The following is a 72,089-nucleotide window of genomic DNA, read 5'->3' as shown; positions in this document are numbered from 1 at the left end:
GAGGTGGTCCCAATTTACTCCCAGAACTGTCTCCACTTACCACTCTTGACTGAAGTTAGAGGTAAGTTGTCTGTTGGTGAGGAATGTGAAAACTCACGCACAGAGGGGTGGAGCAGGAAGCTGAGGGAAGGTCAGAGAGAAAACAAAGGGGTTTCCTGTGATGAGTCACTGCCTTCTGGGAAACAATTTCAGAAGCCACTACAACATCCCCAGCACCTGTCCAAAACTAGTATTTATGCCGAAATAAAATGTGGCCAACGAAGCACCGAACCACATCTGAGAGCCCATAGGCCACGTACAAAGCAGAAATCTGGGAAAGAGCCAGGCCAGACCAGACACATGTGACAATTTGCACATCATCTGCCAGAGTCTCCCCAAGCTGGGAGACTGTGGGTGGGCTGAAGACTTTCAGTTAAAGTTCTCCTTTTCTTTAAATGGAGCAAACTCTATACTGATCTTTCATTTGATAGTTTCAGCTTAGATTTTCATATACAGGTTTTTTCTTTTGTTTTTTCTTCCTATTGCCTTGTAAGATGAAGGTCAATGAAAACCAAAACTTTTAACTGTAAAAATCTTGAGTAATCTAGAAAGAAAACAAATTTGACTATAATTCTGGGAAAAGGATTTGCTGGATTCCATATGGGATGAATTTCTCTTCTTCGTTTATGCTGAGCTGAAAACAAACCAACATTTTTTCCTCACTCATTAAAAGGGTGAGGTTTATATGTAGTAGGGTAAAAAGCATATAGACAAGTCTCGGGCCACTCTTGGATAGTACATATAATAAAACTGAGAGTAAACCAAGGCATAAGAAGACATAAGGCCTAGAACTAGGGGATCCAACTCAAGAGATAGAGGAAAGTTCCAGGGTGATGGTGAGGAAAACATGGAGCAGTCCTGGAGAGCCACCAGTCCTGATGGGGGTAGGGGTACAGGAGCCTCAAGGAGGGCTTTCTCTCTCAAGAAAAAAATAATAATGTTTGCACATAGATCAAGATGTGATTAACAGTTATGTAAAAAAGCTCTGTATAGATAGCCAAACAATTACGCAGATTAAAACAAAAATAAATCAAGTATTAACTCCAGGAGCAAAGGGTTAGATAAAATAGGAAGAATAATCCTAGTATACTATATGGCTCAGCCTTAATGATACTTACATACTTATAAAAATGTGATCACTGAATATTCATTTAATCTATATTACCAAACAGTGTTAAGAACATATTTGGAGAAAGGGAGGAAGAGAAGAGTGAGAGACATGAAGGACACAGATGTAAGACACCAAATCATTATCTTACACAGCAGAAGTCAATGTGTAATATCTAAACCCAAAAAACTAAAAATACCATTATAAGCTTGTTATTAAGAAAGTTTTAAGATTTAGAAGTAGTAGTCTCTAGGGTAGAATCAAGTGGGGGTAGGATGAACAAAGCCAATATTTCTTGACGTAAGAGTTGTAGTACTATTTTGACTTTTTCAATTACATATATTACTTCAGTTAAAAAAAAAAACCTTTTTTTAAAAAAAGACTTGTTTTTTTTTTTTTGCTTTTTTTTTAGATTTTTATGTATTTATTCATGATAGAGAGGGGTGAGGGGCAGAGACACAGGCAGAGGGAGAAGCAGGCTCCACACTGGGAGCCCAATGCAGGACTCAGTCCCAGGACTCCAGGATCACACCCTGGACCAAAGGCAGGTGCCAAACCACTGAACCACCCAGGGATCCCCCAACTTCAGTTATTTTTTATTTGAGAGAGACACAGAGTAGAGTGAGAGAGAGAAGCAGACTCCCTGATGAGCATAGAGCCTGAGCCCAACATCGGTCTCCATAACCCTGGGATCATGACCTGAGCCGAAGGCAGACACTTAACTGACTAAGCCACCCCGGTGCCCTCGCAGAAAAAACTTTTAAGAGTTTAGTCTAGGGGTGCCTGGGTGGCTCAGTCAGTTAAGCATCCAAATCTTGGTTTTGGCTCAGGTCATGATCTCAGGGTCCTGGGATTAAGCCCCGTGTGGGGCTCTGTGCTCAGTGCAGAGTTGGCTTGTCCCTCTTCCTCTCCTCTCTCTATCTCTAAAAATTTTTTTTTTAAAGAGTTTGGTCTAAAGGCTCTTTTCTTCCCCCTCTTTGGATCAATGCAGAGAAAGGGAAAAAAGAAAAAAGCATGTTATAGAAATTATGAGTAGTATGAGACCATATTAATAATGATATCTATTGTGTGCATAGAAAAAAATGCAAAATGACACACATCAAGGTGTTACAGTGATCATCTCTAAGTGGTAGAACTACAATTTTTCTTCTTTTTAAATTTTATTTTATCTATATTTTATTCTATCTTAATATATTTAATAACATTTAACAAGGATCATATATTGCCTCCATAAAAAAGAAAAACTAATAAAACCTTTAAAATTAAAAAGAGAAAGAAAAGAAGAAGAATGGAACAAAGGGGCCAGGGGAGTAGATTTGAGTTCAGAAATCAGGCCCTACTTCTTCCTAGGTTTTTCTAATATTAGGCATGTTTTTATCCTTTTGGGGCTTTAGATTTCCTCAGTTGTAAAATGGGGATCTTGTTACCTGCTCTGTCTCCCTAGAGAGGTTATTGCAAAAAGTGAGCAAAGCTGCCCAGTTGCAAAGCATGTATTAAACAGTAGATGTGGTAAGGGCCATAGGAAGAACATGCATAATAAGGGACTCTTTGTACTTCACGCAATTCTTGATGGCATCACTGCCCCCCTTTCCTAGAGATGTGCATTCACTCAGAGCTTCCTCCTTCCTTTACCTTCAGGGGAAGCCTTGCTAAATCAGATCCTCTCTCCCCACCCATATTCAGAAACCTTCCATTTTCCAGAATGCACTGAGTTGCCCCTCATTCCCCATTAGGCCCATTCCCCCAACCACTCCCACTCCTGTTCCCACCTGGACCCATCCTAGCTGGACACTGCCACATTGGCATTTTGCACAGGGCCTCAGAGACAGCCTCAAAGGCATGTTCCTCCTAAGATCTCTACCAGGATAAGACATCTTAGTCCTGAAGACATTCCCCTCAGAACTGGGTTGCTTTGAATGGCCCAGAACCAGGATCCAGACTTAAAAGTCTACAAGGGTGGAGGTGAGTATACTTAACAATTCATTTCTATCCAAAGCCTTGGGAGTCAGGCAGTAGCCCTCCAGACAAACTGTAAGGCCTGAACCACCAACCTGTGCTCTGACTTGATGTTGACCATCAAATCCGTTTGCCCTGCATTGACACCAAGAAATGCTCTAAAAAGAATCCTGAACTAGGAGTTGTTAGAGAATCCAATCCCCAGTTTTATCTCTACCTCTGACTAGCCATGAGATCTTGGTGAGTCATTAACCTGAGTCTCTGTTTCCTTATCTATACAATGAGACAATGACCACTGCGCTCACAACTTCTACCATCTTTATTTATTGTTTCTAGAGTTGCCTCTTACCCTATAATCCACTTTCTCATTTTGCTTTTCCTCCTGTCTTTGTAGCTATCAGCCCTTTTGCCCTGTCTCCAGGATGTAAGGTCAACATGCCCCTGAGGAAAAGGGGAGTAGAGCTGTCTCTACCTCCAGGTCTCCCGGACACCAAGGCTCTCTGCTTCCCCCATGGGGTCCTTTCTTAGGCAGCTCTCCTCAAATAGCAAGCTACCTGGAAGTAAGAGTCACTGAACATATGGAAGGACTAGACACCCAGGAGCTGTCACGGGGCCCTTGATAGAATAATGAGATTTTCCGGGGAATCTCAAGGACCCTCTCTTTACATAGAAAAGATCACAGAGAGCTGTTTTGATTTTTAAATTAATTAATTAATTAATTAATTAATTAATTAAAAAATAAAATAAAATTTAGTCCTCAAACTGTTAAAGTTACAAACTTAAACATCTAGGCCTTCCTTAAATTTTTTTTTTAAGATTTTATTTATTTATTCATGAGAGACACAGGCAGAGGGAGAAGCAGGCTCCATGCAGGGAACCCGATGTGGGACTCGATCCCAGGTCTCCAGGATCACGCCCTGGGCTGAAAGCGGCGCTAAACTGCTGAGCCATCCAGGGATCCCCAGCCTTTCTTAAACTTTTAAGTTCAATTTAGAGATATTATTAATCTTTATAAATAAAGCAAATGTTAATCACATTTAAGAGGTTTTTAATTAATAATGTTTGATTCCAGTTATAAATTCAGTTTATGAAACTCACTCAAACATTTTAAAACATGTTTATATTATATTTAATATGTAAATGGTATAATTTTATTATTTAAATTATAAATACATTTGATATTTATCACATATAATAAATATGATATATTCAATCTTTTATAAATATATCAGTTGTCTAAAAATATTTAATAGCTCTAATAAAAATAAACTTTAAAGTATGACAGATCTTACGGTCTCTCAAGTATTCCAATATTGGTAGTAATTTTAGAATGTCTTTTAACTTAAAATTACAAAATTAAATCAATTTCTTAATTACATATTTAAAATGGTCAAAAAATGACATTACTCTAATGGGCAATTTTCCTTAAATATTGTAAATACTTAAAATACCAAATGTATACAAATTAACAAAACTATTATGAGTTTGATGATTCTCTTAAACATTTCTACATTTACTTATAAATCTTTGGAAGATTAAAAATGCTGGAGCACCAGGGTGGCTCAGCTGGTTAAGCATCTGCCTTCAGCTTAGGCCATGATCCTGGAGTCTAGGGATTGAGCCCTACATTGGGATTGAGCCCCACATTGGGCTCCCTGCTCAGCAAGAGCCTGCTTCTCCCTCTCCCTCTGCTGCTTTCTCTCTCTCTCTCTTAAATAAATAAAAATCTTTTTAGAAAATGCTAACCCAAAGTCCAGTATTTACATTATGGTTCACTTTCAGTGTTGTACATTCTATTGGCTAGTTAATACAAACGAATAGTGACACTGTAACATAAACTATAGACTTGGTGAGAATATGATCTATCAGAGCAGGTTCATCAATTTTAACAAATGTACCACTCTGCTGGCGGATGTTGATAATGATGGAGGCATTATGTGGACATTATGTGATGGACAGGGCATCTGCAGGCAATCTCTGTACCTACCCTTCAATTTTGCTGCTCTAAAACCGGACATAAAACTGCTCTAACAAATTAAGTCTTCATTTTTTAAAAAGTTGCTTTCCCTCTAAGAAACAACGTCAGCTTAAGTAGCCCAGGCTCTCCTCCCAGGCAATTTGGGGGGTGCTGTCTCAGCTGGAATAGGTTTGCTAACAACCAGAGGCCACTGATGGTGACCCCACAAACCCAGGCCTCCATCCCACTGTCATGTCAGAGAGTGTCTCTGAGTTGCCTTGTCCCACAGCCTACCTCCCCCAGATTCAGGTAACTTCTTACCTGATTCCCTTCTCTCCTAGTTTGCCATGTGCTTTATTTCAACCAACCTATCTACTGATCCATTCTATCTTGAACTTTTTTTCTTATTCATTTTTTCAGCGCCACAGCTCTTACAGATATTTCAGTGTCACCCCATAGAATTCCTCAGTTTTGTCCAACTCTGTTTTCCCAGGTCCGAGTTCATGCCACTGACACGTGGAAGAAGGTGGCATAGGTAAAACATATTTAAATTTCTGAATGGCTTTCACTCCCTCCTCTCCATAAGGACAGGAAACAGAGAATGTATCACTGTCTCTGCCCTCTCTCTCCAGAGTGGGGGCATCACTGTCATTTCTCATCCACCTGATCTCAGGCTTCTGGTAGAGTCCTGCCGGCCCACTGGGTCCAGGTACCCCAGGGTCAGTTCACAAGCAGGCTAAGAGGCTGGCAAGAGATTTTGTTTCTTTCTTTCTTTCTTTCTTTCTTTCTTTCTTTCTTTCTCTCTCTCTCTCTCTCTCTCTCTCTCTCTCTCTCTCTCTCATATGCACGTGCATCCACACACACATACGTATACACATGTGTGTGCACACCAACACACTTCTATACAACTGACTCTCTGTGGCCCTGAGCATAGGCTCATAATCATGCCCATCAACTCCCCTGAGGCTGGGGAATTCCAAACCGAAATCCCTAAGCAGGCCACACTAATTCTATCACATCCTTCAGCTGTTGACAACCAAGAGGCCTAACCTATTTCCTTTTTGGTCTTTTTTTGTAGTGCTCCTATTTGAATACCAAGTAAGTTTTTGCACCAGGGCACACAAGTTGAATGACTAGTTTAGAACAGACCATTTTCAAGGTGAGGGGAATAACTCAGTAAAATTGATGCAACAAGTCTCCCTCTTCTGACCAAGAGGGGACCTTGGTGCAGAAGAGTGGTACAGTGAAAAGACACTGGACATAAAGTTGGACAAGTTGGTCTGTAATCCAATTTCTGCTACAAATGGTGCACCTTGGGTCCAACCTGTATGAGTCCTGGTTCCTTCATGTGACATCACTGACATAGCCACAGGGTAACTGACAAGGATATTTCCAAAATTAAATTTTAAACATGTAAAACACTTGAATCTTTTCTTCAGTTGGCTACCAGGATTCTGACATGCTCCTGGTTTTTCTCCTGCCCCACTGGCTGATCCACCTCAGTCTTTGCTGGTTCCTCCTCATCTCCCCAGCCTCTAAAGATTGGGTCCAATCCTTGAACTTCTGCTCTCCATCTCTACCCCCTCAGTGATCTTATCCAGTCACATGGTTTTTAATATCATCTGTAGGCTGATGATTTTCACATTCGTCTCTCCAGCCCAGAACTCTTCCCTAAACTCCAGATTCATATTTCTACCTGCATACTTACCATCTCAGCTTGGGTGACAAATAGGCATCTCCAACTATCCCTTTCAACCCTACTCTCCTGTGGTCTTTCTTTGTTCAGTAAATGGCAATTCCATCCTTCCAGTTGATAGGATCCAAAATCAAGTAGGCACCCATGACTCATCTTTTTCATACCTCCTACCCATTCCATCAGCAGATCCTGGAGTTCTAACTTCAAGAGATATCCTGAAACAGATTGTTTTTCATCACCTCAACTGCTACCAACCTGATGCAAACCAACAGCATATCTCACCTGAATTCTTGCTACAGTTTCCTTTTTTTTTTTTTTTTTAATTTTTTGGGTTTTTTTGTTTGTTTTTTTGTTGTTGTTTGTTTGTTTTTGCTATAGTTTCCTAAGTAGTCTTCTCGTTTCTGGCCTTGCCCCTTCCACCTTTTTCAGTCTCTTTTCAACACAGTAAACAGTGATCTTGTTAAAATATAAATTAGATCATGTCATTCCTCTTCACAAAACTGTCCAATTTCTACCCAACACATTCAGAGGAATCACTGTAATATATCACTTACTAAAATATGGGGCACCTGGGTGGCTCATTTACTTAAGCGTCTGACTCTTGGTTTAAGCCCAGGTCCTGATCTCAAGGTTGTGGATGGAGCCCCACACTGGGCTCTGTGCTCAGTGGGGAGTCTGCTTTGGATTCTCTCTCCCTCTCCCTCTGCCCCCACTTGCACTGTCACACTGCACACTCTCTGTCTCTAAAATAAATAAATATATCTTTAAAAAATAAAATAAAATATAGGGATCACACTAATGCCTGCTTCATAGCGTTATTGTGAGGATTAGAAGTCACCATATGTAAAGCACTTAAAACTGATACTCACTGTTTACTACATAGCAAGCACCACCCTACACACTTTATATACAAACTCTGTCTATCAGCTTATCAATTCTCATAAGAATTCTGAGGTGTGTACTCTTACTATTCCCATTGTACAGCTGAGGAAATTGCTTTATAGAGAGGTTAAATAACTCTCCCAAGGTCACCCAGATAGTGAGTGTCAGAACTGGGCTTCCACTCTAGGCAGTGGGCCTCCAAAGCCTGTGTTTTCACTACCCTGCCTAATCAGTAAGGCTTCTTCTGTGATATACTCTTTATTTTATTTTTTTTTTCTTTTTTAAGATTTCACTTCAAGTACTCTATACCCAACATGGGGCTTGAACTCACAATACCAAGACCAGGAATCATACAGTCCACCAATTGAGCCAGTCAGGCACTCCAGGGCCATACTCTTTAAATGTTGAACAGTATCCCATCATATGGAGGGACCATTAATTTACTTAACCAATTCCTCACTTATGTCCTCTGATCATTCCAGAGCTTCTCACTTAAGCCAGTAAATTCACTTATTTGACAAACATTATATTGAATGACAATATCCTAGGCACTGAGGACACAGCAGTGAATAAACAGAAAATGGACACAAAACTGTCATCACAAAGCTTCCATTTTTTAGAAGTACTTTTTATAATGCAAACGTCACCAGAGGCCTGATTTGCTTCTTGACTAATGGTCCTTCTCTGCTGAGGCGATCAGACTCAACTTGATTCATCTGACACATCTCTTGGGCAAGGCACTCAGCTAACTTCTGTGAGAGAAACAAAAATGATTCAGACATGGACCTCGCTCCTAGGAGGTTATACATTAACAATGTGCCTAAGTATCTCTAGGAAGCAGTTCGTGTAGAACTTGTTTCTGGGTCTATCTTATGCCTTTTTCATTTGCTACCTGTCACTAAACTCTCAGCTCCCCAAGGGGGAAGAACATGGTTTCCTTTTTCTCTCCCCACAGAGCCTAGAAGAATTCTTTGAAATCTCGGCATCACGTATTTATGGAATACCAAGTTCTGGAAAGATCCTCAAAACACTATTTGGCCACAGATTTGATTCCCCCCTTATTCTGCCCTTATTTAGATCACAGGAACTTAGTCCATCAACAGACAGAAGAAGAAAAGAATTAAGACCATGAGCCACTTTTTATAATTATAAATATTTTAATTGTTCTCTCCCTGACTACTTTTAACCATCTAGCATGGGGATGGAGGGACCCTGACAATCAACTGAATGCTCACTTCAAAATACAAAAGATTAATAATCTCACACACATACACACACACATACACAATGCACGCACATGTACACAAAATCCCTGCTTAGAATCCTTCAGTGAGAAAAAAAACCAAAACCCTTCAGTGATTTTCCATAACTCTTAAGGAAAAAACAGACAAATCCTCAGCAAGGCCTCCAATGTACAAGGCCCCAAGTGACCTGGCTGTTCCTGGCCTCACAGGGTACCCTAAGTGCTCTTGGTTTCTACATGCCGGCCTCAGGGCCTGGCTGTGGTTCTCCAAATAAGCCTTCTCCATTCTGCCACAGGGCTTTTGCATGTGCAGTTCTTTCTTCCTAAGAAAGCATTTTTTTCTCCAACTTTCAGATTCAACTATCATTACTTCCCTGGGCAAGGTTTCACTAGCTCAGGCCTCCAGACTCCACTTGGCATCATACCTTCTCAAAGCATCAGTACCTCTCTGTTGGGCTCCTATTCTTCGGTTCATTTGACCCAGTTGTCATTTTACTTGTATATGTGAAAATACATCATTAATGTGTCTTTCTCCTCCACTAAATTCTATGCTTCGTAAGTGCAAGAACCATTTCTGGTTTTGCTCATCTTTGTATATCCAGAGCTGAGCACAGTACTGGAAACCTTAAAAAGTGATCATTCATTCAACAAATACATAATGAGCAAGTTCTGAATGCCCAGTCTTATTCTATGTGCTTGGAATATAACAGTAAACAAACCCAAATCCCGGCCTTTCTGGAACTTATATTCTGGTTTTGGAGAAGAGAGTAAGCAAACAAGATGATTTCAAGGGCCTAATTGTTATCAAGATAAAGGGATAGGATATGACCACTGGGGATGGGGTGGGATACCATTTCAGACAATGATCAGGGAAGGCCTCTATCAAGAGGCAGCACACGAGCAGAGTCTGGAGTATTTTGAAGGGGGGCTGGATTTTCAGTGCAAAAATTGGGATAGTCCCAGGAAAATCAGAACAATTGACTGATCACCCCAGCACAGGATGCTGCTGAGAGCCTGGCTGCCAGCCTTCAGCCACTTACCCAAAAATATGTTTCTCTCACATCTTCTAAATGTCTTTTTCAGAAATATTCACTTTTTGAGAAACTATTACAGCTTAGAACTTGATAAATACTTTGTAATGATGAGGAAGCTTCCCAGGAATCCACCCCCACTCAGCTTAGGAAATGATCTTGGCTTTGAGATTCCCAGACACACCAGGCCCCCTCTTGCAATCCTCCAGCTCTCGGAGGTCCATATTTGGACTTCCATTTGGGTGAAATCCACCCACAAGGAAAAGCTCATTTCCTCCCTCCCTCTGGCTCACACTCCCAGCCTGGAACCTTCCCCTACAATATTCCTTGGCAGACTCCTTCTTCACTCCCTCCTGGCCGGCTATGCTTCCAGCAAGTTGCACCCAATAGCAAATTACATGTAAATAAACTACAGAGGGGCAGACCCCTGCCCAGTGGTATTCCCACTCCTTTGGACCCCAACAATGTGTGGCTGCCCCCTTGGCACAGGTGCTAATTCTTCCCCCATTCTAATTGCTCTGAACTACCTCTTTAGTGGATTTCAGAACAGTTCACTGGATAATCTTATTTTTTGTTATGTGTCCAATCAAATTCCTATGCCACCATTAAGAGTTTCTCTTTTTCTGTTACCCTACATCCCATCTTCCCTCTCCCTGGCCTTCTCCCCTTGCCTCCCCACCTCCTCCAACTAAGTTGACTGACTGCTCCAGAACCAAACTTACAGGGTTCTAGTCCTCACTCTCCTCTCACCAACTGTATGGACAACATTATCATTTGCCTCATTGGGATGTTTGGAGGATAAAAGAGCTAAAATGTAAAAGAGTTTTACATTATCTAGGAGAGTAGTACACATGGATGTGAACTGAACAAATGAAATGTTGGTTCTTACTACTGACCCTAAGATCTAAGGGCCCTTGGTGCCTTGGCCAGAGAGTAAGTGGCTGCATTCTATGATTTTATCTGAAAAGACAAAATATCCTTCTTCCCAAATGCCTCCCTCCCAACTTTAGAATCTCTACAACTAGCATCTGTTTTTAACAAAACACAGTGGCAGGAGGGGAAACATTCTAACAACTATCCTATTCTTTTCCTAGAAGAGTTTATCAGATTTAATGGAAGAAGAATACCAAAGACTATAGCTGGATGGTAAGGAGAGAGAATGTGGCTTGTGTAGAAGAGAAGGTCAAAGGGGTAAGGAGTTGGGACTATAGGGGCACCGGGTTTTGAGAGGATGAGAAACGCTGAGGCAGAGGGCATACAGAAATGAAGGGTGTGGAGACGAGAAATACAAAGACAAAATTCATCTAGGTTGATGGAACCAAGTAGTTTTCTAAACCAACACTCGTTTCCTCCCCAGCTCTGCTCTAATCAAGACTGGGCTGCTTACTGCAGGCCTCCTGGTCAAGAGAAAAGAGCCACGATTTCCAAGCCACCATAAGCTTGGAGAAAACTCCAGGTCTACCATTTACTGATTGACAAAGTTAACTGACCTTTCTAAACCTGCTCTGTAAAAACAACAATAACAGAAAGCCTCTTAAACAGTAAAGTTGTGAGGATTCAATACAGGAAAGCCTGTGCAATGCCAGCTTCATGTGAGCTCCTGGGAGGCACTCAAATCATTTAGCTTCCTCTAACTATCACCCCAGTGCAGGCCATAGGCCCACCCTGTCAGCATTCTCAGCACAAATTCAGTCCCTAACCTCTTGCACGTTTTCATGTCTGGTTTTTGCATGTGATTTATTGCATATAAATCGATTCAACAAAACCTTTTTAAAATGCCAAGCACTAAACTGAGTGCTAGGGATACAAAAGGATCAAGTCCCACTTGCTCCCTCCCCACCAAAACTTGTAGTCCTATAGTGGACACTGCTGATTAAATATGTAGTTCCCACAGTAATGAGCACACCAGTAAGAGAAATGCAAAGGCTGTCAGAACACATATAGTTCTCATATCATATAATAAATGCATACATAAAATCCATGTCACTTATGTTGTGTCAAGACTCAGCAATCACAGACATCTGCAATAGAAATCTGCACAGATATCACAGTGGAGCCAACTTTTATGTTGGAAGTACTTCCAAAGTTGGCACAGAACTGAAAACTACATAAGCAATCACCTTTAATAAAAAAAAAAAACCCATATTACCAATAAAATACAGTACACATGATTTTTATATACAACCATGCATAGTTATATATATGTAAATATGTAAAAATCTATATTAATAAAGATAATTTAATAAGGTATAAATATGTAAAATATAAGTTTATAAACTTTTATTATATAGAAGAAACCAAAAATTGAATTAGATTGCAAAAATCAATGTTCTTCATGTAAAAACTTTTGGTAAAAATGCATGTTAATTATTTTTTTTAAGATTTTTATTTTGGAGGGGCGCCTGGGTGGCTCAGTGGGTTAAGGTCTGCCTTTGGCTTAGGACATGATCCCAATGTCCTGGAATGGAGCCCTGAGTCAGGCTCTCTGCCCAATGGGGAGTCTGCTGCTCCCTCCCCTGTTCTTTTACTCTTTCTCTCTCTCTCTCTCACTCTCGCTCTTGCTCTCTTTCTCCCTCCTTGTCAAATAAATAAATAAAATATTTTTTAAAAAATATTTTTAAGTAATTTCTACACCCAACATGGGTTTTGAACTTAGAACCCCAAAATCAAGAGTCACATGCTGTACCAACTAAGCCAGCTTGGTGCCCCCAAAATGCGTATTTATTTCTGATAAATAAAGCCCTAAAGGGCCAGGATACAGCTCAACCCAAAGCACATTCACACTCTTCCAACACCTTGGGCTTTTCTCAGAAAATGTACAGAAAGGCAATGGACTTAGGAAATCATCCTTTGATTCTTGAAGGATCCAGTTGCTTTTATAGACTAGTAGAAAGCTAGTCTCCAAAACTTATTAGCCTCATATCCTTAGACAAATGATAGGACCATAAAATCTCTAGGTTTTAAGAGAACTTTAAGATCACTAGTCCAACCTCTCATTTAGATGTTTCAGTTCTTCCCCAAGGGATCAAATGACCTCTACTTAGATCATTCCAGTGGCTAGAAACCACCCATTTCACCTAAGAACACCTCCAGCAATAAGTAATTTAGACATATAATTATTTCAAAAATTTAATACACCAAAATAATGTGCTGTATCAGGATCTTCCTGGCATTGCTTCACTTTAAAAATATTATGAAGAAATTACTCTGCAATATCCTTAGTATATAAAAAGATCATACAAACTGATAAATCACTAAGATCTCAATAAATAAAAATATAAACAGATAATCACAACATTTGTATTAAAAAGGTTCAGTCTAGGGGTGCATGGGTGGCTCAGTCAGTTAGGCATCAGACTCTTGGTTGTGGCTCAGGTCAGGATCTCAGGGTCCTGGAATCAAGCCCTTTGTTGGGCTTCGTGCTCAGTGGGGAGTCTCCTTGAGACTTTCTCTCCCTTTCCCTCTGCCCTCTCCTCACCCCCACCCCTGCTTGCTCTCTCTCTCTCTAAATTAAATAAATAAATCTTTAAAATAAATAAAAAGGTTCAGTCTAGCTCATTTAATAGGCAAAAAAATTTTCACATCTTAATCCACTAAATAACAGAGGTTATGAAAATTATAATATGCAGTACTAGCGAAGGAACAATGAAACACACTTAGAAACTGGTGGAAAACCTGTAGATTGCTACCAATTTTATGTATTTCAATTCAACTATACTTATTTGTCAAAGAATAAAGACTAAGAGCACCTGAGGTATTTTTTTTTTCTAAATCACAGCTGAGTCTACTAATTTACCAGCCAAGGGAGCACACACTGCCGGAAACCTTTGCAGACTAGTACCCTAAAGAGGGAAAAGACAAGATTTTGTTTTAAGTACTAGGAAGGAGGAATGCCTGATGGTTATTCTAATCAAGCGCTGAAAACTAGCACCCTGGAGAGGTAGTAGGTTTAAACAAGTCTCATTACTCATTGGTCAGAAGAGTCTTCAGTCAGCTCCGGAAATGGGGAAAGAGTGTCCCTAAGGTTCAAGGTCCTTTATTAGCCTCACCTGGGATGAAACATAACTTTTGGTTTTAATATTTATGAGGCAAGTTTTGCTGTAAACGAAAATTTTCTTTGTAGCCAGTCCTTAACACTGTACATTAACCAACTCCATGCTGGGCTCTGGCAATACAGTAGTAAAAGCAGAGCTAGTCCCTACACTCATGGAAATTGCCACTGGGCAACGTGATCTCAACATGAAAATGTTTATTTGACCTAAAAATTCCACTTCAGGAAACCCATGCTAAGGAGATAATAAATAAAGTGATCAAATATTTAAACACAAAGATATTCATTGGAGTATTGCTCAGTCAAAAAATGGAAACAACCTAAACTTCCAACAATGTTGGAAAAATACAATATATTCATAGAAGTGACTATAAAGGTTTAATGACATGGGAGAATGTGTATGATATAACATTAAGCAAGGTAAATAATATAACATAGACTGTGGTCTCAATTATATTAAAAATAATTTTTAAAGTACCTAGGAAGAAATCTATCTGAAATGCTGTTATTGATATATATATATATATATATATATATATATATATATATGTTGATTATAAAAGGATTTTTTTTAGGGTGCCTGGGTGGCTCAGTCAGTTAAGCATCTGACTCTTGGTTTTGGCTCAGGTCAGGATCTCAGGGTCCTGGGATTGATTGAGCCCCAGTTTGTCAGCCTCCCCACTCAGTAGGGAGTCTGCTTGCCCCCCCCCCCAAGCTGTCCCCCTGCTCTCTCTCAAATAAATCTTTTTTAAAGGGTTTTCTTTCTCTTTAGCTTCTTAGTTTTCTACAAAATCATGTATTAATTTCATAATCTGGAAAGAGTCTGGCAAACCATGTACCCCCTCCAAAACAAAGTAGGCACACTGAAGAGTGCTCTCCAAATGGCTCAGCTCTGTTTACAGTCAAGATCCTGTAACTTAGCGCTCTGTGTCTAAAGGTAGAATTTCCATGAGAATTAACTCATTTTTGTTCCTACTGACTCTATAGAAACTGTGTTTACCCAAGATGAGCAAACAAGAGTGACACAGATTTTTCTGAAGTGGACAAGGTCTCTCATTTCCCACCCCTGATACTGTAGGACCAAGGAAAAGAAACCCGCCTCTCGTTTCGAGGGCCACGGTGGTTAAGGAAAGGCCAAACACATCCTCAGCTTGAACCTCATGGCAACCCGAAATGAGAAGACGCTGAGTGATGGCATTCACACTGCCCAGAGTCCCTGGCGAGGACCGAAGCCCCAGGATCCAGACGCAGGCCCCCGTCCACTGCACCAGCAGCAGGAGGACCCTCGCCCGTGGCAGGGATCCAGGGACGACCCGTGGTGTATTTGGGGAGGACTGGCCTGTTCCTCAGCGAACACTGCTCTTACTGTAAGCTCAGCTGTGTCCCCTCAAAGCCTACCGAAAGGTAACAGCTGTGTAGACAGCGGGACGATTTCACACGTATTAACAAAAACTCTCCCTCCCCCTGGTCCCCCCACCCGCATCCCCCCGGGACCCTTTTTCTCTCTCTTCAACTTGTCTTCCCAGAATGGAAGATGCTGGTAAAATAGGCTATGCCAGCACTAAATGTATTCGTCCAGGAGCTAGGTACTGCTGCCTACACGTCACAGCAAAATGTTTTCTTGCCAACGGACGAAATACCTAAACATACGCTTTGGTCTCCTCCGCTGTCGAACGGACCGAACAGCGCCCGCCCTTCCCGCGCTTTCCGTGTCACAGGGGTGTTTAGGGACCCGCCGAAACGAGGCGCGGCGGCTGCGAGACTACAGACGCTCTTCCCTTGGGTAAGATGCCGGGAAAAGCGGACCCCGAGGCCGGGCCTCGGGCTTCAGGGGACCCCCGGGAGCCAGGAGAGGCCAAGCCCCGCGCCCACGCGGACGCAACGCGATTCCGGCCGCCCCGGCCTAGCCCAAGCTCCCAGGTGCCGTCGCTGCGGATCGAAGATCACAGCCCCGCAGCGGCCATAAAGCAGTAAAGGAGATCAAAATCCGCACCAGCGGCCAGCCTGGGGGTGAAGTCCCCTGCGGGCGCGGGGGGGGCGGGGGACGGGGGGGGCGGGCGCAGCGGGGCGCGGGCGGCGGGGGGCGGGGCGCGGGCGGCGGGGGGCGGGGGAGGGCGCAGGGGGCGGGGCGCGCGCGGCGGGCGGCGGGGGGCGGGGGGCGGGGGGAGGGCGCAGGGGGCGGGGCGCGCGCGGCGGGGGGCGGGGGGAGGGCGCAGGGGGCGGGGCGCGCGCGGCGGGCGGCGGGGGGCGGGGCGCGGGCGGCGGGGGGAGGGCGCAGGGGGCGGGGCGCGCGCGGCGGGGGGAGGGCGCAGGGGGCGGGGCGCGCGCGGCGGGGGGAGGGCGCAGGGGGCGGGGCGCGCGCGGCGGGGGGCGGGGCGCGCGCAGCTCCGCGCGAACAACTAAACAGGCGCGCGGGAGGGGGAGAGGGAGGGGGAGAGGGAGGGGGTGAGGGAGGGGGTGAGGGAGGGGGCGGGGGCGGCGGCGCGGGCTGGGCCCCCACGCCCGGCCCGGCCCGCCCCGCTCGCCTCGCACGTAGCGAGAGCGTGAGTCAGCGCGCTCGGCCGCACCCCGGAGCCCAGGCAGGGCTCCCTGGAACCGCGCCGGCCGCCGGCACGTCCCTGCGCTCGGCTGGGCGGGCCGAGGGGCCGAGAGGCTGTGGGCGTGGGCGGCCGAGGCGGCGCGAGGGGCCGGGAGGTAGCCGCCGGCCCGCGGCGGAGGCCTCCGGCGCCGCCGCCCCCGCCCCCCGCCCCGTGGGCGCTGGCCAGCCAGCCCGGAAGCACGGGCGGCCGGGGGAGGGGGCGGGGAGGACGGGGCCTCGGCCGGCGGAGCAGCCCCCCGGGAGCTCGGCCTCCGTGTCCCCGTGTGCCTTGCTGCGAGCCGCACTTCGCCTGCTCACGTTTGGCGCGACTCGGCAGTTCCCCCGCCGGGCGGTGGGGCCCAGCTGCGGGGTGCGTGCCCCGGCGGCCGCGTAAGCGGAGGAGGGGGAAGGCCCTTATCACCCTCATCTCGCAGGCAGCGGGGCTTGGTGGGGGCGGCCTGCATTTCCTCAAATCTGCACCTGTTTGGTTACAACCACCAACTTTATAAGAGGAAATTGCCTACGTGCCTGACGGCTGAAGGACAGAATTAGAAGAACTCTTGACTAAACGTGTGAACACAGCAGGGCCTCCTGTTCAGCCCTAGACCTGCGGGGTTGCAAGGCTGGGCCTCCCGAGGGCAGAAAAAATTCAAGTCCTCCTTTACCCTTGGTGGAAAATAATTCTTTCCCAAATTAGGGCACGCTGCGGCCCGTTTTTATGTATCTGCGATGCGCCTTTGTCACTCTGAAAGCCTGTGCCCAGGGGTAGCCGGGTTGGGGGGCGGGGGGCGGGAGAAGAACGCTTAGGAAGGGAGAGATTGGGACAGGGGAAGAGGAAATGTGAACTAGGGAAGGAGCACTGAACGGAGAGCAAAGTGATGAACAGTATCCTTGAGCCCCTCGTAGAGGTGAGCCTGGGCACCGGACTGCAAAATAAGTGGCTCCCCATGGCGCCTACTCCTAAGGGTTTACATTTGAGAGGGAACGTCAACCAAGTAGAGGGAAACCTAAGGGAGAGTTAGTACAGTGGTTCACCGCCCAGACTCGAGCCTGGCCGTCCAAGTTCCCATGCCAGCTCTGCAGCTTAATGCAAAGCCAAATGATTGCCCTCGACCCCCTTCATTTTCCTTGTTTGAAAAATGAGAATGGAAAACAATACTTTTTTTAGGACCCTTCAAAGAACTAAGTACATTGATGCAAGCAAAGCACTTGAACGATGCCCTGAATTCACTAGGGACTCCATAAATACTGTTTAAAAAATGAATGAAGGAGACACAGGCAGGGCCCAGGACAGCAAGGCAGATTCTGTGCTGCATAACTCCGGGAGGCACATACACATGGATATGAATGGAATTTTCCAGAGCTGTGCCCTGTGGTAGCCCGGAGTAGGTCTATTTTACTACTGTTTGTAATAGGAAAAAATGGAAAATTGAAATGCATTTATTTATAAATGTACATTCATACAATGGAGTAATATTAGAGCCATTAAAAGGAATGAATTACATCTATGTGTATCAAAACGGATAAATCTCGAAAATATATTGATTGAAAAAGTTGCAAAATGATGCACACAAGCATGCCATGTATATAAAGCATGCATACACAAAGATCCATACATTTTATATTTATATGGGTTTTTTTTTAATGCTGGAAGAATACACACCAAATTTAAAGGTATCTCTGGATTAGAGGGGGAAGAATTAGGATTTGACATCGTAGTCATTAGGGATTTAGCTTATTCCATATTATACTAACTGTCGCAAAGAATGATGTATGTATATATCATGAAGTCTCATGTTTTTGTAAAGTAGAGATATACAAAATAAAATCAGAAGCAAATATGCCAATACTGTCCAATTCTGGGTTGCAAGAATATGAGTGATCTTTACTTTTTCATTTGTACTTTGTATGTTCGAGTTAAAAATAATTACGACCTTGCAATACAAGTGCTATCAGAGTTACAAAAGGGGTGGGCCTGGAGAGCCTGTCTTGGATGAAGCTGGGCCTGCATGCCCAGAACCTTGGGTCACAAAAGAGGAAAGTCCTGGCTTCCCAAGACCCCTCTGTTCTGACTACACCCTTTGAAAGCCTGTGCCCGAGGGTACAGGAATAGGGGCAGGAATGGGGCCAGGGCCAGTCAGTGGTCTGGGCTGGGGCTTCCCTGAGCCTGGTGTTGCGGGTGCCTACCCTTTGTATGTTCCTCTTTCAATCCTTAGCCTCCCTAAAATATGGCATCCTAGTGCCTGCCCGGGAAGCACCTGGTGATGGTGGAACCCCTGAGAGAGGGCGCTGTCCTCCATAAATATGCCACCTACAATATTGAAAATGTAAGTGAGCTATTGAATGTCACACAGCAAGTGAATAGTCAAGGTGGAAATGGAAAGCATATCTCACTCCCATCTGTGAATGCCTGCTCTTCTCCCCAGCAGAGGCTGAGGTGTAACCCTCTCTGGAGGCAGCTCCAGGTAGAGGTCAAGATTCCAAGCTTTGCAGACACTCAAATCTAGGCTCAAGTTTGCCAACGATTATGATTTGGGGCAAGTTACTCAATTTCTCTGAGCCTCGGTTTTCTCTTTTCTGAAATGTGAATAACGGTGCGGGGAGGGGTGGGGGATACAGAATGGGAGCCCTCAGTCAGTTGTGGCTAGGTGAGGATCAGGAAAAGAAGTCTTTTGATAACAGAGACTGTTTTAAAGACATTCTTATCCGATGGCTGTCCTTTACCCTAGTAAAGGGTTAAATGTCTGTAGAAAAAGGATAAAAGCCTTTGCCTCAGTCACGTGGGACTGAACTTGATATTGACATTCTAAGAGAGTTTTAGGCCTAGGAACAGTTGTTTGAAGAAAGCCCATTCACCCCCCCACTTACAGAACCCGTTTTGTTTTTTTTTTTTTTTTCTTAATAGCCAGAATTATCCATTCAAAGCCCCCAACTCAACTGGATGCTCTTACGTATAAAAAAATCACTTGGACACCAGTGCCTTCTAAAGGAGGCTGAGGGAACTTGTGATTAAATGAAACACATGAAGAATTCCTTTTTCTCCCTTGGTTGCTTTCTCTCCCTGGCACTCATAAACAAAAGTGTCTAAGGGATTTTTAATTCTGTCGTGGCTGGAAATCCGTGATTTAAGCCTGATTCTCAGCTGCTCCTGAGAACGGGTTGCACAAAATGTTGTTCAGTCCAACCAGCCCTGGGGAGGGGTAAACACGTACCGTGGGATGGTGGGACGTGCAGAACGTCAGGGGAGCAGAACCAAGCAGAGCTAAGCATGTGCTGTGACTAATAAAGGAGACCGAGGGTGTGGCTGTCATGAGAGAAGTCACCTCCCCACAGGGCCCCAGTACCTAAGAAAGTTGGGGAAAACAACGATAGATTCCCAGGCAGTATTTACTCAGCCAGGGTGAATGTAGCTTTAGTTATCATATTCATGCTTTTCCAAGCTGCCCTCCTGCATTTGTTCAGGAAGGGGGTGCTGCCACAGGAAGTCTAAATGATCTCTCTTGGGGAAGCCCCGTATCTAAGAGGCCAGCAGCCCAGCCCACAGCAAGACAGAAAAGCCCCGGCCTGAGCAGAGATGGCCAGGCATTTCCCCAGGCATTCCAGCCCAACACCCCTCCCTTTCTTGTTACCAGGGTTGGGCTGGGTATGTAGGAAGCCTCCTGGCACAGGGCATCATCATTGGCATGAGTAACCTTTCCTCTGGGTTCCAGGACAACACTGGCCCCTTCACCAAATGCAGTTCGTAGTATTTTCCAGAGCATTGGTGGTGAGGATAGCATTTTTTGTTTGTTTGTTTTGTTGTTTTGCTTTGTTTTGTTTTCTGCTGGTACAGAAGTAACACATGTCAGTTGCAATAGAGAAACCTAAATGAAATAGAAATATATGAAGCCGGAAATATCACCACCCCTGTACTGGGTGGAAGAGTGTTCCCCTGCCCAAATTCATGTCTCTCTAGAATCTGTGGAAGTGACCTGTGCATGGAAATAGGGTTATTGAAGATGTAATTAAGAAGTTATACTAGGAGCACGTAGGTGGCTCAGTGGTTAAGCCTCTGACTCTTGGTTTCAGCTCAGGTCATGATCTCAGGGTCATGAGATCAAGCTCTGCGTTGGGCTCCATGCTTAGCATGGAGTCTGCTTGGGATTCAGTCTCTCCCTTTCCCTCTGCCCCTCCCAACTCCCTTCTCTCTCTAAAAATAAATAAATAAATAAATAAATCTTTTTTAAAAAAAGAAGAAGACGAAATCATACTGGACTAGGGTGGACCTTAAATATAATGACTGGTGTTCTCATAGAATAGGAAATTTGGACACACAGCAAGAAGGCCATGTGATGACAAAGACAGAGACTTTGGAGACAGGACTGCATGCAAACCAAGGAACACCAAGGATGGCTGACCACCACCAGAAGTTAGGAAGAGACAAGGAAAGTTCTTTCCCAAGAGCCGTTAGAGAGAATACAATCCTGCTGACCTTGATTTTGGACTTCTGGGCTCCGGAATTATGAGACAATAAATTTCTGTTGTTCTAAGCCAGCCAGTTTGTGGTACTCTGTTATGGCAGCTCTGGGAAACTGACCCAACCCTAAAACTCACCACACCCAGAGATAAACAATATTATTTTTTTAATGTATGTCCTTTGATTCTTTCTTCAGTCAAATGCCTCTTATGAACTATATGGCCAGTCTTCCTCCAGGAAAATTTCAGCTATGCCTCTCCTACTTGACTTCAGGCATCTACTGCTTTTTCAAATAACTAAGCAGCTGAGAGAATACTGAGGAATATCCCTGGACACCTCCCACCATACCCCTAAACTCAGAGCCCAAGGCCCTAAAAAGTCCCTGATGTCACCTCCAAATGACTATATAAGACATTCTGAGAAGGACTGTCCTAGCTGATCTGACTGGCAGACTCAGCCAGCAGGTCCTGTGTACCAATCACACTCTCTACCTCTGTGTTCCAGGACAATGAGAACCCTCAGCCATGGAATCCTTTTTGCCCAAACCCTCCCCCAGTTCCCAAAGAAGAAAATTGACTACAGACTCAATTTCTTTACCTGGACAGATCACCAGCATCTCAGCTGTAGTTGTCATATAGTAGCCATGAGCCCAGTCACCCATATTAGGAAACCCAAGGAAAAGGTTTTGGCTCCTCTTCTCCTTTTCCTTATTCCAACCATCCTCCCAAAATCTAAGCAAATTTCAAGTTCTGAAAACCTTCCCTGTGTAACATTTCATAAACCCATCCTCTTTTTATACCTACCCTAGCTGAGGCTGCAGATCAAGGTCAACATCAACAGTGATGAATCATGTATCCTTGATATGATATAATGTGATGAAAGGGGTTAATAATAACGTGATGAAAATGGCACAATTCACCTCTGTGATCTTCCTCCCCAAAACCAAACCCCATCTCATTGTTAGAAGAAACATCAGACATACCCAAGTTGAGAGACATTCTATAAAACACCCAAATAGTACTGAAAACTGTCAAGGTCAGGGGCCTGGATGGCACAGTCAGTTAAGCATCTGACACTTGGTTTCAGCTCAGGTTGTGATCTCAGGGTGCCTGAGATCAATTAAGCCCTGCATCAGGATCCATGCTCAGTGCAGAGTCTGTTTAAGAGTCTCTCTCTTCCTCTCCCTCTGCCCCTCCCCCCACCCAGTTGTTCACTCTAAATAAATCTTTCTAAAAACGGTCAAAGTCATCGAAAACAAAGAAAGTTTGAGAAACTGTAATAGCCAAAAGGAGTCTAAGGAGTCATGATGATTAAATATAATAGGGTATCCTGGATAGATCCTGGAACAGAAAAAAAAGGACATTATATAAACACTAATGAAATCTGATCTTTAGTTAAGAATAATGGGTCAATGTTGGCTTATTAATTGTAACAAATTACAATGAATGAATATAAGATGTTAATAGTAGGGGAAACTAGGTGTGGCAGTATATGGGAATTCTCTATGCTATCTTTGTAATTTTTCTGTAAGTCTAAAACCAGGCTAAAAAAATTAAGTTTATTTAAAAAAAGAAAAGGAAACCGTGTGCACAGAGCAAGAAGCTGGCTGTGAATGAGGGTGAGGGTGTGGATGAAGATGAGGATGAGTAATCTGGAGTATTACATCCCCTCCTGGCCTGAAAAATCAAAACAGCATTAACTCAACGCACTCCTACCTCCCAAACACCAACAAGGATGTCTAGAATTCAAAGAATTCATGGCTCTTCCAACAAAAGATTGTATTTCAGAAAAGTAAAAACAAACAACACACAGTACTCACTATATTAAAATTGACAATGATATGGTCCTAAATTTTTCTTACGACTGTATTTACCACTACCTACCCTGCATAAATCCCATGTTTTAGTCAAACTGTTCTAGAATGGCAGTTCCCAAACTTTGCTGTGCATCAAAATCACCCAGCAGACTTATTAAACAGATTTCTGATTCCACCCACAGAGTTTTTTATTCATTAGGTCTGGAGTAGGACCTGAGAATTTTCATTTCTAACCAGTTTCTGGGTGATGTTGATGCTGCTGCTCTGGGGACTATAGCTGGAGAACGACTGGTATAGAATTATCTTCCTTATCTACATACTTCTTTTCCTTCTTATCTCTGTGCCTTTGCACATTTAGAGTCCTATCTGGAAGGAAGACAATCAACATATTTAGTACCAGACATGCCAATAGATTCTTAGGCTACAACAGTCATTTCTAGCCTCTTGAAAATTACATTCTAGTAGTCAGACAGGCAATCAATCAATCAATCAATCAAAAGAGAATTATAGTCTATGGAAAGTGTTCTGAGGAAGTAAACAGGGTTACATGACAACTAAGAGTAGGAGGTATATGAACATTTCTTGGGTACCTGGTCACCACCCATTCTCCCCATTTCCCATGCTTACACTATCATGAATTTTCCAGCAATGTTGAGTGGGTGGGATTGACCCATCCATAGCTCCAAAAGTGAACCCTACCTGGCTTAAAACAATTAACACAGCAATCTTCCTGGCCCCAGTGGTGTGATAGATGCTATGGTGCGCAGTTTAGATGTTCTTTTCCAGGCAGCACACACATCCCCTGGATGCTGTATTGACTGCTAAGGCACACAGTTGCCCCTATTCTCCAGAGAATTATCCTGGCTTGACAGGAGCTGCCCAACCTGGGGGTAGCCCTCAGACAATAACTGACTGATCTATAGGCACGAAAAGCTACATGACTCCTGAGTTGTGGTTTATGCTCCTTCTGTGCATCAAGTCAAGGCTAGAATTGACCTGAGATTTCTTAATTCTTCAGAATGTTTCCCTTCCTTATCTTGTTCTACTCACAAATGTGTCTTCCTTCCTTCTCTCCTTGTTTATTTTCTTTCCCTTTTCTTTCTTTCTTCCTTCTTTCCATCCTTTCTTTCCTTTTATAGTCACCACGCTGCATATTAGGTCTTTAGAACTTATATACCTTATAACTGAAAGTTTGTACACCCTGGCCAACATCGTCCCATGTCTCCCACCTCCCAGCCCCAGGTAACCATTCTACTTCCTGTTTCTATGAGTTTGACCTACTTAGATTCCATGTGTAAGTGAGATCATGCAGTATTTGTCTTTCTCTATCAGGTTTGTCTCCTTTAGTATAATGTCCTCCAGTATCATCCATGTTGTCACAAATGGCAAAATGTCCTTTTTAAATTTTTTAATGTAACTTTTAGAGATTTTGTTTAAGTAATCTCTATATTCAACATGGGGCTCAAACCCACAACCCCGAGATCAAGAGTTGCACACTCCACCAACTGAGCAAACAGGTGCCCCTGGGTGTCCTTCATTTTTGAGACTGAGTAATACTCCATATTTTCTTTATCCATTCATCCATTGACCGATATGTGGAATGTCTCCATATGTTGGCTACTTGAATAATGCTGCAATGAACATGCGAGTGTAGATATCTTTTCAAGATAGTAATTTCATTCCTTCTGGATATATACCCAGAAGTAAGATTGCTGGATTATGCAGTAGTTCTATTTTTAATTTTTTGAGGAGCCTCCATAGAGTTTTCCATAATGGCTATACAAATTTACATTCTCACCAACAATGTATAAATGTTCCTTTTTCTCCATATGCCCACCAACACTTATATTTTGACTCTTTTATAACAGGCATCCTAATAGGTGCAGTATATATCAGTGTGGTTTTGATTTGCATTTCCATGAGTAGTGATGCTGAGCATCTTTTTGTGTCCCTGTTGGCCATTTGTATGTCTTTTGGTAAAATGTCTCTTCAGGTCTTTTGACCATTTTTTAATCAGGTTTTTGGTTTTTCTGCTGATGAGTTGTTTGAATTTCTTACATATTTTGCATATTAACCCCTTACCAGATAATATGATTTGCAAATGTCTTTTCCCATTCTGTAAGTTCCTTTTCATTGTGTTAATTAATTTTGCTGTGCAGACACTTTTTAGATTGATGTTGTCCCACTTACTTTTGTTGACTGTACCTTTGGTGTCAAATCCAAAAAAATATCATTGCCAAGATCAATGCCAAGGGCTTTTCCCTCATGCTTTCTTCTAGGAGTTTTATACTTTCAGGTCTCACATTAAAGTTTTTAACCAGTCTAAGTTAATTTTTCTAATGGTGGAGGGTCCAATTTCATTCTTTTGCTTGTACATAATCAGTTTTCACAACATGATTAATTGAAGAGACTATCCTTTCCACATTGTATATTCTTGGCACCTTTGTTAAAGATCAGTTGGCTATGTGTGAGTGGGTTTATTTCTGGGCTCTTGATTCTGTTCCATTAATTTATGTGTTTTTATGCCAGTACCATGCTGTTTTGATCAGTGTAACTTCTAACATAAGTTGAAATCAGGAAATATGATGACTCCAGCTTCGTTTTTCTTGCCTAAGATTACTTTATAGCTATTTTGATTTATCATTTCATATAAATTTTATTATTTTTTCCTATTTCTGTGAAAAATGCCATTAGAATTTTTGATAGAAATTACACTGAATCAGGGTGCCTGGGTCGTAGTTCAGTTGGTAAAGTGGCTGCCTTTGGCTCAGGTCATGATCCCAGGGTCCTGAGATCTAGCCCCTTATCAGGCTCCCATCTCAGAGGGTAGCTTGCTTCTCCCTCATCTCTCCATTTGTGCTCTCTCTTGCTCTCAAATAAATAAATAAGATCAAAAAAAAAAAAAAAGGAATTACACTGAATCTGTAGACCACTTTGGGTAGTATGGACATTATACTGATACTTCCAATCCATGAAAATGGGATAACTTCCCATTGTTTGTGTCTTCTTTGACTACTTTCATCAATGTTTTATAGTTTTTAGTATAAAGATCTTTCACCCTCTTGGTTAAACATATTCCTAAGTATGTTGTTCTTTTTGATGCTATTATAAACAGGATTGTCCTCTTGTCTTTTTCAGATAGCTCATTGTTGCTGTTTAGAAATGCAATTGATTTTTGTATGTTTTTATATCCTGCTATTTTACTAAATTTATTAGTTTTAATAGTATCTTGATGGAGTCTTTAGGGTTTTCTGTATACAAGATCATGTCATCTGCAAACTGTGTTTTACTTCTTCCTTTCTGATTGGATGCTTTTTATTTATTTATTTTTCTTACCATCTCTGACTGGAACTTCCAGTACTATTTTAAATAGGAGTGGCAAGAGTGGACATCCTTGTCTTGTTCCTGATTTTAGAGGAAAAGCTTCAGCTTTTCACTGCTGAAAATGATGTAGCTGTGGTTTGTCATATTTATTATGCCTTTATTATGCTTAGGTACCTTATACCTTATTTGTGAAAGTTTTTATCATGAAGGGATATTGAATTTTGTCTAATGCTTTTCGCTTTTCCGTATCTATTAAGATATCATATGGTTTTTATCTTTCTTTATGTTAATATCACATGTACTGATTGGCATATGTTGAACCATCCTTGATTTCCAGAGATAAATCTTACTTTATCATGGTGTATGATCCTTGTAATGTGCTGTTGATTTGGTTTGCTAGTATTCTGATGAGGATTTTCATATCTATGCTCATCAGGGATATTGGCCTGTAGTTTTCTTGTAGTGTCCTTGTTTGTCTTTAGTATCAGAGTAAGGCTGGCCATGTGAAATGTTTAGAAATAGTTCCTTCTCTCCAATTTTTTGCAAAAGTTTGAGAAAGACTGCTATTAATTTTTCTATAAATGTTTGGTAGAATTCACCAGTAAAGCCAGGTGATCTTAAGTTTTTCTTTGTTGGGAAACTTTTTATTACTGATTCAATCTCCTTATTCATTATTAGTCTGTTCAGATTTTCTGTATCTTCATGATTCAGTCTTGGTAGGTTATACATTTCTAGGAATGTAGTTATTTCCTCTAGGTTATCTTCTAGGATTTTTGGTGTATAATTCTTATAGTGATTTCTAACAATCCTTTGCATTTTTGTGGCAAAAGTTATAATGTCTCCTCTTTTTTTTTCTTACTTTATTTATATGAGTCTTCTTTTTTTTTTCTTGGCTAGACTAGCTAAAGGTTTGTCAACTTTATTTCTCTTTTCCAAAAAAAAAAAAAAAAAAAAAAAACCCAACTCTCCATTTTGTTCTTTTCTATTTTTTTAATTGTTTTTTTACTCTCTATTTCATGTTGTTTCTACTCTGATCTTTGTTATTTCTGCGGTTAACTTAAGGCTTAGTTTGTTCTCTCCACCCCCCCCTTTCCTTAGTTCCCTGAGGTTATTTAAGATCTTTCTTTTTCTTAATTTGGTGCTTATCACTGTAATCATAGCTCTTAGAACTGCTTCTTCTGCTTCCTTCAAGCTTTTGGTATGTTGTGTTTCCATTTTATTTTGTTTCAAGATATTTTAAATTTCCCTTTTGATTGCTTCTTTGATCCATTGGTTGTGCTCTTTAATTTCCACATATTTGTGAATTTTCTGAGTTTTCTCTTGTTACTGATTTCAAGTTTCTAATGTGGTCAGAAAAGATACTTGACAACTTACAGATATTTCCTGAAGAACACTTACACATGCATCTGAATACCTACCTCAGATTCTGCTTTTGGAAAAATGGCCTAAGACAAATAAGCACAAAGTCCATATCAGGACTATCAGGGCCAATGTGTATTTATCTCAAAACCCAAATGTTAGGTGAGTTGTTGAAAGCCATTGGAAAGAAGAGAAGACTCAAGCCAACACTAAAGAAGTAGGATAAAACATAGAAGATAGATCTTGGTCATTTAGTTTAAACTATGGCTATGGTAGGTCAGATCTATGAGTGGTTATTTAGCTTGTGTGAGACAATAAATTCTCTTTTTATAATATAAGTCAATTAACCTGGAATTTTTTACTTGTAAGAAAAATTATCCTGATGGATATACTGGAGTCACTAAAGAAGGTGACTCTGAAATGACATTTAGACTGAGATTTAAAGCATGAGAGTCAACTGTGCAAAGAGGCAAGAAAAGGTAAGGAGAAAAATAACCAATGCAGAGGTTATTCAGTGGGAATTTAACAACATAGAGGCCAATGTGAACAAGGTGGAAAGAGGTAGGACGCAAGATTAGGAAGAAGAGCAGAGATATCATATGCATGGCTTATGCAAGAAAGATGCATAGAACTCTAGTAAGCAAATCCACACTCAAAGAATTAAGACCATGTCTTAGCATTAAAAAAAATAATGAATAATTCTACATTTAGAGAGTGTAGGTAAAAATTTTATGTTTAAAATACATATGTATTGGAACACCTGAGTGACTCAGTCGGTTAAGTAGCTGCCTTTGACTCAAGCCATGATCCCAGGATCCTGGGATCAAGTCCCACGGTGGGCGGCCTGCTCAGTGGGGAGTCTGCTCCTCTCTCTCCCCCTGCCCCTCCACCCTGCTTGTGCTCTCTCTCTCACTCATTCTCTCTCTCAAATAAATAAAATCTTTAAAAATAAAAGTAAAATACATATTTATCATTTTTTATGATTCCCCATTTTAAAATTTTCAATTAAGCTACTACCCATTGCAGATCTCATCAAATCAGAGCATTGTTGTTACCCTATCCTATCATATGGATGTACTATAATCTATTAGCCTCACTGATTTTTGCCAGTGTTTCACTTAATTGATAGTTCTGTAGTGAATGGCCTTATATATACACTTTTGCAGTTATTAGAATAAACCTGTAATTTTATAAACACAGAATTTCTGAATCACATTTCCATTTTAAATAAGTTGTTTCTAAAAGTACCAATTTATACTCCATTCATAGCAAACCTTACTAGACATTTTATCAATCAAAAAATACATTTCCCAGGGCACCTGTGTAGCCCAGCTGATGAGGCAGATGCCTCTGGCTCAGGTCATGACTCCAGAGTCCTGGGACCCTGCCATCTTAGGTTCCCTGCTCAGTGGGGACTCTGATTCTCCCTCTCCCCCTGTCCTCCCCCTGTTTGTTGTCTCTTTCTCTCTCTCTCAAATAAATGGATAAAATCTTAAAACTACATAAATAAAAAATAAAATAAAAAATACATTTTCCAATCAGAGAGGCCAAAAAAATGCTTTCATTTACATTTAATTATTGAAGTGTTATTTTTATTTATCTATTGGCCATTTGTAGTTCTTTTATTATAAATGTCCAATTCATGTCTCTTTAAACTTCTGTTGAGTTCTTTATCTTTCTATAGACTTGTAAAAGTTCTTTGAATATTATGAGTATCACTCCTGTATTTGTCATATGTGGTTTAAATATTTTTCCCATTGTCATTGGTGTTTGACCTTGGTTATGGTGTGTTTTAGATTTTTATGTAGTGAAAATCACTCTTTTAAAAATGCCTCTAGTTTATTTTTTCATGCGTGGAAAAGACTTTATGCAGGAATATCTGGGAAATAATGCAGGTTCAGTTCCAGACCACTGTGATAAAGCAAATATCACAACAAAGTGAGTCAAATGAATTTTGTGGTTTTCCAGTAAATGTAAAAGTTATGTTTACACTATACTGTAGTCTGTTAAGTGTGCACTAGCATTATGTATTAAAAACAATGCACATACCTTAATTTAAAAATAATTTCTTTAAAAAATAAATAAAAAATACTTTCTAAGTAAAAATGATAACCATCATCCGAGCTTTCAGTGAATTGTAATATTTTTGCTCGTGGAAGTTCTTGCCTCAATGTTGATGATCACCAACTAATCAGGTAGTGGTTGCTGAAGGAAGAGTGGCTATGGCAATTTCTTAAAATAATACAATAATGAAGCTTGCCAAATTGACCCTTTCACCAATGATTTCTCTATAACAAACGATGCTGTCTGATTGCATTTTACTCACAGTAGAACTTCTTTCAAAATTAGAATCCCCTCAAACCCTGCCATTGTTTTTTCAACCAAGTTTATAGAATATTCTAAATCATTTGTTGTCATTTCAACAATCTTCACAGCATCTTCACCAAGAGTAGATTCTACCTCAAGAAACTACTTTCTTTGCTCATCCGTAAGAAACAACTTCTCATTTGCTAAACTGTATCACAAGATTACAGCAATCCAGTCACATCTTTAGGCACCTCTTCTGGTTCTAGTTCTCTTGCCATTTCTAGCACATCTGCAATTACTTACTCCACTGAAGTCTCGAGCCCTTCAAAGTTATCCACGAGGCTTAGAATCAACCCTTCCAAATTCCTGTTAATGTTGCTATTTTGACCTTTTCTCATGAATCACAAATGGCATTTAGAATGGTAAATCCCTTCCAGAAGGTTTTCAATTTACTTTCCCCGGATCCTTCAGATGAATCCCTATCTATGGCAGCTATACCCTAATGAAATGTATTTCTTAAATCATAAAGAATTGAAAATCAAAATGATTGCTTGATCCATAGGCCTGCCTGTTAGCAGGCACAAAAACAATATTAATCTCATTGTACATCTCCATTAGAGCTCTGGAGTAACCAAGTGCCTTGTCAATGAGCAGTAAGATTTTGAAAGAAATCTTTTTTCTGAGCAGTAGGTCTCAACAGTAGGCTTCAAATATTCAATAAACCATGTTGCAAACAGATGTGCTGTCAACCCGGCTTTGTTGTTATTCATAGAGCAAAGGCAAAATAGATTTAGCATAATTCTTAAGGACTCTAGGATTTTCAGAGTGATAAATGAGCACTGGCCTCAACTTAACATCACCAACTCCATTAGCCCCTACTAAGAGAGTCAGCCTGTCCTTTAAAGCTTTAAATCCAGGCATTGACTTCTCCTCTTTAACTATGAAAGTCCTAAATGGCATCTTCTTCCAATGAAAGGCTCTTTCACCTACATTGAAAATCTGTTGTTTAGTGTAGCTACCTTCATTCATTATCTTAGCCATATCTTCTGGATAACTTGAGGCTTCACCTTGCACTTTTATGTTATAGAGATGGCTTATTTCCTTAAACCTCATGAATCAACCTCTGCTAGTCTCAAATTTTTCTTTTGCAGTGTATTCACCTCTCTCAGTCTCCATAGAGTTAAAGATTTGGGTTAAATTGATGTTGTGACTGGTTTGATCTTCTGTCCAGACCACTCAAACTTTCTATCAGCTATAAGATGTTTTATCATTCCTGTGTTCACAGTGTAGCACTTTTAATTTCATTCAGGAACTCTTCCTTTGTATTTACAGTTTGGCTAACTGGCACAAGAGGCCTAGTTTTCAGCCTGTGTTGGCTTTTGACATGCCTTCCTCACTAAGCTTAGTCATTTCTAGATTTTGAAACACATATGACTCTCCCTTTCACTTAAACACTTAGAGGCCATTGTAGGGTTCTTAATTGGTCTAATTCTAATAAAATTTATCTCAGGAAATAGGCCTAAGGAGAGAGAGAGATGGGGGAATAGTTGGTCAGTGGAAAAGTCAGAACACACTCACATTTATTAATTAAGTTTTCCAATGCACACAGGAGTGATTCATGGCACTCAAACAATTACAATAGTAACATCAAAGATCGCTGATCACAGATTACTGTAACAAACACAATAATAATGAAAAAGTTGAAATATTGTGAGAAATACCAAAATGTGACACAGAGATATGAAATGCTTGTTGGAAAAATGGTGCTGGTATAGTTACTGAGAGCATAGTTGCCACAGACCTTCAATTAAAAAAAAAAAAAAACAGTATTCACAAAACACAATACAATGAAGGGCAATAAACTAAGGTTGCCTGTGTTTAAAATTAGAAAACCTGTCACTTATCTTTTCTCTAATATACATGGTTTAGTTCCTTATATTTAAATCCATTTGGGGGGATCCCTGGGTGGCGCAGCGGTTTGGTGCCTGCCTTTGGCCTAGGGCGCGATCCTGGAGACCCGGGATCGAATCCCACGTCGGGCTCCCGGTGCATGGAGCCTGCTTCTCCCTCTGCCTGTGTCTCTGCCTCTCTCTCTCTCTCTCTCTCTCTCTCTCTCTCTCTCTCTGACTATCATAAATAAATAAAAAAATTAAAAAAAAATTTTAAATCCATTTGGAATTAATTTCATGTGAAGAGTGAGGTAACGATTAGTTTAATTTATTTTCCAGAAGTCTTGCCAGTTGCTCACTATAATTCATTGAGGAATCTGTATTTTCCCCTACCAATTTGAAATGAGGCTATTATCAAATATTATTTACTTTTATATTTAGGTATATTTCTACTCTCACCATTCAGTTTCATTAATGTATCTATTTCTACATCAGTACTAACCTGTTTTAACTACTGCAACAAAAATGCTTGCCTTATACCTGCCTTTCCTTGGCTATTCTCATTGCCAAGTTTCAATAGTTATTTATTTGTTTTATCCCCCTAGTGAACTTAAGTTCCTGTAGAGCAGGAACTGTTGCTTAAGCATTTTTATAGGCTTGACAACTTGGCTGAGTATTTATTTTTCTTAGCAGCTTTCCATCTTGCGTCCCTACCCCACAGTGTCTTGCACAAAGTAATCACTCAGCAAACATTTATTAAATTTTAAGTGTTAAAGTAGGAAGAACAAGATGTCCCAAGATGAGAGACAGAAATCAAAAGCGCGAATTCAGGAAAGCCTAAGCAGACAGCCCCAATGGTAGTAATGTAAGACAACTGGGATGAAAAGCAGCCCAAACAGGATGTCAGTCTGTTCACAAAAGCACCAGTTTTGTTGGTGTCAATGAATCAGCTCTGGTGCTTGATCAAGTGCTCTGGTCAACAGATCTTGATGACTGAAGGAATGACTCCCTTTGTCATCCAATTCTGTAAGGGATGAAGAACTGACTACCCATTACCTCTTGCATTTCCTGAAAAATGGCTGTCACTGTAAAGTACTGTGACTTGACATTCACGTACCTCATCATTCTGAGGAGCTCTCTCCCTCTCAAAGTAGCCCCCTATGTGTTGATGAATTGCCTGTGTTAGGAAGCTGTATATTTATTCCAATGATTCTGCCATAGTCCACAAAGTTTTATTGGCACTGCCCTCAGAGCCTAGAGATAATCCACATGTAAGAGGATTTGGGGTAAAGCTGCCAGCTGAGAGTTAAACTCCCAAAACTAACACAGAATCATCATTTTCCAAAATTTGCATCCTTCTTAAATTGTTAAAATTTCATATTTCCAGTCACATGGAGAGTCTGGTTCGGGAGGTCGTAGTGGGTTTGAATATGTATGTCTAACGAGAGCCCTCAGTGATTACCGGTTTGGGAACCACTAACATAATGGATTAGATTAATCTAGATAGAAATGGGTTGTACAAGAGACTAAGGAAACACAGGAGTCCAATTAAGTTAATTAGGGTGTATCCTTAAGACAAGAATGTAACTAAAGAAAACCAACCTAATTATTTACACGGAGATCTAGTTTAAAAAATGAAACAAAAAACCTGTGCTGATAGAAGAGTATGTGTCAGACTCAAGGCTAAAATAGAAATCAGAAAAATGTGTCAGTATTATTAAAATGAAAGAATGAATGAATACACAGACCAGCCAAAGCAAATTTTCGGCTCTCCTTCAATAAGGAAAAGTTCCGACATGGCAGTTGCTAGAATTAAGTGTGCAACTGACCAAGATGACACCTTTAAAATATAAAAATCATCTAAATGTGGATGCTTCAACATGGATTACCTTGGAAAAGACCTATTAGAAGTCACATTACATAGCGCTGACAATAGCTCAGTTTGTGACTTTGGGCAAGCTGCTTACATCTGGGGGCCTGATTCCTGCCTCTGAAATAGGATTAGATTGTTTCTGAGTCTAGGTTATCTGTAATTCTCCTACAGGCCTCAAATTCTTTGGTTCTATGACATAACCATCTCTTACCTGATGCATGCACAGGGATCCCCGCTGCTGACATGGACCCAGAATCTTGCAGCCTCGCTTCTTCTAGTGCTTCCCTAAGATAAGACCTGTGACAACCTGAGGATTCAGACAAAGAGACAAATTGCTGCAGAACACTCAGTCTCCTCTACAGATCACTGTCCGATCTCTGAAGGGGTTTCTAGTCTGTGTTCCAGTAATATGCCTTGGTCTCACATCATTCCTCCTTTCCAAAAGGCATTGTCTTGTAACTGCTGGTTGAAGGCAAATGATCTTCTATCATCTTTCCAGGGCCTCTGTTCACTGATAGTTATCTAAGCAAAGACATTTGTCATTAAGAGCCTCTAAAACAATGTTACTATGAAAATGTGTCACAAAGCTATGAATAAGAGAGAATTATATCCTTTATTTTATTTTCTAAGGATTTTATGTTTAAGTAATCCTTACATCCAATGTGGGACTCAAGCCTACAACCCCAAGATTAAGAGTCATCTGCTTTACCAACTGAGCCAGCCAGGTGCCCCAAGAATTATGTCTTTTAAAAAAGTAGATAGAAATTGGGGCACTTGGGTAGCTCAGTTGGCTAAGTGACCAACTCTTGATCTCAGCTCAGGTCTTGATCTCAGGGTCATGAGTTCAAGTCCTACACTAGGCTCCACACTGGACATGGAGCCTAGTTAAGTAAATAAGCAAATAAACAATGAATAAATTAGATATAAATAAAGATAGAGATAGGAACAATGATAGAGGTAGAGATCTTTCTATATTAGGGCTATCAATCTAATGCCCCCAATATACACAGAACCCTGAGAAACTGAAGAATAAATGACTAAAAATCACATAGCTAAAGATGTGAACCATGTACCCAAAAGACATAAAAACAAACCATTCTAAACATTTAGAAATTGTTCAATTTCAAAATAATAAGAGAAATACAAATTGAAACAATGCTGCAAAAACTTTTTGTTCTTATCAGGTTGTCAAAACTTAAAAGCCTTGACAAAACATTCTGCTGGAAAGACATTGAGGAAATAGTTACTCTCCTATATTACTAGTGGAAATGCAAAATGGCACACACTCATGAGTGTGGGAATTCAGCAATATCTAACTAAACTACATGTATGTTTACCTTTTGACCCAGCAACCCCCCTTTTATGACTTTACCCTGAAACTATACCTTTACTATAATAATAGACGTAACAGCAAAAATAATTGAATAAGGTGTAGCACATCCATTCAATGGAATACTGTATAGCTATTAAACAGAATAAGGGAGATTTCTATGAAATGATATGGAGTGATTTACAGAATATAGATTTAGGTTTTAAAAAAGTGAAGTACAAAGAGTATAGATGGCATGTTACCTTTTGTGCAAGAAAATAACGGTGAAATAAGAATATGTATATTCATCTACATATTTTTGCAAAAAGAAACACAGCAAGAATAAATGAGAAATTAATGAATTTGATTATCCAGAGGATAAAAACAGGGTATAAAGGGATAAAGAAACACTACACATTCTTGGAATATCCTTTTTAGGTATCATTTTTGCTTTTGCAAGTATGTTACTGTTCTATTTACTCAAAAACATAAAATTAAACCAACAAGAATGGAGGTGGATGAAAGATCTAAAATTGGATACAAAAAGAAACCAAAGAGTCTTATACTCTATTTCAAATAAATAACCTAAGCACACTGAAGAAAAGTAAATTAAGCCAAATTACTTTCGAACATAGTGCTTTGCTTATATAACCTTGATCTAAAATCTAAAACAGCTACTAATACTGAATTCTGCTTTAGTATGTACATTTTTCTCACTGGTAGGGATGCATGATTCTGAAATTATTTTCTGTGTGTTGTAGGATGGAGCAAATGAATAAATATTTTGAGGATGTGGGGAACCAGGTTACTCACTTTGGGAGAAGACATACAAAACGGAGGGGGTAGGCTTTAAAGAGTCCTGCATTGTTAGATTGAAATTGGATATGGTATGGATTTCTAGTTTTTATGCATATATGAATATAGAAATAGACATGATTATTTGTGTATCTGTGAATGTTTGGGTAGTGTATGAATTTATAGTTTTTAATATGTTTATTGGACATAGAAATAGCTGTGTGTATCTGTTTCTTAGGTTTGCCTGCTGGTAGGACCTAAAAGCTGTGACACTCCAGTAGCATCCAAATCTGGGTTTCTAGATACCATTCCCCACTCGAAGGAACCAGGGCTCCCTAGAGAAACAAGTGATTCCAGGGCTCAGGCAGAGAAAGTACAAGATGAGTCAGTCTCCACTATCTTTTGTCAGAAACTAAATAAGTGCTCAACAAATGACGAGACATGTCAAAAGAACACAAGAACCAGCTTAAAAGGTGCATCCACTGGTCAAATCTGGGAAAGTTTGAACATCAAAATTAATAATTATAGTAACAAAAAATAATCATTGAACAAAAAAAGAACTTGTTAGTCCATACTTAGAACTAATGATACCGGGGATCCCTGGGTGTCGGTTTGGCGGTTGCCTTTGGCCCAGGGCGTGATCCTGGAGACCCGGGATCGAGTCCCACATCAGGCTCTCGGTGCATGGAGCCTGCTTCTCCTTCTGCCTGTGTCTCTGCCTCTCTCTCTCTCTCTGACTATCATAAAAAAATTTTAAAATAAAAAGAACTAATGATACCAGTAAGTCTCCCTTAGCACAGCATGCCAACTAATAAATGTAGAAAAAATGATGGAGTTAGAAAATCAGCATTTTGGGATGCCTGGGTGTCTCAGCGGTAGAGCGTCTGCCTTCGGCTCAGTTCTTGATACCGGGGTTCTGGGATCGAGTCCCACATCGGGCTCCCTGCATGGAGCCTGCTTCTCCTTCTGCCTGTGTCTCTGCCTCTCTCTGTGTGTCTCTCATGAATAAATAAAATATTAAAAAAATAAAATCAACATTTTGCAGCTATTATAATAATTGATTCAGCTAAGGCTCATTAATGAATGGTAAAACTAGTATAAAATTTGATGAGAAACGGTTTATTTACGAAGCCTCAAAACATCTCACTACAAATTATTAATTACAAAGGTGAAAGTAGTAAATTTGCAGGAGAGAAATGTGGCACCCTAACCAAGTAATCAAAGTTAACATCATCAATAATGGACCAAACTGACACAGAGTGCCTCCTCACAGAACACACTGAGAAGGACACAGTATCACTTAGGTAGGATTCCTGCCAAAAAGGCATGACCTAAATCTAACCATGAAGGAACATTAGACAAACCTATATTGAGAACTATTCTCGAAAATATATGGCCTGTTCTCCTCATTAAAAAAAAAAAAAGTCAATGACATAAAAGGCAGAGAAAGCTGAGGAATCATTCCAGACTATGCAAACTAAAAAGCTATATAAGTAAATATAATACTTAATCCTGTATTGGTTTATGGGCCAGAAAAGCAAAATTGCTAAAAGGGACATAACTGGTGAAATTTGATAAGCTCTGCAGGTTAGATGAGAGTATTATGTCAATTTCAAAATTTCCTGATCTGATATTGGAACTGCAGTTGTGTAAACAAATATCATTATTCTTAGGAAATATACACTGAAGTATTCAGGAGTAAAGAAGCATTATGTGTGCAACACACTCTGAAAGAGTTCAGAGAATGATAAAATATCAACAACTGGTGAATTTGAGGAAAGGAATAAGGAGGGTTTTTTTTAATCTACTCATACAACTATTCTGTAAGCTTAAAATTAGTTCCAAATGGAAAGAAGGAAGGCAAGGGATATGGGCAAAGAGTAGGGAAGGGAAGTAGAGGGAAGGGAAGAGAAGCAAGCAAGCAAGCAAACAAACAAGCAAGCAAGCTTCAATTGTACTTCAATTCAAAAAAAAAAAAAAAGTAATTCTAGTCTCCTATCTCAAAGTCCTCTGGCCTCTGTCTATGAGGTCAACAGTTGGTCCATTAATGTGTGTCCTTCCCAGAAGGGAAAAGCGAGTGTCAAATGTTCAACTCATAGCTATGACCCCAAACTATTCATGACTGTTTTATTATAAAAAAGATAGCAGGAAAAATAACTTTTAAAAAATACAGCCCCAAGAACCTTCTGCATGTGTGGCCAAACTTGTTTTCTAGCTAAAAATCTCAGGAAGCTTACTCAGAGTTCCCCACAGAACACAGACCACAAGTTATGAATCAGAACTAGACTTGTACCCCTGCTTTGTGACTTAATAGCTACTTAATTTTCTGAGCCTCAGTGTCCTCTTCTGTCAAATGGACATAACTGTGCCTACATCATACAACTGTGAAAAAAGATTAAGTAAAATAATATATACATACATAATGACACATGTATAAATAGTTATGCTAAATTATTTCAGTTTATCTTTTTTGTTCCCTTTTCCTTTCCCACAAATGACAAGAGTGTACCTGATACTATAAATATCTTTAGGATTACAACCAATACTCAAACATGAAAGTTAAAATTTTTAAAATTTTCAAGTTAATCAGTGGCAAATAGATTAATTAATATCTATCAACAGGTAAATTAGCCAGCACTGCAGGCCCAAATCAGAAGAAAGATTTGGATAACAGTCTAACTGGTAACCAGAAGGTCAGCTGTGAAAACAGCCCCGTGTGCAGGGCACAGACAAGGAGTCCCTTGTTATCACTGTGGCAATTAAAAAGGTGCTCAGCATCAACTTCAGTGCCCAGACAGGCATTCAGACCTTACAACTGTATCCCAGCCAAAACTCTTGGCCAAAAGCAACACCAACTTGCTTGAGATGGTAAAAGCTACCTGTCAACTCTGGAATGTTTAGAATTAAATATAGAGAGAATGAAATAAACCAAACCACGCTACTAATAGTTCATTCATGCATTTAGGAATGATCTGTGTACATTTTATATTTGAAGTATTTGAAGTGTCTAAGAGATTTTAGGGAATTTGATAGATTCGGCCTTTGATTCTAATTTAAAATGTATAACTGAGCAATTTATTTTAGACTTAGATTTTCAGTTAAAAGACAAAGAGAATTATGCAAAGTTTGTAAGCAAAACTGGAATACATATTATTAGCTTGAGATGGACCACATTCGTTAACTTAATTAGCTTTATAGAGCTGGGAAGACTTTGGCGGGCAGGTTGGGCAGTAGAAGGGCTTTAAATAATCAGATACACTCACTTTATAAATGCAGTTTAAGATGTTCAAGGGAATTTTAAAAATTGAGATGTAAAAAGGACAGACTGGGGGAAATTTGTTCAGTTCAGCTACTCAATCAAATTATAGGTAAATACCTCTCTGGGTTATTTTTTATTTTGATTATGATTGTTTTTATTTTTAAAATAAAAATTATAATTTGAACTTAAAAGCTTAAGGAAAACTCATTTTATTTTTACATTTTAACTTTTCTAAATTGAATATTAATTCTACAATCTCAAGGTTCAAATCACATTTTATATACACAAAAACATATTGCACAGAAACTAAGTAACTCACCTGGACAGTGCCAATTTTAGGTCGATGACCACTTAGATCTCTACTTTATTTTGCTTCCTAGGAAACTCTATTTTGTCCCTAATAGGTACCTAGCACAGCTCTAAGCGCTCCACATCTACTACTACTCAACCTAAAAACCCCTGAAAGCTTAGAAGTAGAAGAATAGCAGAGAAGAATAAAAGTGTTGTGTGGATTACCCCCATCTAGGAAAGAAGAAAAACAACAACAAAGAAACAAGAAAAAAAGAAAGGAAAGAGAGAGGGAGGGAGGGAGAGAGGGAGAGAGGAAACTTCAACTATAATTTAAAAAGAAAAAAAAACAGCAGAAAGGATGAATACCTACCATTTACTTTGATGTGGATGGAACTGGAGGGTATTATGCTGACTGAATAAGTCAACTGGAGAAAGGCAATTATCATATATGGTTTCAGTCATATGTGGAATAAAAGAAATAGTGAAAGAGACTCTAAAGGAAAGGAGGGAAACTGAGCAGGAAAAAATCACGGAGGAAGACAAACCATGAGAGACTCCTAACTCTGGGAAACAAACAAAAGGTTGCAGAAGGGGAGGCTGGTCGGGGGATGGGGTGCCTGGGTGACAGGCACTAAGGAGGGCACTTGATGGGATGAGCACTGGGTGTTTAATATATGTTGGCAAATTGAATTTAAATAAAATATTTTTTTAAAAAGAATTCTAATCTCCCTCTGGAAGCCTTTGGCCTCTGTCTATGAGGTCACCAGATGGTCCACTCATGTGTGATTCTTCCCAAAGGGGAAAATCAAGTGTCAAATGTTAAAAAATTCTAGGAAAGGGGCGCCTGGGTGGCTCAGTTGGCTAAGCATCTGATTCTTGATTTCAGCTCAGGTCATGATCTCAAGGTCATGGGATTGAACTCCACATGAGGCTCTATGATGGGTGTATAGACTGCTTAAGATTCTCTCTCTCCCCTCCTTTGGCCCCTCCCCTCCCCAACTCGGGCACACTCTAAAAAATTCTAGGAAAAATTCCTATGTCAATGTTATAAAGTAGCTCAGTTATAATATGCAATCCCCTGTGATACACCTATTCATGTATTCATTCACTCTGGCAACTAATATCAAGTTCTTACTGTGTGTCAGGCTAGAGCTTGGGGAATTGCTTGTAGGGGAGCAAGCCTGGAGACCAGTTAGGAGGCTGAGGTGATGACCCAAGAGGAAGTGATGGTGCCTGATGAAGGGTGGTGGCAATGGAGATGTTGACAAAAGAACAGACTGAAGAGTTATTTAGAAGTTGGAATCGGTATGACTTATTGGGAAGCAGGATGTTAGGGATAGGTGATATCTTTCCATGGATCCTCAAAAAGCAAGGCCTGAGACCAGAGTGAAGGTCATAACAATATATTTGGTAGATGCAAGCCCAAGTAAGTGAGAATGAAGCAAAGTGAAGTGAACGAGGACAGCTGTGCTATAACACAGTATGCTGAATTGCCACCCTGACTCCTGTTTCATGACAGGATGCAAAAAAGAGACAGCAGGTTTCTTAATACGCATGTGTATTTGGCACACAAGCCTCCTCAGAAGGGCTCCAAAGAACAAACAGACTCTGAAGTAATCCACAAAGGAGAGAAAGGATAACTCTCACAAGTTATCTTCTATCTTCCATTTACCAAGATAAAGAACCCTAAGGAACGAGTGAGTAAAAGTAATGAGTTAAATATGAGTATGTTTCATTGGCTTTTGTGAAATGTCCAGATGAAAATGGCCAATAGGCAACTGAATGTAGGTAGAGTCTGGAGCTCAAGAGAAAGCCAGATTATAGAAGGCTAGGTAAGCAGTATGCACTAGGCTATGCCACCCAGAAATCCCCTAAAGGGGGATCCCTGGGTGGCACAGCGATTTAGCGCCTGCCTTTGGCCCAGGGCACCATCCTGGAGACCCGGGATCGAATCCCACATCGGGCTCCTGGTGCATGGAGCCTGCTTCTCCTTCTGCCTCTACCTGTGTCTCTGCCTATTTCTCTCTCTCTGTGTGTGACTATCATATATATATATATATATATATATATATATATATATATATATATATATATAATATATAAAGAAATCCCCTAAAGGAATGCAGCACTCTTTCTCCCAGCTGCCAGGACTGTTGCCCACTGGTGGCCCATGGCCAGATCCTTCTCCAAGAATTACCTTTTATCAAAGAAAGCTGCCTTGCCCAAGTGTATATACCTGCTGTGTGCATCCAATGACACGTTGATGTGGGGTTACAAAGGCCTGTCCCCTTTGCCTCAATTCAGGTCATCTCTGAAAGGCCATGCCTTTCTAAAGTTCCCTAGATTTGGATGATGCCACTGTTGTATCTCCATTGCCAATCCTGATTCCTTTATCCCACACTCAAGGTGATTTCTAGAGCACCTGCCCTCATATACCACATGCATGCAAATCTCTCTGGGTCAATGTTTCCCAGACAACCCGACCTAAGATAAAGTAGAACCTGAGGAAGTGAGAGTTCTAGGTGGACAATCCTTTCAAGAAGTTATCTGTAATGAGAAAGGAAGAGGTGCTCTCAAAGGAGGACTTTTTTAAAATTAGAAAACACTAAGCATTTTTATACACTGATGGGAAAGAGCCAGTTCAGAGGGAAGAATGGAAGATTCTAAATAGAAAAAGGACTCTGGGAAGAGATAGGATCCAAACAACAGGTAGGATTGCCTCCTAGAAGAGGAAGATGTTCTTTATGATGAGAATAAGGGAGAAAGAGAGATGAGTGTGGATGTGAGTGAATTCATTTTCACTGTATGGAAGGTTGGATCATCTGCCGAGAGGAAGACAAACTCAGGGAAAGACGGAAGCTGGAAGACAGTAGAGAACACCAGAAATAAGCAGTAAGGTAGCTGCAGGGAGAGTGGCCGGATGGAAATGCTGAATTCTGGTGAGCAGTGATGACGACTCCTTGAGAGCGAGGTCACCAGAAATTTATAGTGGCAATCATCACAGCACTATACGTGGTACGCTATAATGATTCACAGGCTTTCCTCAGCACATGTGCTTGACAGGCTGAGCACCCACTAAATGCTGAAGGAATGAACGGACCCAGCTTAAATGAGCCCTCAGTCAAGGGGCCTCCTCTCCTCCACCAACACGGTTTCATCAACTAAAACCGTATGACAGCTATCTCAGGTCTCTTGCTATCTGGTTCCTTCAGTCTCAAGAAATGTTGAGGTAGAAAATACGCTTTTGTACAAGTTTATCATATATTCTATGTGTATCCTTCGTAATGCATGTACTGCATTGAACAGTTTCCCAAAGATCCCTGGGTAGGACAGGGCAGAGCTCAGGCTAACCCAGGTCACCTGACTCCCTTTCCATATCCTGTGCCATGAGATACACAAGGTGAAACTGCCAATGAGTTCCAGATGATTCAGTAGGCTGTCAATATTTCTTCCTTCCTTCCTTCCTTCCTTCCTTCCTTCCTTCCTTCCTTCCTTCCTTCCTTCCTCCTTCTTTCCATCCTTCCTTCTCTCCTCCTTCTCTCTCTTTTCCTTCTTTCCTTCCTTCTTTCCATCCTTTCTTCCCTCCTCCCTCTTTTCCTTCTTTCCTTCCTTCCCTATCCCCTCTTCTTCCTTCCATCCATCCCTCCCTCCCTCCACCTTTCCTCCCTGAGCATGGTAGACCTCTTGGAATCTTTTCTGACCTCCCTACTAAACTGTCCCCCAGTTTCATTACATTCAGCCCTCATTTGCACGTGCTCTTGACACCTGGTGTTTGGTGGCAGAAATGGCTGATAAAATTCCACACTGATTAATTTCATGTTTAATCTAACTGATACTTCTGTAGCCTTTGCAAATAACCTTTTTGAACAAAAACTGCAACGGCTCATTCCAAACCCGATCAAAGAGGTATGCATGACTCACAGCCACTAAATAAACATTGATGCCTGATGGCAGTAATATGGCTATTTATATTCAGAGCCTGATTTAACCAGTGGCATTCCTGTAATAAGATAATAAGCATGAGCTGTTTACTAGAAAAAAAGGAGAGTCTGTGGTGCTGGTGTTCAATAAAATCTCTTAACAGGCAAATGAGTCTCTGAAATTGGTTGGCAAATACATCCAGAATGAGATGTGCTAATTAGTTGCTGTTACTGATTTTCTAAAATAAAGAGTTTAAACTTAAATTAGCCCTGAAATTTAGTACAATAAAAAATGCTGGATGTATGATATCATGTTGAAAATCTTATGGATTATGCCTAATATATGCCTAGCAATACAATTAAGAAAAAAAGAACTCTGGCCCTAAATCATTAGAATTTAAACAGAGACTAAGAAGAGGTTTTATATGTAGAGAATTATAAGCATAGATATTTGAATCTCAGGTTCAAGTATTTTTTTCTATTCAGAGAGCATTTGTAGGTGATCCTCTTGGCTATACTGGCAGAGATATCTATTACTATAAGTACTTTAATTTTTAAATAGAAAGAGCAAAGGAATGCAAGAATTATCCTAATAGCATTTGGATACCCTTTAAAAATAGATTAACCTATTCAGAACCAAGATCACAGAGATTTTAGGTAAGCACAGAGGAGACGATTGTCTGGATTCAGAAATAAACGATGAAAGCTTCAAGCTTTAAAGCCTCTCCCAGCACCTTCCAGCACTGTTTTTCCGCCACTGAAGTAAGAGCAGCAGACGCAGTGTGCATGCTTTCTTTCTCCTCCCGATCTCACTCCATACAGCTCCTTCTAGCTGCTAAGGATCTTCAAACCTCCACTTTCACTGCTTCCTTCACCAAGTTGGAGGAGACTTGCTTCTGTCTGGACTGGCAACTTCAAATAGTGAGATGATCTCAGGAGGCAGCCAAATATTTTTTAAATCAAATATTGCATCTAAAAAGATATAGCCAAGTAACAAGAGGATTCAGGTTGTGTTTCCACTGTTGTTGTTGTTTTTTTTTTCCAAAAGCCAAGTATGAATTCAAGAAACTGTCATTTGCATTTAGCTGGTGGACATAATGTCTGTCTTCCCAGATCACATGGTCATTCTTTGAAAGCCAGCTAAATGGGCAGATGTGAGTGCTCCATCTCAGAGTAGTAGTGTTCCTAAAGTTAGCAATGAGTTCATTCATTCATTTGGGTCCTATTTATCTATAGTTAAACAGACAAAGGTTATTATTTATCTGCCTTAATTAAGATGTTTAGTATTTATCAGAGTTACTTTAGTCACCAGGGGTAATGGATTATGTATATCTTTGTTTCCATTTTATAGTGGGGTCCCCAGCTTAGGTAGCAACATTTCCAAACTATTACTGAGACCTAGAGTTATGGAGGACAGTGTCATACAGGCTACCTAATAATTGTAATGATAAATAGAATTTTGCATCAGGGAGCACCTGGGTGGCTCAGTGTATGAGTGTCTGCCTACCCTTCAGGTCATGATCCCGGGGTCATGGGATCAGGTCCCACATTGGGCTTCCTGCAGGGAGCCTACTTCTCCCTCTGCCTATGTCTTTGCCTCTGTCTCAGTGTTTCGAAGGAAGGAAGGAAGGAAGGAAGGAAGGAAGGAAGGAAGGAAGGAAGAAAGAAGGAAAGAAAGAAAGAAAGAAGAAAGAAAGAAAGAAAGAAAGAAAGAAAGAAAGAGGAAGGAAGGAAGGAAGGAAGGAAGGAAGGAAGGAAGGAAGAAGAAGAAAGAAAGAAAGAAAGAAAGAAAGAAAGAAAGAAAGAAAGAAAGAAGAAAGAAGAAGGAAGGAAGGAAGGAAGGAAGGAAGGAAGGAAGGAAGAAGGAAGAAGAAAGAAAGAAAGAAAGAAAGAAAGAAAGAAAGAAAGAAAGAAAGAAAGAAGTCAGGGACTGAGTCAGGAACAGGTGAGTCTTTCCTATATTTTTCAATGGTATTAAAGTTCTCTTGAAACCAACTAGCTTAAGACAAAAGGGAATTTATTCAAAAGGATATTCATAACCTTAGAAGATGTAAGATTGACAGCAACTCCTCAGAAGTCAAGAATCACACCAGCTCCAGAGATATGAAAACAAGAGTTTCTGAGCTTATTCTATTTTTGTAGCTCAGCAACTCACATCTCCCAGTTCCTTTGTTGCTGTTTTTAAGATTCCATATTCTTAGGAAAATCTGGTTCATCTAGCTTGACTCAAACAAAAGACCTGAACAAATCAGTTGTGACCAACAGAAGAGGGGGAAAAGGTCACATGATAAAGACCCAGCTTCTGTGGAAGTCTCTAGAGACAGGAGGATGGTTGTCAGCTAGGCAGCAAACCCAACAGTCCCTTACCAGTGCTCCTCCAAGTACCTGTCCACAGTTTGATGCAGCCCAAGAGGAGACAAAGAGCATGCATCAGAATCTAAATCAACATACTGCTTACTTTATCAAGAAAGTCTTGCTATTTAAAACAAAAAAAACAAAGAAACAAACAAACATGTCAGCTGAACTTGAAAGAGTGTGCTTAGAGATATATTTTGTTTACATTCCGGTTCATTACTTCCTACCACCTCCTGGACCAGTAGTGAAGAGTTTGCTGGTAGGCAACTGCCTATGGACCATTCCTTAAGTACAAGTCTCTTCTCTTCAGTTTTTGTCTGACTTTATGGTTGGTACCAGAGTAATCAGGAAAATAGGCTTTGAAGTTACCTGGGTTTTAGTTCTTGCTATGCCTAATAGCCAAATGACCTGGAGTAAATAAATACCCCTAGCTTCATTTTTCCTACTCTACTAACAATCCTACCATATTTGTCAGGATTCTTTCAATTGCAGGCAGCAGAAAGTCAAATCATTAGGTTAAACTAAATGAAATTATTGATATCCAATATGAAAAAAAAATGGAGGTTTTATACGGTTCGAACCCATGATTTAGGCAAAAAGATTTTATTGCTTTATGAAACTGGAAAGCTTAATAGTGGAGTAGCTACCATATACACTGAATCTAGGGCTCAAACGAATAAAAAGAAACTTTGTCTTTTCCAACAACCAGAATCAGATCACATGGCATATAAAAACTCTAACTGGTTCTGCTTGGGTCTTTCTCCTAAGCCTCAGCCCAATCACTATCAAAAAAGACGCAAAGTTTCGTGATGGGCCAAGCTTGGAGTAGTCAGAGCACTATGATTAACAGATTGGCAGGCCTGTCAGGTAAACCCTTTCTGTCTTATTTGGTCATAACCCTAATGCCTCGCACATAATAGGTGCCCCCAAATTAGGTAAATAAATTATTAGGGAAGGAGTATTGTGTAGCCCCTCTAGTCTAAAGAGGGAGCAGACAAAAGCAATAAAATTCCATAATAAATCCCTATATATACAGCTGTTGTAAAGATTAACTAAGAATGTAACACACATGGGACAGGACCTGACACACAATGGCATTTTTATCTACAGTATAGACCAGGTCAGGGTGGAAGCCCACATTTTCCAAGCATGACTTGCACATAGGCACTCAGGTTTCTTGATCAGTTGATTGAATGAACTAAAAAGTGAAATCATGAATAGACAGTGAGAAATCTGGATCCTATATCTTCCTGTGGAAAATGTTCTTGATCCTATTGCAATTTTGATTTTGTCTGAAGTTTTCCTATGAATAACCAGACAAGAATCATACAAACAACAGGGCAAAAGCAAAAAGGCATTAAATTACAACTGGAGGCATTTTAGTTAAAGACCTACACTAAGAAAACCTCTTCCTAGAGTGTGGAAAACAAATCTTCTTCGGGGAAACTTAAAGAAAACAGGCTGGTTTTTATCACATTTCTTTCTGGTGGCAGAAAGGGGACAGGTGACTTGCAAGAGCCCTCACACAGTGCCTGGCAGCATTTGTAGGTCACATTCCAATCCAGGTGAGGGCAAGGGAAGCGGAATGAAAGCAGGAGATACAATCAGAATGTTTGACTTGACAGGTGTCTACAGAGCTCATCTAGTCAACCCCCCACCCCCCGCCACCGCCGCCGATTTTACTGAAGGCCTGAAGAGGCTTGTCTTAGGGTCACAGCTAGGCCCCTGGGAAGGCACAGAGCTGAGTCCATATTTTTTTAGTCTATGTCCAACATTTGTCCTCCATACCACATCACAGACAGTGGCGGCTCAGCATGTGCCAATAGTGCCCTATCACCTGTGATTAGGTGGACAGGAAAACGTGTAGGGAATGATAAAACTTCAGTGAGAAATCAGTGAAGACCTTCATGTGGTAAAAGGTCAAAGGATGGGGATTAATGTGCCCCGAAGAATAATCTGGATCCCACTTTTGATCACCAACCCCATGTATTACCTATTGATACCTTTCTACCTGCCACTTGAAGAGAATCCACACATGAACAATATTAAAAAAAAAAATGACCCGTCAAGCAATTTGAGCAAATAACAAGTTAAGTTATTTTATGAACATTTCATTTTCTAAAATAAAATTCAGGACCAATGAATCTGACAAAGGATATTTGAGCCTTTTCTGAAGAGGAAAAACAGCCTGAGGTGCTGAAAATATTGACTTTGTGGGTTTAGGAGGAGAACAGGCAGGTTATCTGCAATTGGAACTAATCCCAAGACACGTGCTCACTTAGAGGGTAAGGATGTCATATTTGTGGAGAACCATTAGTTACCTACCCAGTAACAATTCTCTCCTTCGTCAGAGCTCCCATATTGCTAGGCCCAACAGAATGCCCAGCTTAAGTTTATGACTTACGTGAGATGTAAGTAAAAGGCATTGAGGCCTTCTAGAAAGCCCTCTTTAAAGGGACTGACTCAGATGGCAGGCCCCTTCTGTTCCACTTTTTTATATCTTCGAGATGCTGGATCGAGTGGCTGGAGTTCTAGAAATCATACTACAAACATGGGATGAAGATTTACCCTAGGGATTATGGAATAGCAAGCTGCAAGGACCTTGGATCTCTCAAGCTCTCAAGGCACCACCACATCAGCCTTATATTGCCTACTTCCGGACAACTTATTAGGTGAGAGGAAAATAAAGTTCTGTTGCTTAAATCAATTTTCAGATCAGCCAGGTACAGTTCCTGACTGATACAAACACACAGCATGACCTTGGCAAAGTAAGCTTCAGCCCCTTCATGCCTCAGTTTCTTCTCTGAAGTTGAGTAGGGGTCCTAACCAGCTTTAAAGAACTCATAATATAGTGATTTTAACAATCTATTTACTGAAGCCCTAGAAAATTTTTGCAGGTAGTCCAAAGGAATATGGGGGTAAATACACGGGTATCAGAATGCTCAATATTCAATCAGAACAGTTCCTCTTCGATTTGATTTTTATATTGAGTTTCCAAGTACGATTTCATTTGGTGGGGTAAAAAAGAATCTAAATGCCAAAAGAATTTGAAAAATCACTGGCATGGAAAAACGTTTGGTCCTTTGTACGTGAGAAGGACACTTGCGGCATACCATTGCTCCTGAGATTATATTCTCCTAACATCGCCAATGGATCTGATGATGCCAGTTTAATGCTTCTTGAGACCAATATCTCACACTTGTAGATCACCTAAGGAAACAGTCTGCGGCCACCAAGCAGTACAAAATGCCTGATCCATGCAGGAATAAAATTAGTCAGCCCCGATACCTTCAAGGTGCACTCAGATCCTCTAAAGAATAACTAACAAATCAGAAAGCTGTGCATAGCTGGGCTCTGAGGTATTACATAGAGACTGGAGGAATCTAGGGAGCTGTGTCCATAAGGAAGGCATTTTGTCACTCACTGACTCTTGTTACCTCTCATAGCCCTGACCTCTCTAACCCATCGGTCTTAGTGCACATCTTTATCCAAAGGTTCAGTAGTCTTCCATATGGGAAACAGTTCCCAACTGAGATTTTTGGGAAGAGAAAGAGGAAGGGAGGCAGCCCTGGGTCTTTCATACAATTTTGACTTCTAATCATGCTATTAGCAGAATATCTTACCTGGGTCCTGGGGAAAGAACTAAACTATAAAGATCTTGGGATCTTGGAAATAAGCACCTGTCTGGTTGAACCCCTCGTCCATCCACAGAAATCATATCAGATCCCCAAAAGTGATACACACAAGGCTCATTGGTTATAGAACACTCCTCTGCACACAATGCCACCAGCTGAGGGCTGAGGACTCGTACCTGCTCCACCAGAGTCCCTGGAACAATCCCAGCCCCTGACTCCAAATTCTCCTTCCCAATTACCTTGATTTCCACTTTGACTTGCCAATCAAACTGCAGCTTGTCCTACTCAAGTCCTTGGCTCTGTTTCTCTGAACATGATCATTGCCCGTCTATTCCTCTCAGCAAAGGTCATGTCCCATCACTGAGCCCCCAGCCCCATGAATCCTGCCCTTAATTGACTCTTGCTCACTCTGCACACTATCTCCAGGCTACATATGTAGACCACTCCAGCTGCTACAATCTAGACTCTTCTGGAAATAGTTAAGCTCTGTTTGCCTTTTTTTCTTTCTCATCTTCTCAAACACACCTCATTCAAATAGATCTTTAAAATAGTAGATATCATTTTGCATTGCATCTTACCTCTTTCTTTTCTACCTCAACTCCACCTTTGCAAATATATCCTTCTAAGTAGGTTTTTGAATGATGATGATGGAAATAAAAGAGGAAAGATGACATTAAAATTTAAGAGAAAGAATTTGCAAAGTAATTAAGAAGAGTAGATGGAAGGTCTGTTTCCTATCAGATTCAGGGAGGCAGATGGGAGTGCTAAATTTTGTCTCTTGGCCCTCTGCATCTATTTCTGCCTCTTTTCAATGCTCCCCCCTGGATCACAGGGGTTGGAAGAATTAAAGCCATGCCTTCCTACTCCTTTTCTGCTAGGGTTTTAGATATAATTTATCTTCTGCCATTAAAATGTACTCATGGGGGATCCCTGGGTGGCTCAGCAGTTTAGCGCCTGCCTTTGGCCCAGGGCGCGATCCTGGAGTCCCAAGATGGAGTCCCGCGTTGGGCTCCCGGCATGGAGCCTGCTTCTCCCTCTGCCTGTATCTCTCTCTCTCTCTCTCTCTCTCTCTCTCTCTCTGTGTCTATCATGAATAAATAAATAAATCTTTTTAAAAAAATAAAATAAAATGTACTCATGTGCTATCTGCTATACAGAAGGGAAGTGGAGATCATTCTTTCTGAGACAGCAGACTGGTGAGCATGCTTCCACATACACAAGCTTTCACAGTAGCCAAACTCCATGTTACACTCTCTAATGACCGGCCTCAAGGGTAATGGGCAGGTGGCTTACTGGCAACAGTTTCTCGACTTCTGGGTAATAGCAGAGTAGATGGAAGAGAGAAAGAAGTCTTAATGGATTCAGTAAAGTAGATCAAGCCACATGCCCTTGGCTGGAAAAGCTCCAGCTACTGAATCTCTCTTCTCCCCCTCCACAGCCACCTCCATTATAGGATCAAATAACTGAGGCACCATTCATTGTAAATAAACTTTAAAATAGGTAGTATTGAAATAACTGCTATTCACAGGATGCAAGTCTGGTTCAAAGTTCAGAAATCATCCATGTAGTCACCCATATTCATAAAGAGGAAAAATCTTGTGACTGTATCAATTGATGTGACTGTATCAATTGATGTATCAATTTTTATCAATTGATAAAAATTCAACACCTATTCATGTTTGTAAAAACTCTCAAAAAACTAGGAATAGCAAGAAACTTCCTCAATTTGATAAAGAACATCAACAAAAAACCTATAGCTAACAAACTGTAAAAGACTGAACATTTTTCCCCTAAGACCAGGAATAAGGTAAAGACGTCTACAAAGTTGTCTGCTCTCATCACTGCTATTCCTGTGATCTAGCCAGCTCAATAAGGCAAGAAAAGAAAATAGAGGCATACAGATAAGAAAGTAAGAACTAAAAATGCCCCTATTTGCAGATCATCATGGTCTACATAGAAATTCCAAGGAATCTTTAAAAAAAGAAAACATTCCTCAAACTACTAAGTTCAACTAGATCACAGATACAAGGTTGACATACAAAAATCAATTGTAACAATAGAAAAATTAATTGCATCTCTATATTCTTACAGTGAATATGTGGACACAAATTAAAAATACAATACCATTTATAGTCACTCAAAAAGATATAGCAATGGAGTGACTGCTGTTCACAGGTCTCTTGGCTGCTAGAAAGCCCCATTCTCAGATAAGACACCTCTCCACCCTGACTTTAGTAAAGAGGTCAGGAAACCTTGAGTAAGAGTGGAGGTACTAATTTCGGGCAGTTAATTACATTCTTTCAGCATCCATCTCCCTGAAGTTTTCACTGGGCAAATCCTTCAGGAGGACATCCCCATTAGCTATTCATTTTTCTTTTGCACTGACTGGAGAATGAAGTGACTGTTGGCTGTGTCACACAACTCGTTGAAATTCACCCCTGGGTGAAGTGATCCTCAAATAATTACCAAATGTAGTTCAGGTAACTGAATTAGTGAATTACATTGGCTCCTTTGAGATGAAAGACTCTTTAGGAATGTGAAATACTTTGGTTCTTTGTTATTAATAACCTGAACAATGAAAGAACCCAAAGTAGTATTCAATATGCTCCAGGAATGGGATGACTAAAATTAAAGAATGCAATTGATTTTCATTTTCCATACTTTTCATTTTCTATCCTTTTCATTTCAATAGTCAGGACTGAATATGACAAGTCATCAAATCCCCTCTGATGTTTATAAGGCATCAACTACAGGACTCTGAGAAGAGAAAAATTCAGCCAAGTGGCAAGTGGGTGGTTCCCCTTTCTTTGGTTTATCATCATTTCTTCTCACCTACCCTGTTACAGCATTCTACAGGTAAAAACCTCCTACCTTGACCTATATTAATTTTCTTCGGCCTTAGTCTAATTTTCCAAAATTAAGTGTCTCAACTCCTCTCCCACCCTTCAGACAGACAATTGCACCCATCACTTGTGCCCAGCAGAGGAAAGTAGGATGCCCTCAGCTTAGTGCTGTGCCCTGGGTATAAAGAAGACAGAAGCACAGAGGTGAATTCCCAGCAGAGAGCTTGACCTTGGGGCAGGAGGAATGGGAAGCAGTAGGGAGGGGGCTTAGGGCTGGCAAATCAAACTCCAACCTATCTGTGGTTGGTAGAGAGAGAAAATGGAGATGCAGGGCCCTACTCATGCTGGAATCAGGTGTCCTGCATTTATTGAATTTGATTTACAGTTCGTCATTTTCAGTTTTCATTTTTAAAGCATTGAGGGTTTTTCTATTTCTCCCCGTTGCTTTCAAGATATCTTGTAATTTATCTGTTTTGGAATTGGAATAGTTAATACATTCACATGGTTCATAAGTCAAACACATACAATTTTACACAGTGAAGTCTCTCTCCCCTGCACATGCTCCAGCCTTCCAGTTCCACTCCAGAGGCATCAGTGTCACTGATTTCCTACTTTTCCTTGCAGAAACATACAAGTAAATTTGTGCAAGGCATCTCTCATCATCTTTTTTTTTTTTAAGATTTATTTATTTGAGTGGGGAGAGGCAGGAGAGAGATCATCTCAAGCTGACTCAAGCATGGAGCTCAACACAAGGCTCGATTCCATGACCCCAAGATCATGACCCCATGACCCCAAAGTCAGGACACCAGCTGAAACCAAAAGTCTGATGCTTAACCAATTCACTACCCAGGCCCCCCACCTCTCACCATCTTTTTTTTATACAAACGGTAGCTAACCCATTATTCTGTTCCATTCCTTACTTTTTTTTACTTAATATATACCAGAAGTCACTCCACACCAGTACACTAAAAGCTCCTCAATCTTTCTCCATGATGAGTAGTAATTCATTATATTAGCATAGTATCATTTGTCTAACCACTCTCCTGTTAGTGATCACGTCCATTATTTCCAACTTTTTGATACCACAAGCAATGTTGCAATGAATAACATTGTTCAATAAGTGATTTCCACATCTAGGAGTATGTCTGTAATTTAATAGAATTGCTACTAACAGAATTATTATAAATAATTCCTATAAATAAAATTGTTGAATCAAAGATTATATATATATTTGTAATTTTGATAGATACTGCCAAATTGCCAATCCATGTCACCTAACACAATATTCTTTACTTTTATATTGCGTTATTGGTCTTTTTCTTATTGATTATGTAGCAATGAATTGCAAATATATTTCCCAATTTGTCCATTGACTTTTGACTCCTTTTATGGTTGTTTTTGCATGCATATTTTTTAAAACATGGTAAAATTTTTCAGTCTTTTATTTTATAACTGCTGTAATTTGCGTCTTATTCTAAAAGGTTTTCTTTGGTCATAAATTACATGAAAAAGTCCATATTTTTTCATATTTTTATGGCTTCACATTTGCATATTTAAAATCTTTGACCCATTTGGAGTTTCTTTGGCAAAGTATGAGGTATGGTTCCAACTTTATTTATGTATTTATTGTTAGAGCTGCTTACCATGTTGTCCAAACACCAATGATAAAACATCTAGTTTCCCCACTGATTTGAAATAAGACCTTTATTATATGCTAAATCCCTATATGTTTAGGGGGTCTACTTCTGGATATTGATTCTGTTTCATTTCTCTATTCATGAGCCAGTGGTACCCTATTTTAATATTTTAGAACTTAACCAAAATCAATTGTACTTCAATTTTTAAAGCTTTATTTATGTATCTCCCCAAAGCAACGAGGTTTCTTCTATGTCTTATAACTTTATTTTCCCTCAGATAGCTCATGACTAATTTTTTTTTAATCTCCTAGGAAAAGAAATTTTGCTTCTATCATCTGAGTGGCATAGGCAAATAAATGAAATGATCTTAAGCCGATAGGGAGAAGACCATAGGAATACCATATTTTACTTTTCCAAATCCTAGTGCATGGGGGGGGGTCTCAGGGAACATGCTCTTTTGTTTCTAAGGCCATCACTTTAAAATCAAGTTATATTTTATGAATGTTTATTATATGGCAAGTTGTTTCAGTTAGGATGCTTTTGGCTTCAAGTCATAAAAACAGATTCAAGCATCTTTAAACAATCGGGAAATGGCATTAATTGCAATAACTGTAATTCTTAAGGGGCAGAGGGTTGGGTAGGCAGTTTCAGTGGCCCAGCTATATGATTATTGATCCAGGCTCTTACTATCTTTCTTTCTTTTTTTTCCCCACCCCTCTTACCATCTTTCTGCTCTGCCATCCTCATGCATCTGCTCCATCTCAGGCTGATGGCAAGATGGTTTCAGTAATTCCAGGTCTCCCCTCCAGACGTGACAACATCCTGTGAAAGAAGAGACATCTCTTTTGTTCTCTTAGGAACAAGAAAACATTTCTCAGAAGTCATCCATGTCTCATTGGCCAGAACTGGGTGTAATGCCCATTCATGAATCAACCTCTGGCAATAGCAATGTGATTACCTGCAGTCCAATCAGATCCACCCAATTAGGCTGGAGAAGGGTGAGTATCCTCTAAGGCACATGACTGCTTGGAAGAATGCAGATACCTGCACAAAACCTGGATTCAAGTTGCACTGGAAATGGGTAAAGGATGCTGGTAACGAGCGCTCCATTCCCCTCTTTTTCTCTCTCCTAACTGGATTCCTTTGCTGGACATCCAACAGTGTTCTCCTTCACACATACTTATTGTTTGAATGGTAATGTAATAATTGCAAACTAACTTAATAAATATTTTTTGAACTCCTCATACTAAAGACCCAATACTGTGTGAGGAGCTAAGGACTGGAAAAAGGAAAGACATGGATCCTGATCCCAATGATTTAATGAAAGAGGCAGCAAATGTAGGAATTCCATATTACCATGATAAGTGCTATGTCCATAATTTAAGGGTGCTATGGGGGTTCTAAAGACTGAGCAATTTCATGGGGGAAGGGTAGAACAAACAGGGAATATTCCAGCTGAGCTTTAATGAATGAGCAGGTAGGGGCGCTTGGGTGGCTCAGTGGTTGAGTGTCTGCCTTTGGCTCAGGTCATGATCCTGGGATCCTGGGATCGACTCCCATATCGGGCTCCCTGCAGAGAGCCTGCTTCTCCCTCTGCCTATGTTTCTGCCTCTCTCTCTATGTTTCTCATGAATAAATAAAATCTTTAAAAAAAAAAAAAGATGAGCAGGTAACAGAAGAAGAACACATGGGCAGGGGATACAGCTGAGCAAAGGACAGGGCAGGCACTGGCATGGTGTGCTGAGGTTCTGTCAAGCTGTGGAATTGGGTGCTGAGGTGCTGCTCTACCCAGGACACAAAGGCACCTGGGGGGAAGTTTTGGGCCTGGCTAGCAACCTCCGTTTGCACTATTGAAGAGACATGATCAGTGGATACTATCCCTAAGAAGTTCTGGCAGCAGTTAAAGCTAATTGTAGCAAGCACAAATAGCAAATTATTAATTAACCTTCTAAGGTCACAGACCACATCTCCGGGACCACTGAATCTTCTCTCTCACTTCACAATCAAGCTCCTTGCAAAAAGATATCCACACTAACCATCTCTTCACCTCCATTCAATCCTCAACACCAACCCACTGATGTTAACAATATGGTGGTTGCTCTTGCTAAGGTCACCAGTGACCTCGATCACTGCAAGCCACAAAACAACAAAGACTCTCACATTCTACCTTCTTACCATATTGACCTACATATAATTCATTAACTGCCTTGATCAACACCTTTAGAGACCCTAGGCAGTGAAAGCATGATTTCTTTCTCCCATATTGATATGAAATTAGAACTTAAAACAATCCGGGGCACATGGGTGGCTCGGTCAGTTAAGCATCTACTTCTGCTCAGGTCATGATCTTGGGGTCCTAGGATGAAGCCAACATAGGGGCTCCCTGCTCAGTGGGAGTCTGTTTCTCCCTCTCCCTCTGCCCCTCCCCCCTGCTTGGTCTGTGCTCGCTCATGCTCTCTTTTTCAAATAAATAAATCTTTTTTAAAAAAAAGAATTTAAAACAATCCTAAATCACATTTTTTCCACAAGGACTTCATTTTTTTTGAAATACCAAATTCTTTCAAAAATAAAATCAATCTCTCGCTCTCAATACCCCAAAATTTGCTTATTTAAGCACATGTGTGATCCACCAGCTGAGTAATCCAGCAATAAACACATTTGTATCTTGTTTGTACTGGGTTAAATGGTGTTCCCCAAAAAGACATATCCACCCAGAACCTCAGAATGGAACTTTATTTGTTCTTTGCAGATGCAATTAAGGTAAAGTTCTTTAGACAAGATCATCTGGGATTAGGGTGAACCCCAACTCCTATGACAAGTATCCTTATAAGAGACAGAAATAAAATTGTAGAGACCATGGAATACCATGTGAAGACAACAAAGGCAGAGATTGAAGCAATGCATCTACAAGCCAAGGAATGCCAAGAATTATTGATAGCCACCAGCAGGTAGGAGAGAAGCATGGAACAGATTCTCCACCACATAGCCTCCAGCAGAAACCTGTTTTGCTAACACCTTGATTTCAGACTTCTGGCCTCCGGAACCATGAGAGAATATATTTCTGTTATTTTGAGCCATCCAGTTTGTAGTAACTTGTTACATCAAGGGCAAGGCATTAATGCAACCCATTCTCATGCTTGCAAAGTCATACCCACACAAGCACACAAAGAGCATATATATATATATACACACACATTGCCTGCACTTATCCGGAAAGATCAGTGGTGCAATTACCCAGTAACCAATGCCTAAGCCCATTTCCACACTAGCTGGGTTTCCAGAGAGCCAAAGCCCCTGCTCGGTATTAGTAACGTACTCAGTTTCTCCAACATTCACATCCCCGGTTCACCAGGAATGGCCAAAGGAGACCGGGGTCCCCTGAGTGGGTCCCCATTGCTGCTCGATCACCATAAATGAGTAGACCATATGAATGAATGGGGCCACTGAGTAGTTTGACCAGCATTAGGACAAAGTCGAACATTTTGTTCTGGAGTCTTGGACATCCACAGAAAAGGCCTGAGGTAGAAGCAAACCAGAACACGGGACCTCTTGTCCCTGGAAAGTTACCCTACCCCCTAACCCCCACCCACCCCTTTCCCAATTCTTCCCCTAAGCTGGTGAATGCTCCCAGCCAGCCACTCCAGTTTACTCCCCATTCATTCACTCACTCGTTCAACAAACATCTATGGGCACCTACTGTATGTCAGTCATTGTGCCAGGCCCTGGAGATCCAAGGATGCTAGACACAGCCTGCTTGCCAGGCCCCGCTGGGGAGAGCGCAGGAGCTGTCCCTCTGCTTCTCTCATTCCAGGCACGCTCCATACAGGCCCTCTCTTCAGAGAACCATGGCTTCTCCGTTTCTTCTTTCAGAGGCCTCACCCTGGTGCAGGAGCAGTGGTTCAGAAAATCTGTCCTTTCACTTGCATTATAGGATTTTTTTTTTTTTTAAAGCAGCAGCAGGGGCAGCAGCCTTACTCTTCCAAGAAGACTGTGGCTTAGGGTAATATTTACATGTATTTGCATTTCCTTTGTACACAAGGATGGGGAAAAGGTGGGGAAGGGAGTTTTGCCAAGGAATGAGAATGTGCCCTGAGCCAATCCTCAAAGTGCGATTGCAGTTGCCAATTGAAAAATCAAGAAGCAACTTGTTTAGCTAAAATTCAGGTAATTTCTATCACTCCCACCCTGGCTGTCCTTCCCCTGCAAACTCATGTCTTCATAGCTGGCCTGTGCATCTATTCAAGTCAGGTGTGAGCGAGCTACATTTTGTCTTGGCCTTACATTCACAGGAAATCATCTTTCTTCTCTAATTCTTCAGGTTTTGGTCATTTTCAGAGACTCTGTGGGCACCCTCTGGTGGCTGACTGAACACTTAACTGCAGAAATTGCGTTCAACAGGATATCTTCATTTTGCCCCCATGCTCTTTTGTTGGATGTTGGAAACTGTAACCGTATTTGCTGGACTTCGTATTACCTCTTTCTTTCTTTTTTTTTTAAGACTTTTTTTGTTTATTTGAGAGACAGTGCGCACGAGCAGCGGAGAGGGGCAAAGGGAGAAGCAGACTCCCCACTGAGCAGACAGCCTGATCCCAGGACCCTGAGACCATGACCTGAGCTGAAGGCAGACACTTAGCCGACTGAGCCACCCAAGCACCACTGTAGCTCTGATCTCTCAAGAGGAAAGGTACTTTATGGAAAGGGCAGAGTGAAGAAACAGGGTGTGATCTGTGGGTGGCAGTTTTCCCAGGTCAGTGAGGAGGATAGGTGAGGAGGATGAGGGAAGCCATTCTTTAGGCTCTCAGAGGACCCGCCTCACTGTATCTCAGGGTCAAACCAGGCTCCCGGAATGGCTCTCTTTCCAGAATTCCTGCCCCACTGCCAGTCCAAAGGTTAACAATTCTTGAGAATATTCCTGATCTTCAGAGAAGGACTGACTGGAGGGAAGAAGGGAAGGGTAGCAGTGGGAAGAACTATCCACCTGAGGATGATCACCCTCAGGCCTTAAAATCAGAAGATCTAATGAGTATTACTGTTCTGTCAACACAGTAAATACCACCACTTGGTATCCCTTAGCTCTTTCTCTGAGGATTTCATTAGTCTCAGGATACTTCCTAAAGTCAGTTAATGTCACCTTCATTTTGCAAAAAAAGGCCCCAAGAGGTTAACTATTAATGTGACTTCCCCCAGACTGCCAGCATGGGCCAAAACTGAGTTTGCTCTCCTGCCTGGTGGTGCTCTGGAATGTTTACCAGTAGCTGCTGTGAGTCTCGCCACATCCCACCCCTGTGTTTGTCTCTCAAAGCAAGCCACGCAGGAACAGGCAAATCATGAGGAGGCCTTTATAAGGCAGGACCATAAGGAAGTGGTATACCATAGGAACAGGCCAGTAGCAATAACACAAGTGGGTTCCAGAAGCTGGAAAGAGAACCAGGTTACTCAGACTCCTTGGTGGAAGGCCTAAGCCTTATCATTTACCCAGAAACAAAGAAGCATTGTCTACCAGCAGCAGTCTTCTTTATTGCTACCATTTTTCATTTGCTTTTTTTTTTCTACAACCAGGCCCTAGGGCAGAAAGGAAGCCCAGCTCCCCATGAGCCATCAGTCACCCCACACTGGCTGCGGCTGCCTTGTTCTGCCCAGCCAGGTCTACCAACGCTGCTGGGGGCAGCATGTCTTTGGTGGACAGCCTAGAAGCGAAGATAAGACTAGAACAGAGAAAAAAATAAAACAAAGAAGCCAGTGTGACCACAACTGGAGGGAACAGGCAGCTCAACTCTACCCACAGAGCCAGCCGCCCAGAGGCAGGGCGGTAGGGATCTCCTGATAAATCTGCACTGAGCTCATGGATTTCTCCTTCTAGTGCGTGCTTCCAGCAGAATGCAAATACTATTGCTGGGTTACTGTAGGCCCCAAGAGTTCACCCACATTGGGATGGAGCTGGCGTCCTGGTCACCACAGCTAAGGGACTGCTCGCTGAGCGCAGCCACCACCCACTCTAAACGCTTCACCTAGATTAACTCATTAGTCTTCATGACAGCCAAATAAAGGAGGTGCTGTTATTACCCCCATAAAACAGGACACCACGACAGAGAAATCCAATAACTTGACCCACTTCATGCATGTGGTCAGCAGTGGAGTCCGGATTCAAATCTGACCGCCTGGCTCCAGAGCCTGTGCCCTTAAAATACCACTTCATCCTAGTGTTTCCCTGAGTGTGTGGCACAAGCTCACTTATCCTTCACAGAAGCTGCACATCATATGCACTAGTATTTCCATCTTACTGATGAGAAAACTGAGTCATAGAAGAGTTAAACCATTACACAGCTAGCAAGAGGCAGAGTCAGAATTTGATTCGAGGTAGCTAGACTCTTGAACCCCAGCTCTAATCATCACATTCCACCACCTCCCTCTCAGAGCAATTTTCCAAAGCTTCTGTTCTTCTGGTTTGCAAATTTCCTCCTAGACATTGGCTAGCATCACTCTGGTCCGGGAACTGGCCCTGAAGCCCAGGGAGTAGCCCTCCCCCCCACTCCTAAAGGCATCTCTGAAAAGACTCCTCCCTCTCTGCAAACTGCCTCTGACTAGCAAGGTAATACCAGTCTTGATTAGACCCAGGTCACCCATGCCTATCTGAGGCTTCCAGCCCTAGGAAGGCAGCTCTCTCTTCCTTAGAGATGATTCCAATTTCTCTGGAAGCCCAAATACTTATTTTATGGGATATAAAGGCAAATCCAATTCCTCCATTGGTTCTCTAGGGCTCCCCTCAGGTGGTCATTTAGGAAATTACAGAAGGAGTAGCTCAGCCCCAGCCTTTCCTGGTCCTGGAGGGCCAGCATTTATAGGGTGTTGCCACATTTTCGAGCCTAAAGTCTATAGGCAAACTTTTCTCCTTTCTGTCTTATTGATCATATACCTGGCTATGTTCCAAAATTGACACTTGCCTTTGTCTTTTAAGATTTGTGCTCTGTTTAAAAAAAAAAAAAAAAAGATTTGTGTTCTGTTGTGTTGGACAGTTGAGTTTTATCAAATGGGATCAACACCATGATATTAACATTAAGTTGCCTGGTGCTTGTGCTGGATATCTTCCATTTGTCCCTCCCTCCTGTCAATCTTCTCCCAGGGTTCTGACCTATAAGGACAACATCAACAGATTTCTTGTCCTCTGGCTCTCATTGGGTTCATCCCAATGACCTTCAGTTCTCCAGGTGGGCCTCTCCTTGGAGCTGTTAGACTTCCTCCCAGCAAAGTGAGTGGTCCAAGAGAACAGAAATGGAAGCTACCAATCTCTGAAGGCCTGGGCCTAGAAACTGGCACAATATCACTTCTGCTGTGTGTTCTTGATCAAAGCAGTCACAGAGGCCCCCCGGATTCAAGAGGAGAGAACACAGACCCCCCCCCACCTCCTGATATAAGGATGTTATCAAAGAATTTTAGACTTTAATCCCATTTAATCCATGACAGTTTATAAGGGGTCTCTCCTACACCTACCTTTTCAGGGTCTAATAACTGCTCTCTCCCCTTCCCCTTGCTCCATCAGGGCAGCAGCTCCAGCTGGTTCCTTATTAGTGCTTGTCCCAAGGTACTATTCTGTCTCTGGTTTGATTTACCTATTCCTTGATCACACATTTCTAATAGCCTCTTTATTAAACTATCCAGTTTGAGTATACCCACATATTTGCCTGGACCCTGGCAATATTTCTCTGCAAGTGCCTACTTGACCCCACAGGAATGCTCCATGAGACCATCCTCCTCAAAACCTCTCTTCCCAACTCCCACCAGCCTCCAAACTCCCCACACTCCAATTTCCTTGCCGTCTTGCCTATCACTTTCCTTCTGGCCCTTGAAAGACTTTGGCTCAGTAAGAGCTGGCTAGCTTATCAAAATAATTCATGCTTCCATGCTTCCAAGGTGCCCATGCCTGCCTCACCCAGGAAAATGTTTATACTGTTATACTTCCTTAAGAGTCATTTCATAAGCCGAACTCTTAAATTCTATGTTCCTAAACATAGAAATATGTGAATCTCCAATTAGGCTAATAAAAAGGGGTGTTTTTGTCAAGCTAGCCTTTTAGATGTCTTCAGACCACACAGACAACCCCCAAATCTTCCTGCTTTCAACCTCCCAAAGTTTGCCTTGATCTTGAATCCCCAAGCAGAGACGGAAGATCTATTTTATTTCTTTTGGCTTTTCCTGAAAACTCTCATGCCTCCACTGGGAGACCTGTAACTGGTAAGTCCAGGGCCAGGGCAAAAGGGCATATTGACTGCCCCCATGCCTCATTTCATTCAAAGACAAGTGTATCACCAGCCAGTGAAGAGGAACAAAGGTTGTCTTCCTATGACACTACAAAAAATAGCATGTTCTGGATTCTTATCTGGAACTCCAATAATTATGGTATATGTCGTGCATTTAATCAGCAGAACTGAGAAAGGCAGCGCTACACTATTTCTGAAGCACTTTCTTCCTTCCTAGTACTTCCAAAATTTTTTTTCACTAATTCATTCACTCAAGAAATATTTATCTGAACACTTGCTGTACATGGCAGGCAACGTACTAAGCACTGGGAGTCAGTGATGAGTAAAAACAGACTGACTGGAAGATACATCACTCAAAGAATCATACTAATAATGTGAAAAAACAAACTGTGATACCATTTTCCTTGTATTATGAGTGTGCATAATAGAGGGACTGTCATAATCAAGGAGGTCAGGGATAAATATCTCTCACCCTTAAGTCCCACTGATGTTACCACCCTCTATCAAGCTTATCCCTACCCTGGGATAACCGTGGAACACCTAAAATGGAAGCATTAGTGCCTGTTGCTTATAGCTCCCAACTGCTAAGTGCTAGGGACCTGCAGCAACAGCAGCCCAGTTTCCCAGTCGGACCCTCCCACCTTAGGAGATATCAGGAGCCAGGGGCCACCACTCCCATTAATGGGAGGGGTCTGGAGTGGGTCTCAGTAGGAGCCTTCTTCTAAAGCAGCATGAACCTTGTTTCATGGTGGCATGGCCAGGTCTTCTATTGACACCTACCTGTTGCCATGCCAAGCTGTTCAAAAAATCTCTACCAAGAAGTCACAGCCCCATTAACTGGGATGCCTCAAAGGCAATGTTGCCAGAAATGTCAGTGGGGTACCTGGCTCAGCACCTTCATCCACATTTTTAAAGAGCTGGTTTTTACATCTTCCCTGAGTCCATGTACAATAGGATTCTATGGGTCGTCTCTTTCTACCATGTCTCCAGATATTTCTATCCTGATAATTACTTTTAGTTGCTTCTCTTCTTATAGCTAATCATGGCAGAAACTATATATCTAGACAGTACCCAAGGTTCTCTGGGCCCCATGTTCCCTCTGTCCTCTAATGAGAGCCAAGTGCCAGCAGACAGCCTTCTGGGGACTCCTGTGCCCTCCTAATACTGCCCATGTTCTGGAGCAGACACCCTACTGTGCTCTGCCCTTCTTTGCTCTTCCCTACCTGTGTATACAGAACATGTGTCTGCCTTGGCAGCGCCATCCCCACCCATGAGGATGAATGTTCCTATTTGAGGATGCCAGTCTGCTGAGGCAACAAACAGTTGCTGAGAGAAATGTTAAGTCAGAATTGGATTTCAGTGCTGCTTCTACCTCTTACCAGCTATGTGCGTTTGGATAACACACTGAAACAGCCCGAGTTCCTTCACTGACAGAAAACTGAGATAATAATTTTCACCTTCTGAGAAGAAATAATGGCAACCCTAGTACAGTGCCAGGAACCCGGAAGGTGCTTGACAAATGCTAGTCTCCTCTTTCTCCTGGCAAAGCTACTATGGCCAAAGATCTGTGCTCAGCCATCGGCTCCAAAAAGCTAAAGCAAAGGTGCAAATAATTTAAAACCATACCCCACCGCCAAAATAACGCACTCTTTCCCACTGAGAAGGATCGCATCCTGAAAGCTTTGGAGGCAGAGAAATCGGATCCCACAAAAAGCCCCAAGGCAGGGGAAGTCTCAGGGTGGGAGAGGGGAGGTGCACCGGGTCTAAGAGATTCTCTTAATCCTGAAGAGCAAGTGTGGACGTTGGAAAGATTTCAGATGAGTCAGCCTACTGCTCACCCAACTCAGGCCGGTGACTCCATGCCCACTCCCATTCTCTGAGGCAAGACGAGGAATGACCACAGGGACTCCATCCTTCATTGGAAAGAGCCAGCTCGTGCCTCCCAGTCACTCTGATCAGAAGAGGATCTGCGAAAAGGTCTGATGTCACCAACAAAGTCTCAAATGGATCTGGACCACCCCCTCTAAGCTGAATCAGGAGTTGAAGAGACTCCCCCAGCCTGGCTTGGAAAGAGGCCATAGGATGGAATCTATGCTGGGGCTCTGCTCAGCCAGCCAGCCTCCAGAGCATCTGAATAAATGCATGTGGTTCTGCATGCCCAGAGGACAAGACTGCCTCTCCTTGGGTGACCTTGCTGGCAGCAGTGGCTTTGTTAGTGTGTGGACTTTCATCATATTCAAAAGATTCTACATTTGAAAAGAGTTAAGCTGGAGGAAGCTGGGGGAAAAAAGAGTCAGAGAAGGCCTACTGGGGTAGCATAAGCCTTCAACCGAGTTGTCACTCCGGGCCTGAGTGGTAGTACACAAAGAGGGCTTTTCTCTCCTACATACACTTTTTCAAAAGCAAGGGGTTACTGTAATAATAGTGATAATAACCCCATTTATTGAGAGTTGACCGCGTGCCCGGAACTCTACTGAGCACCACTTTACATCTGGTGTTTAATTTAATCCTCACAAACACCCCATGAAGTATTCTCTCTGTTTCACAATCAAGGAAACTGAGTCTCAAAGATGACCAGCCACAGGTCATACCCCAGTCATAATTGTTATTAAGTGGTAAAGCCACGATTCTCAATTTGTGAAGAATAATGAGGAAAAGTGTGGCATCTGAGAAGTAGAGTCTCTTCACAATAAAGGCTTCCAAATTTATACATGTGGAGGATCAGAAGCATCTCAAAGTTGTCCTAGTCATTTCACTTGGGCTTCTGTCTCTTATTCACCAAGGGCAGGAGGAGAGGATCCCTGGGCCCTCGGTGGAGCATCACCTCTTCCTTGCAAGCATTTGGCACATACTGTCAACTGTGTTGGAAAGAATCAGGGTCCTTCCCTTCCTATCCCATCTCCTTATTTAGGAAACTTCATGGGCCTGTGACCTATGAGTCACACAGAGCCCCTTGCTTAAAAGTGAAATAATGAAGGGTCTTAAAAGTGTCCCAAGCGGGGGCAACCTGGGTGGCTCAGTGATTGAACATCTGCCTTCGGCTCAGAGTGTGATTGATCTCAGGGTCCTGGGATTGAGTCCCGCATCAGGCTCCCCAGAATGAGCCTGCTTCTTCCTCTGCCTATGTCTCTGCCTCTCTGTGTCTCACATGAATAAATAAAATCTTTAAAAAGTAAATAAATAAGGGTTCCATACTTGATTTACTGCTTTGCTGCTACTGCTTTAAAATTCTTAATAAATTTTCTGCAAGGGACCCTGCCTTTTCATTTTGCAATGAGCCCCACAAATTACGTAGCTAGTCCTGGATAGAGCTTTATGTGTAGGGTAGGGAGAAACAGCCAGTCAAACCACAGTTTGTGCCTTTTGCCTTCTTTTATGAGCTTTTGCCTCTTCTTATGAGCAGTAGGCTGTCTGGTTAGAACACCACACATAATGGATCCCAAAGAGCATTTGCAACAAATACAGATGAAACAGTTACTTAAAATTTGTCAGAGGTTAGGCAGCCCGGGTGGGTGGCTCAGTGATTTAGCACCTGCCTTTGGCCCGGGGTGTAATCCTGGAGTCCCGGGATCGAGTCCCACATCAGGTCCCTGCACAGAGCCTGCTTCTCCCTCTGCCTGTGTCTCTGCCCACCCCCTTCTGTCTCTCAAGAATAAATAAAATCTTAAAAAAAAATTGTCAGAAGTTCACTGGTAAGTGTGTTTTTCAAAAACTGAACATCCTAGTACCTGGTATTAATGGCCAAAACTGGCCACCATCTAGCCCAAGTTTTACTAGATTTTGTGAAAACCACAAAGAGCTTGCTACTCTTTCTTCATCCTTGCTGGGCTGGAATGTCAAGTGCACAATCATAGGAACTATCACAATTTTGCTCAGATTTCCACAGCAATACAGAGGATCATAAGGAAGAAAAGGAGCATTGTCTGCTGTCCAATTATGTGGAACATGTAGGAACAGGGTTGTTTGTCCTGATGTCAAAAATCCTTGTGTTTATCATAACCTGTGCTTCAAGGCTTGCTTTAAGTTATGGTGTTAAGGAGCCAGATGCTTGAATAAAGAGACAGCAGACCTTAATCATTTTCCTAGGACTGTGATCACCTGAAATAGCATTTACTTTCACCTAAAGACAAAAGTGACAGTTCGGGTAGAGAATCTGTGTTTGTGAAGAATTAAGTTCCTCCAAATGCTGATTTCAAGGCACTTAAAAGTAGGTAGGGGAGCAGGTGGGTGGCTCATTTGGTGGGGATTCTGACTCTTGGTTTCAGCTCACATCATGATCTTGTGGGTTGTGGGGTCAAGCCCTGAGTGGGGCTCTGTGCTCAGCGGGGAGTCTGCTTGAAGATTCTCTCCCTCTGCCCCTCTCCCTATCCGCTCTGTCTCCCTCTGTCTCTCTCAAATTAAAAAAGAAAGAAAGTAAGTAAGAAAGAAAGAAGGAGAAAGAAAGAAAAGTAGGTAAGTAATATGAGCCCAGGTAGATGTAAAGGGCCAAGTTAAATCAAAAGTAAACAGAGTTTCCAAGTTTTTTTTAAAGAGTGGAGCAATCATTTTGACATACAGGTCTATTTCCCCTTCCCTCCACACACATCTAAACGATCTTACCATCTTAATTCAAAGACTAGAGGTTTTTTCCCCTCTAGGTTTGGTGCTGGAACAGCTGACAACACTGATGTTTATTCCAAGTCATCATTCATTCTCTCATTCATTCACAAGCCCAGATCAAAACATGTGGGTACTCTGAGTAGGCTAATAGTTTAGCATCCCTTCCTCTAGTATTCTTTTACTATTTGTTCAGTGTCTATTTAGTGGAGGTGGGGAAAGCTAATTAAATATTAATAACAAATGAAAATGTTTCTGTTTATAATCCATATGTCAACTATCCTCTCATCCTCTTCTTTGAGTATTTTCAAAGTAAACTCCACTTGCAGAGGAGCATTGGTGAGCAATGTCATTTACCGATATGTTTGAAATGGTGATGTGGAATGGCATTTACATTGCTCAACAGACAGTATTTTGCTTAAAAAATCCCAATACCTTATGTGTAGGACACCAGTGTATGTTCCAGGAAGACAGAAAGGCTCCTCCAGGGAAAGAAAATAAAGCTGTTCCCTTGTCTTCACCTTTTCATCATTACTATTCCCAAAGCCCCACACCCTCCCTCATCTTTTTGTCTTCAAAGAGTCTTCCACATATTAGTAGAATTAGTGGATAGGTTAGCCGGGCCAGTATGACTGGAAAGCAGAACAAAAGCAGCAACCTCTTCCAGTGCCTTTGTGAGCAGAGACTCGCAGTCCCAAGGTGACAGCAGAGCCTGTACTCACCTCTCTTCTCTGGCACATCTCCTCTACCCCCACCCACACAAGACACACATACAACATCAAGACAGCTCACCTTCACAAAGAAAAGCAAACCTGCATTCGCCAGAAAAGCCAGACTCTAACACCGTATCCTGTTGTAACTCAAAGGGGATGGTGCTCACTGGTAGTTGCCCGAACCTCCTCCACCGGAGGCTCAAGTCCCTAGGACTACTTTGAAGTTTCTTCTGTAAACCAGCTGGGTGATCCCCTCTGACAAGTCACCTTTATCTGGGATCCCTTCAGTAGAAGGACCTTCAAATATATAAGATCATGGATGCTGAAATCAGAAGATGGAGAGCCAGAGCCCTGCTGGGACTCTTTGGACATGGGAGAAAAGGCCCAAGTGCCTGTAAAAGTAAGGGGTAGAGAAGACAGTAATGTATGAGAAAGCAAAAGGAAAACCTCCTGCTAAAGGACCCATGGCAAGTAAATAGCAGAAGTTGTTAGAGTTAGCTCTTACACCCTCCTCTTTTCCATTCCAGAACTCTCCTGAAGGATCTCTTGAGATATGCAGCAAGCATCTCCTGGGGTTGCATAATTTCCTCTCCTAGCCAGAGAGAAGGCTACTTCTTGAGCAGTTCAGACTGGGAACCAACAGTGATGATTTAAAAAATCACTAAGCAAGCCTCATAAGGAAGGCACATTATGAGAACATTTGAATATCTTCAGAATGAGACACACAGATTCTTCTCCCTTGTGCCATTTGTATTGAATGCGTGTTATTCTGAGACTTTATTTTATCTTAATATGCCTTTCAAGTCACTTTCCCTTCTGTTCAAGCCCCTATTGGACCACCCCTGTCTGTCATTATTACCATTATCACTGATGCTCAAACAGTACCCACTCTCCACACCCTCACCTTCTATTTGGAGATACAGGGAATACAATAAAACAGCAATGACAACAAACCCAAGCAAGGTAAGGGTTGCAAATGTCCATAGTGCTGCATATAGAAAGTGCTAGAAGAATCAAGAAGGGAGAAAGAGCTTTAAGCAGAGGCAAGCAGGAGAGCAGTGGCACCAGAGTAGAGGTGAGTGGCAAGGATTATGAGGCAAAAGGCAGATCTACTCTAGGGAAAATGAATTCCTCAGTCCAAACTAGACCAATCATTCAAAATGGAAGAGTTCAAGACAACTGTGTGCAGGTAAAAACTTGTACTTGTACATTACAGCTTTCATGGTGTAAATACTCCCTTTGTGGCCCATCTCCAGCTACCAACACGATATCACTGAACACACAGTTGGAAAGATATGTACAAAATTGGGTCTCCCCAGGTCAGTGCAAGTTGGCTCAAAAACACTGCTGGGGCAAGACCTTGGAGACCTATTACTTAGGTTTAGCCCAGTTTCATTAGCCCCGGACAAAACTTTTCAAGTGACCCAGAGAACCAGTTAGCTACATCGATACCTTACATGCTGCCTCCATATGTACAATAATGGGGAACTTGGCCTGTTTGCAGCATTGCAATTCCTTGGATCCTGTTTGCAATTCTCTGTTTCACCTCTAGTCTTAATATTCCCTTTTATTAAGGAAAGGGAGTCTTACCAGCCTCTCTTTGGCCTTTTGGGCTAAAAAGAATGTGCACCAGCCCAATCGCCATGGCTCCACCATTGCTGATCCCCCCAACAGCAACTCCCCAAATTCTCTTTGGATCTGCCTGGAAACACAGGTGGTTATTTCCTGACTATATCCATTCATGGTGCTAAAATGCTGATCTTGAGCCTCTGGCCTGGAAACTGTGCTAATAGAACTGTTAGATGTAAACATACCTCAAGACTCTCTGAACTCAAAGCTACTTTTGTGCTTCAGATAGCAATTGGATGACCAAAAAACAATAGTTAGGGCTCCTGGGCAGAGCTTTTATGGGAAGCTGGACTCTCTGGGGGCCCTTCTAGCATTACCCTAGTCCTTCTTTAAAGCACTCCAGGAGAAGGATGCACTCCACGGGTCAAGTCATGGCAACACTTCAGGATCAACATCAAGACACCAAGGCAAGTTGGTGGTGGGAGGTGGTTGAGTTTGGGGTAAAAAGGAGCCTCTGGGGAAGTGGGGAGCAGCATCTAGTCTGGGTCCTGTATAAAGGATTTTTCTTCCATCTCATAAATGTCTCAAAGGCAGAGCAGATTCAAGTGTGAAGGAATGAAAACAAACATGTTTCAAGTTATCCTTTACTCTTTTTTCCAGTTAGAGATACATGCAGGTTTACTCAAAAAACAAGAGAAGCCCAAAATAAGAAATAAAGGACCAAAAATATGTCCTGAAAAATTACTGTAAATATATAGGTGGGCTTTTTTTCCTTTTTCATCCAAATCCTGCTCCCAATTATTGTTTAAGACCTTGGTTATGGTACAATTAGAAGGAAACATTCTCAATAGCCGTTGTAAGACACAGTCAATAAGCCCATTTATAATATCTTGGAGCAATCTGAACTATACAACCATTCTCTCTTGGCCTCTACCCTTTGCTTTCCAAGTGAACTAAATTCATTATGAGAGATTTTATTGTATCTTACTCCCCCTTGCTAAATACCTGACTGATTTCATTATTTTCTCAGGCCATGAAACCTAAAACCTAATTGACAGAGGGATGTGTCTTCTCTTCAAATTGCACATCCATCCCACCAGAGGAATTGCTGCATATCTGCTACTGTTCCAAAGTCCCCTGTTATTGATCTTGATAATGCACAATTTTCCGATAAATCTTAATCACATAGACATAAATTAGCAGAAGTACTGAGAGTCTTCCTGAATATTCACTGGGTGAGAGATGCAGGTGGCATCTTTGACTAGAAACGCCTGCAGGCAATTGCATACCGCATAGGGAAGGGAAAGAGATTTCCACTGGGAGAGCTTATCATTCCTTAAATATTTATGTTTGTTTTCTCAGTTATAAAATTACTACATCCCTCTCAAGAATTCCACCAAATATGTCTATTGTCTGAGGGGATTGGGTTTTTTCGTCTACTACAGCTTTCTAGATAGTACATACATGACTTTCTAAATCTAAAATTCAGGGGATTCTCTTTCATCATGGGAGAGATGTGCAGGCTCACTGATTTCTGTAACATTTCCCTTTTTTATAATTGCATGAAGACATCACTCTGCACCTGTCAATACTCTTTTGGGAAGCACAGCTTATGACAATAGAGTACCCAATATTGAACAAACCCTGCATTTGTCATCTATAACCCTTTCCTTCTGTTACTTGCAGCAAAATCTTAAGATTTCTGAGTCAGATGAATTTATCTTAAGTGACTTTATAATTTACTTAGCTTCACTTTTGCTAACAGCAAAATGGGGAGAAACCTCTGCTCCTATCCCACAATCAGGAAAAAAATGGATAGCTGGGCTGCCCTGGGGGAAGAAGTGTTCCACCCAGCACAGGATAAATGCTGGTGGAGATAGAAGAAAAGGTCCTCCTTCCCAATAATTTACAATTCAGGAGCCCAAGACAGCCAAAGTCTGTAACAAAAACCCAGAGACAATTCCATTCACTTACACTTGAGGATAAGACCGCCATTTTCTTTTCTAATTTCCCAAGGTGCTTAGCACATTTCTACGACCAGTAAATGTGGATGGCTAACGAAATGAAAGATAACCATCAGCTTGATTAGTGTCTTCTTGAATGTACAATGCTTAGTCTACCCAAATCTGAAATGAAAAGATTGATTAACTCTTGCTCTAAATTATAAAAAGTCCAAAAATCCAAATGAAAAGTGTTTTAACTCATTTTGTCATCACATCTCAATTTTTTACCATTCAGCAGCTTTCTAGGATACAGAGTAGAATGATAGAGACTTGTGGACATCTCCTGAAGCCAAGAGATTATCTCACTTTTTTAGAGTTTCTTTAGCAAGCTTCTGCTTGACACACATCAAAATATCAATATGTTTTAATGTGATTTGGCAATTTGCTGAGAAGAGGGTATGAGTTCTAGGCTGATTTCAATGGTCAGAGAATGTCTTTGCTGAATAAAAACCAATTAGAAAATTTTTAGTGTGTTCTATAGTGTATCTCTACTTGATTTCTTTGAAATGTTACCTGGACAGTTAACTTGCTTAAAGTGAGCTTCTAGTATTAAGCCATATCATCACTTTCTGTAAAAAAAAAAATATATATATATATATAGATAGATAGATAGATAGATAGATAGATATAGATAGATATAGGTAGATATAGATATATATACAAAAAAAATTTTTCACCAACTCAGTAGACTGCTAGATTTCAAGGAAAGAGGTCAGAGCTGATTAGCTTATTTTTCAAGTATGTCTTTAGTAAGTATCTCTCAGTGACAGCCAATACAGTGGTGACAATGATAAGCTGAAAACCTTGAGCATCATGGTATCAGATTTCCTATGCTGCTATACTGCTACTACTATACTGCTACTTTTGGGCAGAAAAATCACTACTTGATCATCTTAATAATGCTTAAAATATGAAAATGTCCCAGATTCTTTACAGCCAAAACAGTATGAGTTTGATTCTCTCAAACAGTTCTATAATTAATTCTGAAATCCTTTCAATGTTCAAAAGATGCATATCCAGCAGAGAAATCATCTGTCATCTAAAACTGTTTTGAGGTCTCTTTTCTGACAATTTTGGGGACACCTCCTTAGCAGGGTAAGGTTTCTTAGTGACTAGAGAGCTCCCTGGCCAAGAACAACTGAATTCTTCTCCACCACCCTGAGACATCTTGAGCCCTATTAAGAGTTCTGTATCACTGCCCTCAAAATGGAGAGTTCTCACCCTAAAAGCCTGAAACTGAAGTAACGCATTGCCCACTTCTCAAGAAGTCTGCAACTACTACTCTAGTATTACCCTCATATGCTCCTCTCTGGTTCTTAAGATTTTTAAGTCTTTGGGATGCCT

General features: G+C 41.3%; 1 long non-coding RNA gene across 2 annotated transcripts; it reads right to left on the bottom strand.

The window, feature by feature from the left end:
- Positions 1-33,721: 33,721 nt before the first annotated feature.
- On the bottom strand, positions 33,722-57,459 carry LOC129499495 (uncharacterized). 2 transcript variants are annotated; one of them, XR_008662391.1, is made up of 3 exons: positions 57,307-57,459; positions 54,332-54,431; positions 33,722-33,872 (listed from the first exon to the last, which is right to left on the bottom strand). It is a non-coding gene; the product is annotated as an uncharacterized LOC129499495 (long non-coding RNA). The 2 variants fall into 2 exon arrangements; XR_008662392.1 differs by lacking the exon at positions 33,722-33,872 and adding an exon at positions 43,870-44,111.
- Between the last annotated feature and the right edge of the window lie 14,630 nt (positions 57,460-72,089).

This window comes from Nyctereutes procyonoides, unplaced genomic scaffold (genome assembly GCF_905146905.1).
Source record: "Nyctereutes procyonoides isolate TBG_1078 unplaced genomic scaffold, NYPRO_anot_genome, whole genome shotgun sequence".
Classification (NCBI taxonomy): domain Eukaryota; kingdom Metazoa; phylum Chordata; class Mammalia; order Carnivora; family Canidae; genus Nyctereutes; species Nyctereutes procyonoides.
This window is presented reverse-complemented; position numbering and strand designations above follow the sequence as displayed.